The sequence below is a fragment of the Notechis scutatus genome, chromosome Z (genome assembly GCF_049901735.1).
Source record: "Notechis scutatus isolate UNSWTSFEM ecotype Mainland chromosome Z, rNotScu1.2, whole genome shotgun sequence".
Classification (NCBI taxonomy): Eukaryota; Metazoa; Chordata; class Lepidosauria; order Squamata; family Elapidae; genus Notechis; species Notechis scutatus.
Window position 1 is genome coordinate 5,452,021 of NC_142025.1, and position 72,089 is coordinate 5,524,109.

Consider the following 72,089-nt stretch of genomic DNA (forward strand, 5'->3'; position numbering starts at 1 on the left):
AGAAACAGGACAAAAGCCGTGGGACACAAGGGGCGGAATTACCTCATGCCTTATTTTCTTTCCAGGCAGCATTCAACTTACAACCACCTGTTTAGTGACCGTTCAAAGTTACAACAACATTGGAAAAAGTGATTATGAGCATTGAGGCAAACCACGGTCATGAGAATGATATTTAGATGCTTGGCATCTGATTCATATTTATGATAATTGCAGTGTCCCGGGGTCAAGTGATCCGCTTCTGATAAGCAAATCGCAATGAGGGAATCAGATTCACTTAACAACCATATTACTAACTGAACAATTGCAGTGATCCATTTAACAACTGTGGCAAGAAAAGTTGTAAAATGGCACAAAATTCACTTAACAACTATCTTGCTTAACCACAGAAATTCTGGGGTCAATTGTGGTTGTAAGTCAATGACTGAACTGTACCCTTTGCCAGTAATGTGTGTATTTGCAAAGAGGAAATGGTTTTGTATTTTTGAACCAGGTCCAAATTTTTCCATGTTCCAAGCACTTGACAAGAAGTTGCATAAAGATAATCCTCGACATATGACCCCAGTTGTGGTCAGAATTTCCTTTGCTAAACAAGGATATTGTTAAGTGAGTTATGCCCAGTTTTATGACCTTAAACCAATCCTTCCAATTTGTTAAGAGAATCACATAGTAATTAAGCAAATTTGGCTTCTCTCATTGACTTGCCTATTGGAAGCCACAAGTGGTGATCATGTGACTCCAGGACACTGCAATTTTTGTAAACACCTGCCAAGTGCCCAAATTTTGATCATGTGACTTTGGAGATACTTGACTCTCATAAATGTGATGACGGATTGTAACTCATTTTTTTCCACTGCCACTGTAACTTCAAACAGTCACTAAATGAATGACTGTAAGTTGACAATTACTGAACCTGCATAAAATACTTATTTCTTACATCGATATTTTAAATGGAAAAGCAGGTTCTGAGGCCTGCAGGGTGCATAGGGGAGATGGGAAAAATAAAAACACCCAGCCAATACTTTCAGGAGATTTATTTTGATGATTAAGAGGTTGGGGGCATTTTAAAAACTGAAACAGGTATGTAAAAGGTTTCTTATCTCTTGTTTCCCATGCTCTGAAAGATAAAGAGATCTCTCATTGCATAACTGAAATTTTGCCTTTTCCTCTGGGGCAATGTGATAAGGTGGATCTGGCATGCAAATATCCAGATAATTGCTAGATAGCAGTAAGAAATATATATATATTTCTTCTGCCTTCTAAAAGTCATCTGGACTTTTGCACGCCCAGATGTGGTAATCTCACATCTGGGAATTCTTTGGAGGTTCCAAGAAAGAGATGAAAAAATGAAGCTTAGACAGCCCACTTCTGTTCTCAATATTTCCTATATTTCCTATTTTTTCTTTTTCTTTCTGACACTCCTACTGCTGATTGCTCCAGAAACATGTCCAGAAAAATAGCTGGCAATAAGAACTGTTCAATTTCTCTCACACGTGCAGGCTGCAAGCCAAAAGAATGGTGTATCCTGGCATTTAAGAGGATCAAATGAATCAATAGATTCAAAGCTCTTTTCATTTATTTGATCGGGAATCTTCAACAATACTTGTTATGTTATTACTTATTATTATTATTATTATTATTACTCATGTTATCCCTAATCCTTCTTTTCATTAAAGTAGACATACCCAATTCCTACAACTGTTCTTCATATGTTTAACCTCCAGTCCCCTAAATCATCTTCGCTGCACTCTTTCTTGAGTCTCAACATCTTTCTTATAGCGTGGTGACCAGAACTGGATGCAGTTTTCCAAACGTGGTCTTACCAAGGCATTATAAAGTGGTATTAACACTTCATGTGATCTTGATTCTCTCCCTAGGATCGCACTGGCTTTTTTTTTTTAGCTGCAGCCCACACTTCCCATCCCTTTTAATTTATCTCACTTTCCTGCTTTTGATAAGTTTTCAATGCAGGAGCTATTAATATTTAATAAATGTGGCACTGAAGTACTGTTTAACCAATCACGTTAACCATTAACCTAGCCAATGGAACAATAGACCATTCAACAATTAAATGGTTTCTCATTATATGTAATATTTCTTCATCCTTCTATTTTCCCCACAACAATCCTGTGAGGTGGGTTGGGTTGACAGAATGAATGGCCCAAACTCACCCAGCTGGCATGAGGTAAGACTAGAACTCATGATCACCCAGTGATTGGCTCAAAGTAACTCTTGGCTTTCATGTTTAAGGCAGGACTAGAACTCGCCTTCTCTCAATCTCTAGCCTGAGGCCTTAACCATTCTCTCTCTCTCTCTCTCTCTCTCTCCCCTCTCCCTCTCTCTCCCCCCTCCCTCCCTCTCTCTCTCTCATGATTACTACGAAACTGATGATTTATCCAGTAAGACATAATTATTAAATTTTGCCTCTTAAATGAACATAGCCATTCCATTATATCAAAGTTTCAATGTTTTGTTTTCTTTCCCTGATGTTTTTAAAAAGTTGTTGCTTTTAAAAATGTGTGTGTGTGTGTGTGTGTCTAATCTTGCTTTACTGGTGTTGATAATTGGGCCAAATAGATTATAAGGATGAGGATAACGTGGATCAGAAGGGGAAAATCTCAGGGTCCCCCTCTCCATAGAGGGCAATTCTTTTTTGATTTATGAGGATGTTAAACAGGCTACATCTGATGTTTCTCCGTTTCCATGGCATTGTAAAAAAAAAAAAAACGGATGGGAATTGTGTTGACAGGAGTAGTTGTTCAATGCCGAGTGTTGTCATGGAGTGTAGAAATCTCTGGAAGGACACTGGGGCCAGCTGGTGGGGTGGCAGGATTGAGGTGGGGGGGGGGAGAGACCTGATAATGGGAGGATAGACTGATGGAATTCGTTATCCAATACGCTTGCAAATAGAAACACCTTAAGCAAAGGGGCTGAAGAATTCCTCCCTTTTCTTTACAAGGGGGAGATGCGCCACATTTTTTGCAATGCTCAGTCACAGCTTTGCACACTCAGCAAGAGTTGAGGGGAGGAATTTGTGGGAAAGAAGTGTACTGGGGGGAGGAAAAAGGCTGACAGAGATTTCATGAAAGAGGTTGTCCCCCCTCCCCTTATAAAATCTTCCTTCCCAATTTGTATCTGGCGAAAGTAACATTGATTAGTTCTAATTTAATTTAAAGGGAAGCTCTCTATGAGAATGTTATCGGGGTGATCTGGGATAGAAACCAAAGGCCAAGTTGTCAGGTCAAGTTGGATTACATGCCCCATCTTCCCCAGAAGTGCTTCCAGCATCCAAGCATGGACTTTGGGGGACAGCTTGTTTGGCATTAAGGTCACCTGAACGCTGTAATTTAGTTTTGTCACTGGGGGAGAGAGAGAAAATGATTGTATTTGTGGGGGGTGGGGGTGGATTTCTTTATGATGGTTGTTTTTATTCATGTTTTGTTCTGTTGTAAACTGTCTTTAGAAAGAGAATACAACCACAAACTGTCATGAGAATATTAAACTTCAGTTAAACTGTGAGAAGACATGTAGTCTTTGGCATACAACTGTAAAGGAGCCTCCACATTATGGACTGTATGTTGTGACAGTTGAAAGATACACAGTGTTGTACATTTATAGAGCTAAAACTTCTTTTTTTTCCAGGCAGGTCGTACTTTCGAACAGTTGCTAAGTGACCAGTCATAAATTGAGGACTATCTGTAAGGGAAAAGGTTACGCCTTTAAAAGGATAGGTTTTAATGCCATTTAAAAATAAATAAATAAGGAAACTTTTTTGAAGTTCTACCAAGGTTCAACCTCCCTTGGTATGTTGTACATGCAGCCTTGCATTGTGATGCTTTTCATCTCTGTGGAAGCTGCTTTGGAAATGTGTTATGATCACTTGCATTGAATGATGATGCCGTTTGCTTTGGGCAGACAAATTCCCCAGGCAGAGATTCAAGTGCCTGTAATCATTGTCATACAGGATCACATCATCATCCCATATCTTCCTGAGCAAATCCATTCGTGAAAGAACCACCAGAGGCTCAGGGGAAAGAGGCTCTGGAGGAGTTAATTGATGCCACAAGTTGACAAGCTAAGCCTGCTTGGGTTTACACACTCTTTGCCTGTGAAGCTTTGCTCTACCCTGCATAGAAGGAGGAAGAAAATCCATTTCCCTGATTTGATTTAATATCATAGGAGAACTTGCAGAACCCAGATTCCACCTCTCAACAGCGTTTCTACAAGTTATTTTGCTATTTATTTATTTGCATCCTGCCTTTTTTATTTTTACAAATAACTCGAGGCAATAAAAATGTCCCACACACCTTCTTTCTCCTATTCTTCTCACAACAACCCTGTGAAATTGGTTGAGCTGAAAGAGAAATTGGCCTAAAGTCACCCAGACAGCTTTCCTATCTAAGGTGGAAGTAGAACTCACTGTCTTGCTGATGATTGACCTGTTCTGCATATTAATGTTGGATGGCATAAAGCAGACAGATCAACTCCACAAAGACTCCATACAAAGCCTCTTTTATTAGTTCATCAGGCATCCTTATCAACTCACAGTTATGATGAGGTTCTTCTTAATGTCCAATCCTTTGCATATCTGTCTTTATGGGTAAAAAGATGGTTATCTCTTTCATCTCATATCGTAGAGGCAGGGGGTAGAGCTGCTACCACGAGGCTGTGTGTTCAGGCAAGAGTGAGGGAGCCTCCCCCAACCCAACAAGGGTCAATTTAGTGACCAATCGGGATTACAGATGTGACCACATGACATGGACTACATTTCCCAGGATGCCTTGACTTCATTTACCATGATGCATTCCCTTAAGGAGACAGCTCACAAATCCTAACTAACTATCCCATTAACTCTAAACTGTCTGGACAGCACAGACCCAAGACATCCAACCAACCTTCATGCTTAAGGCAGGACTAGAACTCAATCAACCTTTCCTGCTGATTGGATCAAACTCACAGAGGCAGCTTTCATGCCTAAAGTGGGACTAGAATTCATTCTGGTAATTGGCTCAAAATTACCCAGCTGGTTTTTATGACTAAAGTGGGACTAGAACTCACAGTCTCCTTGTTAAGGAAGAGCTGGATTTTAATTGCACCAGTTTCTTTGAAATGGGATTAAAGCAACTTTGTTGCAGTGTAAGATCAAGTTCACCCTTCATCCTAGTAGCCGGCTGGGAGAGTAGACTCAAAATTCATGTGGACAAGCAGCGAAAGTGCTGGACTAAGAGCAGGGAGACTGATACTCCAATTCCTCTACAGTTACAGTAGTTCCCTAAAGGAGCTTTTAGTCTGTTTACTTCCAAATTACCTCACAGGGTTGAAGAGGAAGCAAGATTTTCATATAAGTAGTCTTGCACTCCTGGAAGAAAGTGAATTTAACAAATATATATATATATATATATAGAAGTATATGCAAATATATTTGTGTAAGAATCTTGTAAGAATGTGTAAGAATCTTGTAAGAATGTGTAAGAATCGTGGTAGTGCAGTGGTTAGGATGCAGTATTGCAAGCTGACTCTGCCAACTGCCGGGAGTTCAATTCTAACTGGCTTAAAACTGATTCAGTCTTCCATCCTTCCAAATGAAGACATAATGTACATTGTTAGGGGCAATATGCTGACACCTGTAAACAGTTCAGAGAGGACTGTAAAGTGGCATATAAGTCTAAGTGCTACTGCTATTATAGTTAGAAAAGGGGGCAGGGGTTTCAACCATGCGTTTATAGCTGCCATATTGACTTTTTTGACCTACCCAGCTCTCCTAATACTTCTATAGCAATACGTCACCACTATTATAACTATTTGGGAAGTGCTTGCTTGCTAATCATAGTATGATTTTAACTTGCTCATGGGGGCTTTTAAATGCAGCACACAGGAATGGTAGCAGAGCAGCCTAGAAAAGAGACACACACAGAGAGAGGTATAATCTATGCATAAAATATGTGTGTGTGTGAGAGAGGGGGAGTGAATTTTGCCCCGTTTTATGACCTTTCTTGACACAGTTATTAAGTGAACCACTGTAATAGCACAGTTGTTAAGTGAATCCGGCTTCCCTGTTGACTTTGCTTATCAGAAAGTTGCAAAAGGTGCCTCCCAGACACTGCAACCGTCATAAATATGGGTTAATTGCCAAGCATTGGAATTTTGCTCACGTGACCATAAGGATGCTGTAATGGTCACTTGAGACCTTCAAGAAGAGATTGAACTGCCATCTGTCAGAAATGGTGTAGGGTCTCCCGTTTGGGCAGCGGGTTGGACTAGATGACCTATAAGGTCCCTTCCAACTCTGATTATCTGTTATCTGCTAACAGAGACATAGATAGCCTGAGATTTATCTGTTATCTGCTAACAGAGACAAAGACAGCCTGAGATGGTCATAAGTGTGAAAAACAGTAATAAACCTCTTTTTTCAGTACCATTGTAACTTCAAACAGTCACTAAACAACCTGTTGTCTATCAAGGATTACCAGTATCTTTAGGAAGCTCCTTCGTAACTTTGCACAGTCACTAATCGAGCAGTCATTAAATTAGGACTACCTGTATCTGTATGAGATCATTACACCCATCCCATAATTTATATATTTGTATTCAACAATGAGCCCGCTTTCCTTGTATTCTCCTACTTGAAAGATAGAGATCCAATGGAGGAGTAGCAATCGATAAATATAGCTGGACACTCAAACAATGGAAGACCCAAAATGGGTGTTGCAAATCCAAATTAAAACTGAAAAGTGAAGTTTAAAAAAGCAGATCAACCTGCTGGCCTTTAATCAAGCTTTAGACAGCTTTGGCAAGAAAAAAGAGAACTAAAATAAGAAGGAATTGCAAGAGACGGAGGGAGGGAGGGAGAGAAAGAGAGAGCGAGACAGGGAGAGAGGAAGTGGGGAAACGTCTGGCATTACTTTAGGATATTCTCCTTTGGGTCTCGTTACTGAATTCTAATTCATGGTGATTTCCAGCCTGGCACTCACTCCATCAAAAGATGGCTGATTTCCTGGCTTAAACTTCACACTGGGATACCTTCAAGGGCTAAAATTAGCAGTCAGCTCTTCCAAAATAATCTGGGCCAAGTCAGTGGTGACAAATGTCCATTACGTGCTTTCCATTTCATCTGCAGGCTCACTTCCAGTTGCAAAAATACATCTCCTTTTTTCCTTGGCTTAGTGATGAGAAATTTAAAAAAAAAATACTCCTCCTCTCTTGCAATAAAAAGAAATGTTTGTAAGGCTGAGTTCACCCGAAGTCCTTAAAAAGGTGTTTTGAGACCCCAAAAACCTGTGTGAACACAAGCAATCAGATTATTTCAGAAAACATTTTTAGTCTATTGGGCCAAAAGAGCTTAAATATTAAAGTTCACAGGAAGAACTATGATCCTGTTATTTTGGTATAAAAACGTGCACTTCTTCCCTTCATCCTTTAAGAAGTAAAATTTAGACAGGCAGTTTGTGTTAAAAACAGGTAATCACTTCTACCTGGATGAAAAAGTATCAAAAAACTAAATACAGTTGGTTCTGATTATGTGTGGGGTAGGAGGCCACTAGGAAATTCTAGGATTATAACTCGTCCTAAATAAATAGCTGAAAAATCCATCGTAAAAGTGGATTTGATTATGACGTTGCTATCAGTTCAGTTGAGTCTAACTCTTGGCAATTCAATGGGACTGGTCTCGTCACATCTTCCCATCTTGCAATGCCTCTTTGATTTTTTCTGTGCTCTGGCTGGTGTCAGCTTTGATTTTGTCCAGCTACCATGTTCTTTGATGGCCTGGTTTCCTTTTACCGTTAACTTTTCCCAATATAATTGCTTTCTCCAATGAATTCCCCTGCATGACGTGGCCAAAGCAAGTGAGATGCAGTTTTATAATTTTGCCTTCCAGTGATACATCTGGTGTTATGTGCTCCAGTAGTTGCTTGTTAGTCACCTTGGCTGTCCAAGGGATAAACAGGCATCTTTTCCAGTATTACCGCTCAAATAAGTTGATTTACTTGCTTCTGGCCTTTATAAGGTCCAACTTACACAACCGTAGGTAGCCACAGGTAGCTATGACGAACACAAAAAATGAATAATGACAAGATATTGTTGTCACAAAAACTGCTGGGTGTGTCCATGTAATCAACAGGCTTGGAGCATGGCTCAAAGGAGACCTTTAAAAAAGAAAAAAAAATCAGAGAGGGGACCAGTAAGAAATCACAGATTTCTTGTATATTGAAAAATAGGAAAAACCTGCCCAGAAGAAGACAGTGAGTAAGATGAGCAGTTTCCAAATTTGGCATATAAAACAAATAAATAAAAATCATTTCTATTTTATTGCTCATAAAATTGCCCAATGTGTCCCTTTAATCTCTTTTTAATGAAGCTTTTTAAATCATTTTTTTAAATGAAACTCAAAAGACTTTGGCCACCTAATGAGAAGGAAGGACTCCCTGGAGAAGAGCCAAATGCTGGGAACGATTGAGGGCAATAGAAGTAGAAAGGAACAACAGAGAATGAGGTGGCTGGATGGAGTCACTGAAGGTGTGAGCTTAAGTGGACTCCAGAAGATGGTAGAGGACAGGAAGGCCTGGAAGAACATTGTCCATGGGGTTGCCATGGGTCAGACATGATTTCACAACTAACAACAAAAGCAACCACTTTTTTCCCCCTACACCTACAAGAACTAAACAGGCTATTGAGTGTAAGGAAAATAAACCTTGATGGAAATATGTGAAGAACTGTTCTCTAGGTAAAAGAAATGAAAAAGAAGAAAATCAAATGAAACATTATTTTTTAATTACCAAGCACCAAGATAACATTTAGAAGCGGCTCAGACAGAGGTCTCCTTCATTCACTGAAGTATTAAGAAAGAGGATGAGAAACAGCACAGTCAAATTTCCAAGCTTCTGTTATTAATCTTAATTTAGAAATTAATAATGGTAGTCTTAGGCCTAAGCTATTTACCCATGTAGTAGGGCTGTATCGCTATTATTATTCTCATCTTTTTCACCTTCTCATCTTTCCTACTACCTTCCCCTATTATATCTATGATTTATCACTTGTTGTTGCATCTTATGATTAACAATTGTAACTTGATGTATACGACTTATCACTTTGTTGTTGTGTGTTCACTGAGAGCTTATGCCGTGGAGACACATTCCTTGTGTCTGTCCAATCACGCTTGGTCCACAAATGAATTCTATTCTATTCTATTGAATTCCTGCTCTGGTCTATCTGTGGGGCTAATGTTGGTGGAAAAAACCTTCCATAGAAATATGGGCGGGGGGAAAGGGGGCTCCTTATTTCGGAAACCAAGCTAAGAATGCCCAAACCTGCTCCTTTCCCCACTGCCAGAACTATTGGCTTGAACACCTGGACTCTCCCTGGCCTATTTGCTCAACCCGTCACCTCGAATGGCGTTGTGTTAATCAGTCATAAAGGAAAGGGTAGAAACCAAAGGGAGCCACAGCGTTTGTCTTCAAAAACCGCGTGTGAGGAGAGGGGTTGTCTTGCTTTCCCACAGAGTTATTCAATCCTCAGCACTCGTCCCATTGGCCATATGCAGGGGTGGGATTCTACCGGTTCAAGCCGGTTCTACACACCCCGTTGTTATGATTCTGCACAATTCGGAGAACCGGCAAATCGTACACCTGTGGCTGGCCCCGCCCCTCTCCACCCACCCCTCTCCTCCCCTCCTAGTCAGTCCTTATCCCGCATGCCCAATATCGCTGACTGCTTCTCCCCCGCCCAGCCACTCCTTTTTTTAAAAAACAAAAACTTTACTGAATATACAACTAAAACAACGAACAAACACATACATGACATAGGAATAAAATGGAAAAAACCCACAAAAAATATACAAGTAAAAGCAAGCAATTCCATTATCAACAGTTTGTGGTTCCTTATTTGTTTTCATTATTGGTGTCGTATTTACAAGTAAATCTTAATGCAAGTATGAAATTACTACCTCCTTTACAGTTAAAATTATTTACTAATATATTTCCTATCTTTGTTCTATCCGGTCATACCAACATTCCCAGCTTTTGTAATATTCTGATGATTCTTTATCCTTAAGTGCTAAGGTCAATGGATATCTCTGCACAGGTTGCTATTTTCTGAATAATAATTTCCTCTGTTGGAATATCAGCTTGTTTCCAACACTGTGCAAAGGTTAGTCTAGCTGCAGTAAGTATGTGCAATATTATATATTTGGCTTTTTTAGGGAGTTGTCTATCAAATATCCCTAATAGGAAGAATTCTGGTTTTAATTCAATTTGCTCTGCTGTTATTTCCTCCAACCATTTTTTGATTCTGTGCCAAAATCTTTGGGCTTCGGTGCAGGACCACCACATATGAAAGAATGTTCCATGTTTCTTTTTACATTTCCAGCAATTCGGATTCATGTTAGGAGACATCTTCGCTATTCTCGAAGGAGAAAGATGCCATCTATAAAACATTTTATAGGCATTTTCTTTATATGTTGCTGATTTTGTGATTTTATTATTCCTGATCCAGACCCTTTCCCATTCTAATAATGTAATGCTACGTCCAATCCAGCCACTCCTTAAGGTATTTCTTTTTTCCCCTCTCCCGACGATCAGCTGTTCCGATGATCAGCTGTGCCGGGATTCCCCTTGCTATCTTACTGCTTTGCCCAGGAGGCTTCCCCAAGGCCCAGGAGTCATAAAGGGTTATGGGGGGGGTCCTGCTCCCTGCACTCTGTTTTTTTGCCTTCCTGGGCCCCAGGGAAGCCTTCTGGGAGCAAAAACGCCCCCCAGGAGGCTTGCCAGAGGCCCAGGAGGCCCAAATATGGAGCGTAGGGAAGTGCTGCCAAAAAAAAGCCACGCCCACCCAGACACATGACCGTGCCCACCTAGCCATGCCCACAGAACCGGTTGTTTAAAAATTTGAATCCCACCCCTGGCCATATGAGGTTGTGTCCTGCAGACCAAATTTAGTCTGGCATGTCAAATTTCTGCAGTTTCCCTCCCTGGACCCAATTCTCATCTCTCTTCTTTCTTCCCTTAATTCTTTTTATTTTATTTTTTCCCCAGGTTGGGTTGTGCTTCTCTAATTATTTCTGTCCCCCGCTGCTTCTTCTGAATGACCATCTTTTCTCTACCTTGGCTGCCCTGTAAGCTGATGCTCCCGGCACTAGTTCAACTGGATTTTTCCCCCTTCCCCTTTTAATCCCCCCATCCTACCCCTTTATCATTGGAAGGAGATAATGGTCTCCTGCAGTGGCTTTCACGGAGACCTTTCAGCCAGCAAAGCTGAGTATTAGGTTAGTTCTCCATGAAAATCCCTAACGAATCACTTCTATGGCACAGGTCAAGAATTCCTAGAAGAGGGAAAGAGCTAGCAATTAAGGTTATTCTTCATAATAATTAATAATAATCGTAATATTAATAGCAATATTATTAATAACAATAATTGCTGCAGGCTGTGAAAATGGAGAACATTATAAAAACAACAGAAACAAAGGCAGAATATAAGGAAAAATAGCTGGATGACCGATTAAATGAATGGAAACCCAAAGCTTTGCATAGACAGCACTTGAAAAACATTGAAGGATAATGCGATAACAACTTGACATGGGCATGGCTTAAGATCAAGAAAGAAATGGAAGGTTTAATACCTGCTGCTCAAAAATGCCACGAAAGCAAAGATACAAAAATCCAAACTGCAGACTTTGCAATGACAAAGTTGAAACTGTTTCACATTTAATATGTGTATGCAGCAAAATTGTGCAACCTGATTACAAAGCTAGACATGACCAAGTTGCTAAATTAATCCATTGGTCATAATGTAAAAAATATGACTCACCTGTATCCAAAAAGTCATGGGAACATAAAATAGAAAAAGTTGTCAAAAATGAGAAGGTGAAGATCTTTTGGGACTTTTGAATACAGATTGTCATTTGGAACACAACACGCCAGATATCACAGTTGTTGAAAACCGAAGCGTACAATTTATTGATATTGCTGTACAAGGAGATGCCAGAGTTGAAGAAAAAGAACTGGAAAAAATAATGAAATATTGTGACCTGGCCATCAAAACTACGCGATTATGGATGAAACGTAACAGTGATACCCATTGTCATCTGGGCACTTGGTACCATGTCCAAGAATTTTACAAAATACATCAAGAAATTTCAGCTTCCAGCAATAACACCAGCGGAACTGCAAAAAACTGCTACTCAGAACATCATATATTTTAAGAATATACTTAGTTGATGATACTTAAGATGCTGGCAGCAACCTGTATCAACCGTTAGTACCAGTCACTGGTATTTGTGATACATTTTTAAATGTCCGGTTGACTGAGTTTCATGTTTAATGAATAAAAGAAATAATAATAACCTTAATTAACCTATGTTCCTTATTCACTTAGCCAACAACTTAGACTTAGAAGACTTAGAATAACTTTGTTATTTATGACTGAAAATCTCCATAGAGTAGACCTTCATTTTCATGGAAATCTTTCCTTATGAGCACAGTTAATTACATCTTTGAAAAGAGCCAGTGGTCTTCCTGGTAAATCACAATGATATGGCCAGCAGCGTGACAGTAGATCGATCTAGGTAGACCACTCTTCTTCTATGAAGGCCCAGAGAAAGCCCATGCAGGTCCTTTAAACTTGTTTGAACTAGAGCCGTGGTGGCGCAGTGGTTAAAGTGCACTATTGCAGTCTAATTCTGCCAATTGCCAGCAGTTCGATCCTGACCAGCTCAAGGTTGACTCAGCCTTCCATCCTTCCGAGGTGGGTAAAATGGGACCCAGATTGTTGGGGGCAATAGGCTGGTTCTGTAAACCGCTTAGACAGGGCTGTAAAGCACTATAAAGTGGTATATAAGTCTAAGTACTATTGCAATTGCTTCCAAGGTTTTCCACAACTATCAGATGGGAGGGTGGAGTTACGAGATCCAGCCAGAGTCTGTGTTGGTCAGGTAGATTCCAGAACTGGCCACCAAAGACTGTTTTAACTATGCTCCATTTTTCTCGTTAATTTCCCCACAAAATAAGGCATCAGATAGTGCACTTTTGAAGTAAGTTCTCTTCATCCAAGTGAGGCCCAGACAGCCTTCCTGGTTTGCCCCAAGCAAGAGAATAATTAAGACTGAGTTCACACAGTGTTAATCTCAGAGATAATTGCTGTGTTCACTTAACTTTCTTTCCCCAGACAAAAGGATAAGGAAATTACTGGGTCTTTTGCCCTGATCCACAAAAGATGAACAATCAAGGCTTTTATGCTGCTAGCAGCTTAGTAACATTTCTACAAAATCAAACCTTAATCAGTCCCCAAAAATCTACCCCAAGGTAACCGAACAACAATACAGGGAGTCTTCAACTTCATTTATTTAGGGATCATTTACAATGGCACTGAAAAAAGTGAAATGCCCATTTTTTCCACACTTACAACCTTTCCAACATCCCCATGGTCATAATTCAGATGCTTGGCAACTGGTTCACTTTTTGCAACCTTCTGACAAGCAAAGTCAATGGGGAAGCCAGATTCACTTAACAACTGCAGCAAGGAAGGTCATCAAATGAAGCAAAACTCACTTAACAACTGTCTCACTTAGCAACGAAATGTTGGGCTCAATTGTGGTTGTAAGTGGGGGACTCCCTGTACAACTAATGCTGGAGGATTTTTGGAGGGGTGGGCAGAAGAGTTGCACATGCAACTCTTTTGTGTGCTGGGGAATATCATCCCAAGTCTTTTGCTGAGGCACCAAAGCTTTTGGGAAGGTCCCTTCTACTGGCAGCAAGCAAATCTGTAAATTCAGCAGAACTGAAATCGCTTTTCCTTTCCATGCAATGTTGCTTCAACATCCCCCTGCCATTTGGTCACCCTCCTCCTCCTAAAGCTGCATCTGGTCAGCGCCCTGACCTTGGAGAAGCAGCAAAGGCAGTTGTCTGTGCCAAGTTGTACTGTGTCATCCCTCCTCCTCCACAGCCAGGTGAACACGAGTGAGATTGTCATCTGTTTTACAGCCTCCACCAACGCCTAAACTCCCAGTTCTTATATGAACTCCCACGCTGCAGAGGTTAGTCCTTGACTTGCAGCCGTTTGAAATTACCACAGACCTTCCTGGGTTTCTTAGAATCTGGCTTCAAAGTTGGAGTGGCTCCCCCCTCCCCCATCCTTGTGTCCACAGGGACTCACAATCTGCCCACACGTGTGGACGTTTGCAGCATCCCACAGTCACGTGGTCATGTTTTACATCTAAAAACTGCATTGGCTTTGGCAAAAACCAGCTCGTAACAAACCCTTGGTTCACTTAACAACCATCACAAAAAAGTCACAAAATTGGATCAAATCGACATGGTTGATCTGGTTTACAAACAATCATGACTTATGACCATGATGGTAGACTCCATTATAGTTGTAAGTCAAGGACCAGCAACATCCCATCTTTCTGAAATAAGGGCTCCCACCATTCCTAGTCAGAATAACCCTGGGTTGAGAAAGTGTTGTCTAGCAATCTGAAGCCACTGTCGCAGTCCTGGCTCCCACTGTTTTGATATTAGACTACCAGCTTTCTGAAATCATTCCGTATCAAAGATTCCGATCCTAAGAAGAGCTAGCATGAAAACCGTCTCAAGTTCGCAACAGTCCCATTGATGATTTCCTTCCGACCCAGTCATTCACCCCCCACTGATTTCCTTCAAAGAAGCATTTCATGGATGTTGTGCATATAAAAAAGGGGTGTGTGGCTTGGACAACACCATCTTGATTTTTTTGCAGATTTCCCAGAGCAGTTTGCAGTTTCTAGCTGCAGTTGAGCCACCTTTTAAATCCTGGCACGCCTACTATTTTATAAACTGATGGGGAAAGTAAAGATTTCGTGCACTTTCCTATCTTGTCATATTGGCATCAGACAAAGCCAAGGTTAGTCTCCCTGGTTCTGTCCTGCTGGTGGAAGATTTTTACCTTTCATTTTCCAATTCTGCTGCATTTTCCCCTCTGTTGCTACCTACAAGGTGGAAATCCAAGCAGCCCTTGGGGGCTCAGCCCATTTTTTGATCTTCTGAAACAGCAGCTTTATTTAGAATAAGAGTTGGAAGGGACCTTGGAGGTCTTCTAGTCCAACTCCCTGCTTAGGCAGGAAACCCTACACCACTTCAGACAAATGTTTATCTAATCTCTTCTTCAAAACTTCCAGTGTTGGAGCATTCACAACTTCTGGAGGCACAGAGTCTATATATCTTGTGTTCCTAAGAGGCAGGATGAAATTTATGTGCCCTGTCTGCCTTTCATATTTAAGGAGTATTAATTCATTGTGATAGCCAGCAGCAGCTGTTCTCATTCCACATGGGAATATCTGGATGCTTTGTTTTCCTGTGTCTTTGTGCATGGTTTTACAAGGTAAGGCTGGCAATATTTTTACATTTCAGATAGCAAGGGACTGATATTGGGTTTCCTCCCCCCACTCTTTTCCAGCCCCTACAAGTAATCAGCACCTGGAAGCTAATCAGGTGGTTTGGAAGACAAAAACAATCTCCCTACACATAGAATGCAAGCTCCTTGAAGAAGAAAACACTCCTTGAAAACTATCTTTCCATAGTCAGGGCATTTGTAACAAGAGATGGCATTTAAATATGGGTTCCTTTTAGATCAGGGGTGTCAAACTCAAGGCCAAGGGACTGGATTCAGCCTGCAGGGCTGCCATGGAAACAACAAAGGACTGGCCCGCAATGCCTTTTCCAGTGAAAACCAAGCTCCATTTTCACTGGCAGAGCGTTGTAGGAGGCCATCGCAGCCGAAAACAGAGTTAACGAGGGCCACAAGTGGCACTTCCCAGCTCTGTTTGCACTGGCAGAGGGTTGGAGGAGGCACAGCACAAGGGCCATCACCCCGACACAAGTGATGTCGAGCTGGCCACATCCACCCTGGCCAGCCTCCCCGGCCACCCCAAGGTCAAACACAACCTTGATGCGGCCCTCAATGAAATTGAGTTTGACACCCCTGTGTTAGATGATCTCAAGAACTTTGCATCCCTTGATTTCTCTAGTTCCCAGGGTTGACTTGTCAGCGTATATTCATGAAGTGGAATAGAGCTTAGTAACAAAGTCAGCCAATGAGAGCTGAACTTGTTCTATATTAGCATACTTGAAATACCCTTGTCTGATTGGTCCAGACATACTGCACAGTGATTGGTTCAATAAACATATGTGATTGGCTCACCATGAATCAACTGCGATTGGCCGGGCCGATCGTGGGAGATTCAAAGAGCCGTCATTGGCTGGCGAGCCGCGAGCAATCCCTATATGAAGGGCTGCCGCAGCTCCGAGGTCTTGCACAGATCTATACATTGAATAAAGAGCTGAAAAGTCACACTGGTCTCGAGTCTCTTTTCCCGCAATCTAACACTGGCGATGAGGATGGGATTCTGAGACAAAGAGACCAGTTGAGCACGTGGCAACCAGAGCTGAACAACCGACGAGATGGCCGGCAGCAATTCGCCACCCGCACCATTCGACCAGATGGCAGAGGACTGGGAATCATATATCGATCGGTTCCTCATGTTCCTCGAGAGCAACAACCTGAAAGACGCAAACAACCAAAAGAAGAGAGCCGTGTTCCTGACACACTGCGGGCCCGCAGTGTTCAAGATGGCCAAGGCATTGGCCAAGCCCCAGGACTTGAAAGAGATGGCATGGACAGACCTGGACTGGCTACTACGAAACCATTACGCACCGGCCGTTCCCAACCTCATCCGGAGGCATGAGTTTTACAGAAGGGACCAGAAGGAAGGGGAAAGCATCAGAGACTTCGTGGCGGCTCTGAGGAACATCGGAGGTGTGTGCGGCTTTTTCGACATGGACGAGGCCCTGAGGGACTGAGTGGTTCTCGGATTAAGAGATCCCACACTCCAGAGCCAGCTGATGGCTCGAACAGATATCACGGTCATCGAAGCCATCGCCGAAGCCACTGCAGCCGAGGCCGCGAAAAAGTCAGCAGCCAAAATGCGGCAAATGAACATGATGGACCGGCTAATACCCTCGGAAGCAAACCCACCCCCAGAAAAAAGACCAGAGGGAAGCCAAAAAGCCACAACCACGCACCACGAGGACGTTGATTCCCTGTCCGAGACCGAAGATGAGGAGGAAGAAATTCACAGAATCGGAATGAGACAGACGGGAGCGGAGGAGTCGTAAGTCGGGGTTTCAGTGCGCCAGGTGCGGAGGAGACCACCCCCGTTCAGAGTGCCGGTTCCTAGACGCTATTTGCCAGCACTGTGAAAAACGGGGGCACATCGCCAAGGTCTGCCGGAACAAGAAGATTTACAGCCCGAGGCGACGTGACAGCACATAGTGAGCCAATTCGGAGTCTTCCAGGAATTATCTGGAATTTTTGGACTTGGCTCATTCTACAGTAATCACAATTTCACAGTTGAAACTGTGGTTCAGTCTATCCATAGATTGTGAAATTAAGGAATTTTGGGTGTCATTTCAAAAAGCGATAGGAACCCTGCTGGGCTATCAACACAACACAAAGAGCCATGGTGATCCGGTTGTTGGACTTCTTCTGAGAAAAGTTTGCCAGTGGGTTTCAGGAGTGTCTGTTTGAAGTAGGAATCATGTCAGGCCTCCTTTCCTCAGCAGAGACATCCCAAGGGAAGCCTCTGAAATAATTGCAGAGAAATTCAGTGTATAACCCTTCCCAACATTACTTGGGGAAAGTCATTTTCGTTTTAATTGGCAATCCTTGGAGATGATGTCTTTTGTGTGAGATAGCAAGGTTTAAGTTAGCTTGAAAATAATAAAAACTTAGTGTATTTATTTGCCAGAAGTCAAATACAGTATACAGTATATGCAACATATATGCACAACAGAAGAAAGAAAAGAAAGAGAAAGAAAGAAAGAAAGAAAGAAAGAAAGAAAGAAAGAAAGAAAGAAAGAAAGAAAGAAAGAAAGAAAGAAAGAAAGAAAGAAAGAAAGAAAGAGGGAGGGAGGGAGGAAGGGAGATCTGCAAGATATTTAAAAAAGTGTTTAAATGCTGAAATAACACTAGGTATACGGCATAAAGGACTGAAAGCAATGCTTTAACTTCCTCCAAGCTATTCTGAATCTTTACAAAGTTTAAAAAGAGGCAGTCTATGCATTTTATAAATAAATAAAATTATATCTACATAAATACTCAGTGGAACTTGACATGTCTTTATATTTATTGACAATAATACAGAAATTGATTATCATTGCTTGCTTCCAGAAATAAGCTTTCTTTCTTTCTTTTCTTTCTCTTTCTCCCCCTCCCTCCCCTCGCTCTCTATCTCTTTCTTTTTGTGCATATATGTTGCATATATATATTGCACCTGAATTCTGGCAAATTAATGCACAAGGTTTTTATTTTTCTTTCTCTCTCTCTCTCTTTCCTCTCCCTTCTCCTTCCTTCCTTCCTTCCTTCCTATTTTGTTTATCAGGTCACAAAAGATTATCACATGACCTTGGGACACTGCAATCATCATAAGTTAGTTTCCAAACATCTGAATTTTGATCATGTGACAGCTGCGATGGTTGTAACTGTGAAAAATAGTCATAAATCTGTTTTTTTCAATGCTGTTGTTAACGATGAACAGTCACTAAACAAATGCTCATATGGGTGTTGAAATGGTTGTAAATCAAGGACTACCTGTACTTTGCCATTGTTGAGATACAACTGGTATAAAGTAGACACCCAGCTGATAACCAACTCTAGAGCATGACAAGATTACAAGTGTGATTAAATGCACGGGGAACCCACGTGCTTCATTTGTTTGCACAGCGATTCTTCTTCCAGAAAAAATAAAATAAAATCTAACTTACTTTATTGTAACGTGAAGCAAGGCTCCTTATGGGATTCACATCAAAAGCAGACGCTTTCCCACACATGGCAAGCAGAGTTTCCATATATTTTTCTTGTAAGCTCAACTGATTTTTGTGCCCTCCGAGGGAGAAATATATATCTGCCTGTGGTGTCAATGCATCTGGTGGGAACAAACTTTTTCTGAGGTGTGCTTGTCTCTGGGTGTGAGAAAGAGGGATGAGAAGAAGTAAGAAAACAAACAACTTTCCTCCTCTTTTGACCAGTCCCATAGATGGAGAGAACCGGTGTGAGCACAACTTTTGTTTCTTCCCCAAACCCCCAAAACTTTAACCTGAGACTGTCTACTATTGACCTCACCCCTTTCCTAAGAGGCCTGTAGGGGGCGTGCATAAGCGCACCAATCGAAGCGATTGACAAATCAAATAAATAAATAAATAAAATAAAATAAATAAACTGTGAGCACCCTGCAGCCCTCACCCCTGGTTTTATCTTTCCTCCCAAGCAAAGGATGGTTTCAATTAGAACCTGGCTCATTAAAAGCCAATAAAGACATAATTAAAAGAATGGAGGTGGAGTGGTACGGAATTAGCCCAGCAACCACAGCGAGGATGCTTGTTCTCAAGTAACCCTACCTAGGAAAAGAGGCTGCTCCTCGAATTCACAAGTGGTGTTGGGGAACCCATCAAGAGGTTGGAAGGGAAGGCTGCATGCTGCTATAAATAGCCAGGCCCCTTTAGGCAACTGACGGGCATTTGCATTTTTTTCTGCCTAGTCAAGTTATCATTCAGTGAAAGGAAGCAGTCCAACTGCACAATCTCAGGGCAGCGGGGGAAAATATTGGAATTCAACAGAATATTTTATTTCCTGATGCATTGCAGCTCTCTTGGCTACCCTGATCTGCCCTACAAATCGAGACTCGGTCTGGCTGGAAATCTGTCTGGGAAATTGGATTTTCTTCCCACCTCCCAAAGGTTTGGGATTTGAAAAGCAGGACTATCTTTAATGTGAGCAAATCTGAGTTTCTACTGATTTCTGCCTCCTGGTGCTGGGCGCATGCGTGCTTTAAGTCAACAAATAAAGGCCGGTGGTTGATCAATTCAGAAAAGAAAAGAATCATTTAGTAAAACTCCAAGTCTTCATTACAGCTGCCACTGTAGGGGAGGAGGTGTAACCATGCATTATGGATGCCCTTGGCCATCCATGCATCCACTCTTAAGAATGCTTGATTTTTCTGGCCTCTCTGCTCTGTGTCCTGCCTCATCAGTGGCATCCGTCACCTGTCACTCTCTGTAAACCTCCTTTCAGGGTTCAAGAGAAGTAGCACCAGCTGGGAGGGTGGCAAGGCCAAGCAAACCATAGCAAACAGCACGATGAGATTCACACTTCTTCGTGTTTTCTCCAGTTTCCCAGCTGGCATAACATTCTCAACGGGCACATTTAAAGCTTCTGTCCAACTGTTCTTTTCTCAGCGCAAGCCCAAAAATTGCAAGGCACGAATAAGTGAATGGCTCCAAAGGACAAGATTATTTTTTCCTAAAAAGAAAAAAAAAAAAACCTCTTGATTTCTCACCATGTTAGTACAGGTGGGTCCTTGATCGATGAGCACAATTGAGGCCAAAATTTCTGTAGTTAAGCAAGATAGTTGTTAAGTGAGTTTGCCTCCATTTTATGAACTTTCCTGCCACAGTTGCTAAGTGAATCACTGCAGTTTGTTAAGTGAGCAAACAGTTGTTAAGTGAATCCAGTTTATGTTTTCATTCTCTTTTTTTATACTTTTGGCTTTGCCCTTTTTTATTTCTCCCCGCCCTTCCATCTTTTCTTAATTCTGTATTAGTTTCTGTTATTTTTCTTTCTAAAAAAATAAATAAAAGCACAGGTAGTCCTCAACTTACAACAATTGAACCCCAAATGTATGTTGTTAAGTAATAAATTTGTTAAGTGGATTTTGCCCCGTTTTATGACTTTTCTTGCGACCGTTGTTAAGCAAATCACTGCAGTTCTTCAATTAGCAACCTGGTTTGTTAAATGAATCTGGCTTCCCCCACTGACTTTGTTCATCCGACGGTTCCAAGAAGGGATCACATGACTTTGGGACACTGCAACCGTCGTAAATGTGAGTCAGCTTGCCAAGGACCCGAGTGTAAATCATATGATTATGGGGATCTGCAACGATCATCAATGTGAAAAATGTCACTTTTTTCAGTGCTGTTGTAACTTCAAATGGTTACTAAACAAACTGCTTTCTGTCGAGGACTATCTCTATATGAAAAAAGTTATTGGTGACCTTAAATATAAAGATGGGCAAGTATTTTCACTGCTGTTTTTCTCACCAGCTCCAACATTACAACTGCGGGGCTTGAGGCAGGGAAAACAGTCTTTGCAATACATTTATAATGCATCTTTTTTTTAACCAAATGCAATTCTCTAAATGCTTTTCTTGCCCCCTGCATTAGACATCACATCCAATAATCCCTCGCCAGTTTGCTGGCTCAGGATTATGGCGCTTTAGATTCCTCCAAAAGGCAAGGTTGGGGAATAGCCTGAGAAAAGATTTTTCTCCACATTGTTGCAAATGTGAAAACGTGGTCCTTTTGCTGGCAGGTTTTTAAGGAAATTGGAAAAACTACTGAACATTTTTTTTCTAATTAATCCTCCCATTGACTGATAGGACATTTCCAAGATTTATAAACTGTGGCAGCACGAGGCATAGATTATTTTTCTTTCATTTGTTTTCACTGGTAGATTTACAATTGCAAAATATTGGAAAAGTAATACACATCTTTCTCCCATGAGCTGTTCAGAGCATCCAGAAGTGGGAGGTGCTTCAGTCTCTTCTGGAAAGGCTGGGCTTAAAACTCCGGGACGCTCCTCCTCCTCCACGGGACACCTCCTCAGCGTCCCCCAGTTTTAGCTCAGCCTTCATGGTAAGAGGTTGTGCACTCCCTGACTGGAATGGTTTTCTGATTCAGGTTTGCCCTTGGGTTATTTCGGGTACCTTCCCACTTCGTTCTCCCTGGGTTTAGCTTTCCCTTGTCTAGCTGACGTTGGATAAGCAGGCTAGTCATTAAACAGGAATTTCCTTGCAATTGCCTTTGGATCATTTCTTTGGAGTGAAGCCGCAAGTGCCATTTTAAACAGTGGGATGTTTCGTTTAGACAGGAAAGAATCCACCTCAGATCCTGTATAGATGGTTTTCCTTGTTGGGGACCAGGGATCCAGAAAGTTCTCGCTTGGAGCGCTTGGGGGTTTCCCTTGGGGACCCTTAGATACTGTTTACCATATGCACAGTTTTACATATAGATATAGGCACATGTATATGTATACAGGTGTGTATATATAGATATATATAGACTTACTCTCCTGGAGGAGCGTTCTACTTTCAACCACAGGGGAAGGCATCACCCCAAAGTACAAATACTAATAATAATAATGTAAAAAAATAATTAAAAATTAAATTCAGAGGCAAGAAAATCAGTCATCCACAATGGAAGGTGACAACACTTTCCGCTCCAAGACAAATAAGTCCCGAGATAAGCCAGTAGGCCCCAAAAAGGCCTCTAAGGCGGCGGATAAGGATGCCCATAGACGGCACCTAGCTTTGGAAAGGCAATTGCAGAAACGAGCCAGGGAAGCAGACAAGATGGCTATGACGCAACAATCTGATCAGGACCCAAGTCCACTGTTGGGGCCCTAGGACTTATCCACCCAGCCCAGACAGGCTGTTTCTGGACAACCTCCCATAGGCACATCTCCTCCAATGAGCACTGCCCGACTAATCCCAGAGGCAACCTTCACTCCTACGGTCGCCGGCCTAAGACAGGAGGAGAGATTACCTGAGACTATCCCCGTCGAAATGAGGTAATGGATGGAGATGACAATTCAAAGGGGCATTGCGGCTGGAGTTCAGCAATCCATCAGGACCAGACACTTCTCGGCCGCTTCGGATGCGGGATCCCTGTCCGCTCGATCCTTTGCTCATATGGGACAACATCAAACTCAGGTATTCCCCAATATTCCTAACATACCAGCCCAGGGCCTTCGGGAGGAGATAGAATTTGAGGATCAGGATGTTCCCATGGAGGTGGGGTCGATCCATCAGATGGACTTGGGGTTGTCAGAGGCTGACCCACTAGAAGGGGAATGTCGGATGACAAAGGCCTCATTCCAGACCAACCTACCTTTTGTGGCCTTTTTCGCCTGCACCTCTTTAAATCCTTACTGTTCAAGGCAAAGAACACCGCTAAACTAGGCACATCAAACCCTCATCCATTGTCAACAGGGTCTCAGGACGAATCCGAGGATCTAATATTCTCACAACCGGCTAATGAGGCGGAAACTATTCCTGTATGTTTGCTGAATTAGTACAAAATCAATGGGCATCAGCAGCATCATACCCAGCCCCAACAGGGTACGATAAATGATATTATAATTTGGCACCAGAGTTTTCAAATTTCTCAAAACGCCGGAGGTGGATGAGCCCATTGTGGCACTGGCCTCTTCTCCAACCTTCCCCAATGAGGCCGAGGAAGCCCTGAGACCGGAAGAAAAGAGAGCACAGTTGGCACTCTGTAGGGCGCACGTTTCTGACGCCTGGGCCATTAGGGCAGCTACAGCGGTGTTCTTTTTTACACGGTCCTCCCTACGATGGCTCTTCCACTTGAGGGATATATTGCCGGCGTCAAATTCAGAGCCCACCAGGACATAGCTAAAATTATTGCAGCAGCAGAATTCTCCGCCGACGCCACATTTAATGCAGTCAAATTCTCGTCTAGGGCCATAGCATCTCACGTATCAGCATGGAGACTGCTATGGCTCAGACATTGGCAGGCGGATACCAAGCATAAATGCAAGTTGGCATCAGCCCCAATATTGGGGGATAAATTATTTGGCAGTGTCTTGGAGCCCCTCCTTATAGAGAATAGAAACAAGAAAAAGTGCTTCCCCTCTCTTTCGGAGGTCTGAAAACAGAACGCCCAGTCATTTCGAAGGGGTTCCTTTTGGCCCTACTATCAAGGCCCATACGTTCCCAGATCTCAGAGAACATCAGGCTACAGACCCAGTTTTAGACAGGATAGGTCTGAATCTTCCGATAGAGGTCAGTGGGGAGGCCAAAACAGAAGAAACCCCAGAGGCACCGGAGGCCGATTTTTAAGTCGCCCCCAAGTGAGTCCTTGACAGCAGTTCCCATTGGAGGGTGGCTAAAATTGTTTGCTGATCAATGGGACAGCTCTACCTCTGATGCGTGGGTCAGGGACTCTGTTAGGTTTGGTTTGGCGCTAGAGTTTTAATCCTCCCCCCCCCCGAACTTTTTCATTAGGAGCCCTAGGTCCACGGACCCCATTAAGAGGGCATTGATGCAGGAGTCTATCAATCACCTTCTACATATTCGGACCATTAGAGAGGTCCCATCTGAACAACGGGGTCACGGCTGTTACTCTCTATTGTTTGTGGTCCCAAAGAGTTCGGGGGCTAGAGGGCAATTCTGGACCTCAAACGTCTGAACAGATCATTGGTTTATCGAAAATTCAAGATGACTACTCTCCAGTCCATTCTGCTCAGCATCAGAGAGAACGATGTCCTGACCTCTATAGATCTCACAGAGGCTTATCTACATATACCAATTAGACCTGCTCACTACAAATATCTTAGATTCCGCTATTGTTATCGGCACTACGAATATATCGCCCTACCATTCGGTCTGGCTTCGGCCCCTAGTACTTTTACCAAAGTCCTCGCAGTTTTGGCTGCCTCACTCAGGATCAAATCTATTCGCTTACAATGTTATCTGGATGATATTTTAATTTTGTCATCTTCCAGACATCAAGCAAAATTGGATACCAAGATTACTCTGGAGACCCTTCAGGGTCATGGCTTTTCCATAAATTGGGATAAAAGCCATTTGATCCCCTCAACTAGGTTAGTTCATTTAGGGGCAGTGATAGATACCATGGAGGGCAAGGTCTTTCTCTCTCAGGACAGGTTAAACAGTATCCAGTCTTTGGCCAGAAAGATCAGAGCCTTAAAGAGGGTTTCCCTGGCAGTGCTGTCTCAACTGTTAGGGAAACTGATTTCTTGTATTTCCATTGTGCCTTGGGCTCGATTCCATTCTAGAGAGCTGCAATGGTTCCTGCTACCTTCCCAGTGATCCGGAAGAGCCACTTCCAACGTCCGGATAAAGGTACTGCACAATGTTCTCCGATCGCTCCGCTGGTGGTCAGAAAAAATGATAAACAAGGGGTGTCCTTTCAAGGAACCTTACAGGGCAACAATCACAACCGATGCCAGCCTGGTAGGATGGGGAGCTCACTTCCAATCCCACACTGCACAGGGGACTTGGACTATTTCCGAACAATCACAAAGCATCAACCTGTTGGACCTGCGAGCAGTTCACCTGGCCTTACGCAGCTTCTACCCCTTTTCCAATCACGCCACGTTCTGGTTGTGACAGACAATATCACAACCAAGGCCCACGTAAACAGACAGGGGGGTACCCATTCCAAACTTCTGATGCTGGAGACGGCCAAGTTGTTCAAGTGGGCCGAGGCCAATCTGTTTTCGCTCAAGGCAGAACACATAGCAGGGGCCTTAAACACACAAGCGGACTGGCTCAGCAGGGCTGCGATAGATCAGGCAGAGTGGCGCCTACACCCGTCTGTCTTCCAGGAAGCAGTGCAGAGGTTTGGGCAACCAGTGATCGATCTATTTGCCTCTCCTCTCAACGCCCAATTGCCCCGGTATATTTCAAGGTACCCGACTCAGGGGGTGGAGGCCGTCAATGCCCTGCGTTGTCAGTGGCCTCCCGGACTTCTATATACATTTCCTCCACTCCCGGTAATACCCAGGTTGATCCAGAAGTTATTGGAGGAACGAGCAGAATTGATATTGGTCGCCCCTTATGGGTCCAGGCGAATGTGGTTCGCAGACTTACAGGACCTGTCGAGAGAACAACCTTGGAAAATTCCACCGTCGAAGGTTTTCCTCTCCCAAGGGCTGATACTTCACCCAAACCCACAGTCTTAGGCTCAGTCTAACCGTATGGAGATTGAGCGGAGCCGTTTAAGGGCCCAACAGATTTCAGAGGATCCTATTGCCACCATTCAAGCATCCAGACGGTCCTCAACAAATTGTATATACGAGGCCACGTGGTCCGCCGTCTGTCGCTGGTGCCAGGGGTCTAAGATCAACCCAACTGCCCCATCAATACGACAATTATTGGCTTTTTTACAGGAGGGGTTGACCAAGGGCCTATCTCCAAATACTTTACGCAGACAGGTGGCGGCTTTAGCCTCAGTGATAGCCTGGGGTGACCTCGGTCCATAGCGCACCATCCACATGTCCGCAGCTTTCTTAAGGGTGCTGCAAACTTACGACCTCCTGTAATTCACCGCTATCCCACCTGGGACCTCAACAAGATGTTAACCGCACTTACAACTGGCCCGTTCGAGCCTTTAAGAACCGATAGTCTTAAATTCCTGACATATAAGGTGGCCTTCCTAATTGCAATCACATCAGCAAGGAGGATTTCCGAATTGGCGGCATTATCAATGAGAAAAGACCTGTGCGTGTTTCATGCGGACAGGGTGATTCTCTGATTGGATCCATCGTTCACTCCTAAAGTAAATTCAGCCTTCCACAGAGTGCAGGAGTTGGTGCTTCCAAATTTTTGTCCGAAACCATCTCATAGACTGGAGCATCAATGGCATCGACTTGACGTTCGAAGGGCCTTAAGCATCTATCTAGACCGCACGGCGGCATTTCAAAAATCTGAGGCTCTATTCCTATCCTTCAACCCATCCACTTTAGGGCAAAAGGTGTCGTCGACGACCATCGGTACATGGTTGAAAACCACCATAGGTAAAAGTTACGAATGCCAGTCCATCTCAGTTCCTAAGGGCATTGCAGCCCACTCAACAAGGAGTGCGGCAACATCAGCAGCATGGGCCACATGGGCTTCCATAGATGAAATTTGCAGAGCGGCAACTTGGGCTTCACCATCTCCCTTTGTCAAAAATTATAAAATTGATGTCTATGCCTATCGGTACATGGTTGAATCATTTGGCAGAAGAGTCCTGCAGAGGGTCCACAGAGTTTAGGAGTGGATTTCGATCCAGACGGAGTCCCTCCCTAAGGACAGGCCAAGCTTTGGTATGTCCCACTTCTGGATGCTCTGAACAGCTCATGGGAGAAAGGGCATTGGTACTTACCTGATACGCCCGTTCTCTGTGAGCTGTGAAGAGCATCCAGCCCCACCCATTTCTTTCCATCTGGTGGGGTTCCGTTCCAGTCAGGGATCTAGATTAGGTGATGAGTCCATTTGCGACTTTCCTAGCTGGCTTTCAACAAGCAAAATAGTAGAGGAAGCAAGATTCACTTAACAACCATATGATTCACTTAACAACCGTGGCAAAATAGGTGTTATTTTTGCACTTAAATGCATGGCTTAGCAATGGAAATTTTTAGTCCCAACAGTAGTCATAAGTTGAGGGTTACTGTGTGCTCTGGGTAGAAATACTAATTATGGATCTTAAACATTTTGGTATTTTTCTTAAGATCACCAATACCTGTTCATAAGATACTTATATGTTGCTCTTTCTTCCTAGAGTAAACTGATTTTTTATTTTTGGAATTTCTTTCATGAAAAAATTCAACAACATATTCAATATATTCAACTCTGGGTAAAAAAAATCAAATAATCTAGCCCTGCTTAACCCTGACATCCTAAATTGCACAAGAAGTATCAGATACTCCTTGACTTAAGACCATAATTGAGCCCAAAACTTATGCTGCTAAGTGAGACTTTTGTTAAATGAGTGATGAGAAAAATTGGAAAATAGGGCAAAACATGTCCAATAATTGTCTTGCTTAGTATCTATGGAGATTCTCAGTCATCCAAGTCATGGTTGTCCCAAAGGTGCTTTTTCAAGAGGCAACTGGACTTTCTTTGTTTTTCTTTGAAGAAGTTTCTTGGATGAGAAGTGAAACATCTTCAAAGAAAAACCAGTTACTTCTGAAGTAACTGAACTAGAAAGTCCAGTTACTTCTTATCTTGCTTTGCAATTTTCGGCTCAGTTTTGACCATAAGTTGAGGAATACCTGCATCCTCATATTGAAGCAACATACAGATTTACAAAAAACAAAAACAAAAAAGAAACCCTCCCCCTAAGAAACAATATAATATATATATTCTTTAAATTAACTGAATATATTTCCTTTTCTTTCAGTTTCCCAGGCCCCACCTTCCTCTGGATATCAATTATTTCTCCAGTAGAGACCAGTTCAGCCCCTGATAACAGCTGTGATTAACATGGTGTTTGTCCAGCGATGTGTAGGAGGCCAACAATATAAAATCGGAGGGCCTGTGAGAATCTGAGGCTGAACCTGACATTTGTATGGTGGAGACATAAATCAAAAGAATTTGGGACCAGGAAAAGTTCCCAACTCCCACAGTTCAGAGCCAAAGAGGCTGGCCAGGGTCTCTGTTCCCTCCAGCTTCCTTTTCCTGCCTTGACATTGAATAAAGAATTTCCTTCGCTCTGAAAAAGAACACCCCATCCAAATATTTCACTTGCTTAGGTTTCCCAGTAAGCCACAGATGCTCAAGGTCGCTGGTATATTTGGGGTTTGTTCTAATCATGGGTGGAAAAGGCCCACTTGTGTCACGTGGGCATTGTGCAACCCAAGCCATACGAGCCACAATTGAGCTCAAAACTTCTGTGGCTAAGCAAGACAGTTGTTAAATGAATTTTGCCCCATTTTATGGTCTTTCCTCCCACGGTTCACTTAACTTCTTCCCGCAGTTCAGTTAAGACTGAATCACTGCAATCGTTCAGTTCATAACATGGTTGTTGAATGAATCTGGCTTTCCCATTGACTTCGCTGGTCAGGAGGTCACAAAAGGGGGCCCAGGACACTGCAACTGTCATAAATATGAGTCACTTGCCGAGCTTCTGAATTGTGACCATGGAGATGCCGCAATTGTGTAATAAAGTCTGAAGAGCTGAAGAGGCTTCTTGGATGAGCAGCAAAACATCTTCAAAGGAAAACCAAGAGAGTCCAATTGCCTCTTGGAAAAAAAAAGGACCTTTCGGACAACCAGGACCTGGGTAACTGAGAATCTCCATAGACATCATTTGCCAAGTATTACTTGATGGTGGGTAGGCTGAAAACCTCAGCTTTCCTTTAAAACAGCAAGGAAAGAGAAAGCTCAAAAATAAGAGAAATGAAGCGAAATGAAATGAAAATAAAGACAGGAGTTGTTGGCTGTGAGATAAAGAAAAATCTAAATGCAATCTATAATTGATGGTAGTTCACACACTCAGCAGTTTCGTTCTAATCTCTGGACTCTCCCAATTGGCACTCAGACAAAGTCAGCCAGGGAAGCTGGATTCGCTTAACCACGGTGGCAAAAAGGTTGCAAAATTGGGTGTGACTCATTTAACAACTGCCCTCTTAGCAATAAATATTGGGATCCCCATTGGGGTTTGTAAGTTAAGGACCCTGTGTTCCATCAACCTTACAAATTTGAATAATAAAGAAATTGGTCAGTCTGATCTCAGGGGAAATGTAGGCAGGACTGTCATAAATGTGAGAATTTGTTTTCGGTCACTTCTTTTTGGTGCCGTTATAACTTTGGAGGTTACAACGGCCGAGGACTGCTTGCAAACCTAATTTGAGTCACATGCAGGGACTTTAGAAGAAACAGCGGAGAGATGGCTGCTGTTTAACCCTCCCTGCAGTCATCTTGTGGTCTCCAGAAATTGGCTCACTGCTCAATTTGTTGACAGGTTTTTGTGAAAATAGCACAGGCTGGGTTGATTATTTGCAAGGAATATTTGCAAGGTTGTAGATTTTTCAAAGAATCAATGTTTTTGTAAAAAACTGAAAGTGAGGGACCAGCTTTCTGGTGAATCCAATAAATAATAAAAAGCCAGAAGCAGGGGGGGAAAACACTACTATTTATCAACAAGAGGACTTTTGGTCCTTGCACTTATGACCATTGCTGCATCCTCATGGTCATGTGATCAGAATTCAATGGTTGCAGCATTCTGGTCACAGGATCCACCATTTGCGACCTTCCCGGCTGGTTTCTGATAAGCAAAGTCAATGGGGAAGCCAGATTCACTTAGCAATGATGTTACTAATAGCAATAGCACTTAGACTTATATACCGCTTCCCAGTGCTTTTCCAGCCCTCTCTAAGTGGTTTACAGAGTCAGCCTGTTGCCCCCAACAATCTGGGTCCTCCTTTTACCCACCTCGGAAGGATGGGAGGCTAAGTCAACCTCGAGCCCCGTCAGGATCGAACTGCTGGCAGTGGGCAGAGTTAGCCTGCAATGCTGCATTTCCCACCACTGTGCCATCACACCTCCTACATGTGATTTACTTAACAACCGTGCTTTTATTTGCTTAATGAGCCCAACAAAAAAGGACTGTAAAATTGGCATGACTCATTGAATGACTGCCTTAGTGACTGAAGTTCAGTCCCACTTATGGTTGTAAACTGAGGACTACCTGTAATGCGAACCATTTCATGGAATTCATTTACTGCATGAATCAAGAGCTGTCTGTAGTTACAGCTGCCATCATAACTCCCTCTGCATATCTCTGCAATGGAGCTATCTGCCATGCGCATCTATCACACACACACACACACCCAAATAATATCTGTCCACGACAGAAGTTCTTTACGGGTAGTCCTGAACTCGCGATCATTCATTTAATGTCTGTTTGAAGTTACAATTGCATTAGAAAAACTGATTTAGGACTGTTTTTCACACGATTGTTGCACCATCAATGATCACATGATCAAAATTCAGGCACTTGGCAACTGGCATGTACTTATGATGGTTGCACTGTCCCAAGGTCATGTGATTATCGTTTGTGAGCTTCCCGACCAGTTTCCAACAAGTGAAGTCAATGGGAGAAGCCAGATTCGCATAATGATTGCATGATTCCCTTAGGACCTGCAGTGATTCGCTTAACAAGGGCAGCAGAAAAGGTTGTTAAATGGGGAAAAACTCACTTAACAGCTGCCCTGCTTAGCAGAGGAAATTTTTGGCTCAATTGTGGTCCTAAGTCGAAGACTACTTGCACTCAAGAGCCGTTTCTTGAGAAGGGAGAATGGTGCATAACCCAAGGCCGTCAGAGACACTGCGACAGGAAACAGCTGCAAAAAAAAATGCAAAGAGTTGCATTTTAGTATCTACCCAAAACAAGACAAAAATTATTTCCCTTCCCTCTCTTCAGCCTCTTTGCTGCTAATCCAAGATATGATTGCCCTCCCCCACCCGCCACCCCCCCAAAATAAAATTGCACACTTTTAAACCAAGGCTGTGGAATTCCAGTGTTGGAGCTTGAAGAAGGAAAGGTTGCAAAACGGAGAGGTAGGGAGAAAAATCCTTATCTCTTGATCAGTGGCATCTGCCTCCACTGCCTTTGAAAGCTTAAGCAAACAGTTGCGTTCCCAAGTGACGCAATTGCGAAGTTGACTTTTTTAGTGGCTCTAGTATTTGTACACCTAACAAGCACGCTCGTGCTTTCAAACCAATGGCAATTTCTGTCAACACAGCAATTGCGTAGAGGAAGTTCTATCAAGGATAATATTCGGTGATATGTGTGCACATACATACATACACATTCTGTACATAAACACACACACGCACACACAATTCTTTCCCCTATAAATACAGCTTCTGAGAGATCTAGGTTTAGTACACATAGATCCATGTTCCCAGAATTCCCCAGCTAGCTTGCTGGCTGGGGAATTCTGGGAGTTGAAATCCACGCCTCTTAAAGTTGTTGAGTTTGGGCTCATGGCATTATGCTTTAGTTCTGAATTATATGGATTATTATTCAAAATATATTCAAAATTATTTAATGGTAATATTATGCAAATAGCATTTATTAATATTTGTACTATATGTAAGAACTTTGAATGTTAATATTCCATATTTGGCAAGATGGGTGACATATACATTTAATAATAAAGTAAACGCATATAATGTTGAATATTATGAAATATTCAAAAAATTGTGATTTGAAGGATCAAGGGGTTATTATTGGAAATAGTTACTTCACAATCTAGTTGTATTGTATCTGGGATTTTAAGCCCACCCCCTTGTGTCTTTGTTTATAGTTTTTCCTTGTTGTAATAATTAATTATTAATGATTTTGGCAAAATGATTAAGGATGTGATAAGAACTTAATTATCCCACGGTGTATTTTATTTTTATTCCAAGAAGTTGAAAAGAAAGGACATTCAGTGTAATTCTTGGCCTTAATTGTTCATTACAGAAAAGCAGCTTTATTGAACCTCTGGATAGTCTGTCCTCATTACTAGTCCTTCCTCCCTTTGCGCTGTTCCTAAATATGCTGAATTTTATTCAGTGTCTTTGTAAACTGATTAACAGAAGCCAGTCAGCCTTGAAAGGTTTAGGAGGTTCTCAAAGTTCAAGCCAGTGGTGGGATTCAAATTTTTTTTACTGCAGGTTCTGTGAGCGTGGCTTGGTGGGTGTGGTGTGGCTTGGTGGGTGTGGCTTGGTGGGTGTGGCATGGCTTGGTAGGCATGGCAGGGGAAGGATATACTGCAAAATCCCCCTTCCCTCCCCAACCCACTAACCTGCTTTCCAGCTCCGTTCTCCTGTGCAGGGCAACCAAAGGAGACCCAGCCGATCCGCTGGGACTCGATGGGAGGCAGAGAAGAGATGGGGTTGGCGGGGCCAGTTGGAGGTGGGATTGGCCGGGTTCTCCTAACTACTCAAAATTTCCGCTACCGGGTCTCCAGAACTGGTCGGAACCTGCTGAATACCACCTCTGATACAAGCATTCATTTAGTGACTATTTGAAGTTACAACATCACTGAAAAAGGTAGCTTATAACCAGTCCCCAAACTTATGACTATCACAACATCCCCACAGTCATGTGATCAACATTTGAGTGCTTGGCATATACTTACAACAGTTGCAATGTCCTGCAGTGTCACATGATCGCCATTTACAAACTTTTCTAGCTTGCTTCTGACAAGCAAACTCATTTGGGGGAAGCCAGGTTTGCTTAACAACCGCAGTGATCTGTTTAACAACCGTGGTAAAAAAAGTTGTACAATTGGGCATGATTCACTTAACAACCACCTTGTTTAGCAATGAAAATTCTGGCCCCAATTGTGATCGTAAGTCAAGGAGTACTTGTATAGCAATAGCACTTAGACTTATATACCACTTCATAGTGCTTTCCAGCCCTCTCAAAGCAGTTTACAGAGTCAGCCTCTTGCCCCCAACAATCTGGGTCCTTATTTTACCCACCTCGGAAGGATGGAAGGCCCGAGTCAACTCTGCGCCTGGTGGGATTTAATTGTAGGCAGCTGGCTGCAGCAGAAGTAGCTTGCAGTATTATATGCTGCCTTGATGGATATATATATAATTTTCCCAATCTGTTTGAATTTTAATTTAAAGTTAAATTTAAGGGGAATTTTAATTTAAGGTTTTAGCTTAGGCAGGAAAAATCAAAGGTATAAGTACAGATTAGGTGAAACCTGGCTCAAGAACAGTAACTGTGAGAGGGAGCTTGGATTCCTAGTGGACAATCACTTAAATATGAGCCAACAGGGTACGGTGGCAGCTGAAAAAGCTAATACAATCCTTGGTTGTATAAACAGAGGCAGAGAATCAAGATCACGTGAAGTATTAATACCTCTTCATAAGACCTTAATAAGGCCACACCTGGAATATTGCAACCAGTTTTGGTCACTACACTACAAAAAAGACTGGGAAAAGTGCAAAGAGGAGTGTTAGATCGGGTACGAGAGAGACGCGAGACCAGTGTACTTCAAGCTCTTTATTTTTTGTATAGATCTGTACAAGATCTTGGAGCCGCGGCAGCCCTTCATATAGGGATTGCTCGCGGCTCGCCAGCCAATGACAGGTCTTTGAATCACCCGCGATCGGCTCGGCCAATCGCGGTTGATTCTTAGCGGACCAATCGCGGCCGTTCAGTGGACCAATCACAATGCCGTTTGTGTGGACCAATCAGAAGTCAGCATTTGGAGTATGTTAATACAGAACAAGGAGCAATTAAGACGATTAAAGGCCTGGAGACTAAAATGTATGAAGAACCATTGCAGGAACTGGGTATGGCTCATACCCAGAAAGAAGAAAACTAGGAGGGACGTGATAGCAGTCTTCCAATATTTGAAGGGCTGCCCCAAAGAGGAGGGGATTAATTTATTTTGCAAAATATCAGAAAGCAAGACACAAAGCAACGGATGGAAACGAATCAAGGAGAGAAACAACCTGGAACTAAATTTCCTGACAGTTAAGAACAATTAATTAGAGGACACCTAGCTTGCTGCCTTCAGAAGTAATGGGTGCTCCAAGCAAGAGACTGAATAGCCCCTTGTCTGAAATTGTGTAGGGTCTCTTGCTTGAGCACAGGGTAGGACTATAAGACCTCAAAGGTCCCTTCCAGCTCTATTCTGATTGAATTATTAATTAAGCTTTGGGAGTTGAAGTCCACCTGTCTTAAAAGTGGCCAAGTTTGGGAAACACTGCACTAGCAGGACGGAAGAACAAGAAGGAAAAGAGGAGGCCGAGAGGGCAGAATAGCAAAGGCTAACCACAAATGCTTTCTGGAAATGGTCGGAGATCAAGTTAATTTGCAAGACCTCTCAATTACTCATTTCAGTATCTGGCAGGTGCCAGAGCTAAAAATAAGTAAGTTGACCTTCTACAGGAAGTTATGGCAGAGAAATGCAAAAGAGTGTTCCAGGTTGAAAGGAACTCAGTTTCAGAATTGTGTCTGTCCTACCCGTCTCTCTTTGGATTGTTCTGCGTAGAAACAAGCAGCCTTGAGCTCTGAGGACATATGCAAGGCAAATGAATGAACTTCAACACTCTTGTTGATTCATTCAAAGGAGAAGTTAACTCAACTGGCATGCAAAATCAAGAAATACACTAGGCTGGAGGGTGAGGCCACTTGGGGTCCCAGATACAGCTACAAGGCAGAAGACAGCAGTAGTTGTGGCTTATGGATCCTGAAGACCTGTCCCTTCATTGGTATTGTAGAGGTAGTCCTAGACTTTGATTCATTTAGTGACCATTCAAAGTTACAATGGCACTGAAAAAGTGTCCTATGACCATTTTTCACATGTATGACCATTGCAGCATCCCCATGGTCATGTGATCAAAATTTGGATGTTTGGCAACTGCAACCATCATATTTATGATGGTTGCAGTGCCTCGGGGGTCATGTGATCCCTGTTACTAATTTAACAACTGCAGTAATTCACTTTTGTGACTTTCTGAGGTGCAAAGCCAAGGGGGAAGCCAGATTCATTTAACAACTGTATTACTAACTTAAAAAAACCTGCAGGGATTCACTTAACGACTGTGGCAAGAAAGGTCGTAAAATGGAGCAACATTCACTTAACAGTTCTTGCTTAGCAACGGAAATGTTGGACTCAATTGTGGTCATAGTTCGAGGACTACCTGTATGAGCTTGAAACCTAAAAGAAGAGCCAGAGGTAGGCCTTTGGAAACTGAGTCTTCATAAACACTCAGCTGATCAGTTTTATATCCAACACAGTCCTTCCCTCTAGGCAATCTTCAGCTAAGAGAAACACCCATACTTTGGTCAACTGATTTAGAATAGAATAGAATTCTTTATTGGCCAAGTGTGATTGGACACAAAAGGAATTTGTCTTGGTGCAAATGCTCTCAGTGTACATAAAGAGAAAAGATACATTCATTAAGAGTCAAGAATCACAACACTTAATGATAGTCATAGGGTACAATAAGCAATCAGATCATACTAGGAAACAGTCCATATAAATCATAAGGATACAAGTGACAAAGTTACAGTCATAGAGTCGCAAGTGGGAGGGGATGGGTGATAAGGAGTGATGAGAAGATTAATAGTGATAGTAGTGCAGACTTTGTAAATAGTTGGGACAGTGCTGAGGGAATTAGTTGTTTAGCAGAGTGATGGCATTCGGGAAAAAACTGACCTTGTGTCTAGTTGTTCTGGTATGCAGTGCTCTATAGCGTCGTTTTGCGGGTAGAAGTTGAAACAGTTTATGTCCGGGATGTGAGGGGTCTGTAAATATTTTCACAGTCCTCTTTTTGACTCGTGCAGTATACAGGTCCTCGACTGAAGGCAGTTTGGTAGCCATTGTTTTTTCTGCAGTCCTAATTATCCTCTGAAGTCTGGGTCTGTCCTGTTGGGTTGCAGAGCCAAACCAGACAGTTATAGAGGTGCAGATGACCGACTCAATAATTCCTCAGTAGAACTGTAGAAGGGATGTCTATGAAGATTCTCATTCATCCAGGTTATGGCTGTCCCAAAGGTGCTTTTTTCAAGAGGCAACTGGACTTTTTCATTTTTCTTTGAAGACGTTTTGCTTCTCAAACAAAAACAAGAAGTCCAGTTAGTTGTCTCTTGAAAAAAAAAAAAAAGCAACGTTGTGACAGCCATGACCTGGATGAATGAGAATCTCCACAGACGTTTAGCTATGTACTTTGGGATGAACACTCTTCGAATGGTGTGGGAGAGAGCTGAAGAAGCTTCTTGGTTGAGAAGCAAAACGTCTTCAAAGAAAAACCAGAAAGTCCAGTTGCTTCTTGCTAAAAAGCATCTTTGGGATTTGAAGGGAAGAAAAAAAAAATGATTGTGCTTGACAAGGTTGAGCAAAAGAATACAACGATTCAACTGGATGAACAGGATCAGAGAGATTAAGGAATTGCTTTGAAAGACCCTCAGGTTAAAATGACAAGTATGTATCATTTTCTAGTTAGTTATTTCTAATTAACAGTAATTAATATTTTAATTATAATTATTAATACTAGGCTAACAATCATTGCAGTAAACAATACCCCAATCAAAGAACTATCAACTCTGTCAAAGAAGCTAATAGTAAACTGCAGCCTAATCAAGGAACTGGCAACACTGATAGACTATCAACTTGTATTTCAACAGAGAGCAAATTCCCTTCCCTTTTAGCACAGATGATGTTACCCAGTTGGGTAATTAAATGTCTGCAAGAAGACAACCAAGCTGAGATAATAGCAGGACCCCACAGTTCAACCCTGAGCTATAAATATTCTCTGCTATTATTATCTTCTAGTTCATTCCAGGAAGTCTTCTTACATCTCAAAGGCTTGGAAACATTTGCAAGCAGTCCTCGACTTACGGCCACAATTGAGCACAACATTTCTGTTGCTAAGAAAGTTGATTCGTGAGTTTTGCCAATTTTATGGTCTTTTTTGCCACGGTTGTTAAGTGAATCACTGTAGTTGTTAAGTGGGTAATGTGGCCATTAAGTGAATCTGGCATCCCCATTTTCAGAAAGGCGCAAAAGGGGATCGCATGAACACTGCAACTGTTATAAATACGATTCAGTGGCCAAGCATCTGAATTTTGGTCACCCTGGGAATTCTGCAAAGACCTAAAGTGTTAAAAAAAAGTCATAAGTCACTTTTTATAGTGCCGTTGTAACTTCAAATGGTCACTGAATGAATCTTTGTAAATTGAGAACTCTGTGTAATGTGATTGGCAGAATCCACCATAGCAGCAATGGGTATACCTGAAAGATGGAATTGGGGACAGGTCTTCCTCGAGAAAATACATTTCTCAGGTTTGGAAGCCATATTCCATGCTGCCACATAGCCTGGGAAAGGGGTGATTTTAATTGTGTAGTTCGAAGTAGACAAAATAAAATTCTTTTCTTAGTTCAAGTGTGAACTAAGTGTGGCGCAGCAGAGAAAAAGGATCTTACACTGGGACAGATCATGATTGGTCCATGTGATGTGATGATGGGGGAAAAAGAGGGATGGATTGTAGTTTGGGACGTTGTGGGAAGTCCGGGAAACTTTTAGTTTCGAGATTCCACAGATGTGCCAGGTGCTATTCTAATAAAGGTACTTTTGAGATTATGCTGGTCTCAGAGTTACTGATAGGAATGGAGGTTTGCTGGAATGCTGACAATATCTTTCGGGTTGCAAAGAGTCAACCTGGACTTGATGACACATAATCAATAGAAACCATCAATTGAAAGGCAGAAGTCTTACCCATGAAGAACCTTTTAATCTGATGGACTCTTTATTAGCAGATATTCAGTACTCCTGGCAGCCAATGAGGAGCAGGTAGTCCAAAATGTCTATTCTGGCTCCAAGCTGCTGCAGTTTTGTTCCTGGAAGGTAGAGGCAGTGAGAGAGGGAGGATGGATAGATTCCTGCCAGCAACCTCATTGTCAAAAACCATAAGCAGCTCTGTTAGCAGAAAATATGGCTACAGAAAACCAACTGCATATGGCAGACAGGGATGGGATTCAGCCAGTTCAAACCAGTTTGGGCTGTTTTGGGCTGTCACCGGACCAGTTGTTACACCAGTTGAATCCCACCACTGGTGGCAGATCCTTCAGGACCTCTTAACATGTGTCTCACTTTTGACACATGACAACACGGGGAATAGGCAGCACAGTGGTTCAGTGGTTAAGGTGCTGAGCTGGTTGGCTGGAAAGCTGGCACCCCAGGTTCGAAACCTGAGTGCCATGCGATGGGCTGAGTTTCCGTCCTCACCCTACTGCTTCCAACCTGGTAGTTCGAAAGCATGCGAATGCAAGTAGATAAATAGGTACCACTTTGGTGGGAAGATAATAGTGCTCCAGTGCCTCATGCTGGCCACATGACCATGGAAATGTCTTTGGACCGCACTGGCTCAATGGCTTTGAAATGGAGGTGAGCATCTCTATGGTCAACAATGAATAGCAAAGTAAAATCTGCAGGGACTTTTTTTTAATGTGGGGAATAAACTGTCCTCCACTTAGACAGTGGTCTAAGTACAGGTCGACATTCGAAGTTACAACAACACTTGAAAAAGTTACTTATGACTCACACTTATGACCATTGCAGCACCCCCATGGTTACATGATTTACATCTGGATGCTTGATAGCTGACTCACATTTATGATGGTCACAGTGTCCTGGGGTCATGTGATCCCCTTCTGCAGCCTTCTGACAAGCAAAGTCAATGGGGAAGCCAGATTCACTTAACAACTGGGTTACTAATTTAACAACTACGGTGATTCACTTAACAAATGTGGCAAGAAGGGTCATAAAATGAGGCAAAATTCATTTGACAAATTTCTCACTTAGCTATATAAATCTGGGGCTCCGTTGTGGTCGTAAGTTGAGGACTAGCTGTAGTCTCCACAAGCGTCAGTTCTGATAGGGTTTCTGGCTAAGAAATGCCATTCAGGCTCATAGGAAGTAAGAAGTGCTCAAACAAGTGGACAAAATCTTGGAAGAAAAAAAAAATCCCTCTGGGGTTCAGTTCCAAGTGGGGAAAAAGACACTGGAAGCATGGAGGCTGTTTGGAAAGATGGTTTAATGGTGGACCGGATCCCATGCCTTGGAGTTCCTGAGTCTCTGGGTTTTATGCCCACTGTTGGGATTTGAAATTGAGCTTGTATTCTGATTGGTTGTCAGGCTCCCATGAGGGGAGTCTCTGTAGGCTGTCCTGAGTCCCAGGCTTGGTTGAGCCTTGCTGGAGGATGATGTAATGAAAGGGCTTTGGGCAAGTCCTATTATGGGTCTGCCTGGAGGAGGTAGATCTTTGTTATGTAGAATAGCCCGGCCCAGGCTTTATTGGCCCATTGACAAAGGTGTGTGTGTGAGAGAGAGAGGGGCTGAGTTTCTGCCTCTCTGAATTTCTACTTCGCTTTCAGGGGAAATATTCTGCCCTTTTAATATATCCACTGTATATAGAGGGAGTTCGTGTGGAACAGGTGGTGGAATGTAAGTTTCTCGGGACCATCATTACAAATGACCTGACTTGGAGCGCAAACACCGCTGCTTTAATTAAGAAGGCACAACAATGGTTGTATTTACTAAGGATTCTTAGGAAACAACAACTGGCTGAGAGTCTACTGACTACCTTCTATCGGAGTTCAATTGAGAGTATATTATCCTACTGTCTCTGTGTATGGTTCTCGAGCTGCACAGTGGCAGAGAAAAAGGCAATTCAGAGGGTGATCAAGACGGCCCAAAACATCATTGGCTGCTCACTCCCCTCTTTGGAAGAACTGTATAGGAATAGATGTAAGAGGAAGATACTTAACATATTGAATGACTCCTCTCATCCGGGACATCAGCTCTTTGAACTATTACCATCGAGAAGGAGATTTAGGGTATTAAGAACAAGGACGACCAGATTTAAGAACAGTTTTTATCCAAGTGCAGTTTTGAGTTTGAATGCAGGGTCATAAGATTTTTGTGGAATTTAAATGGCTGAGAGTAATGGGGTATTTACATTTTTAAATTGCATAGAGATTATTGTATGGTTGGTTGTGTTTAGTTCAATTTTTTTTTTCTTTTAGTGGTGTTTGTCCAGTTTTACTTTGTGGAAGAGCACCTCATTTCGTTGCACCCGCTAGCGAGTGTAATGACAAATAAATTCTTATGTCTTATATCTTAAAATATTTCATTTCTCCAGGAGAGGAGTGGGTTATAACTTCCAGCAAAAGACTATCGGGAGAAGAAAAATATCTAAAGCTACCTCAACACAAAATCACCCTTCTCCAATGAGGTGGCCACTAGAATTGTTGCAAGCCCAGTTCCAGGGCTCTCCAAAACTCTTGGCCAAAGGCACCAGATTGCAAAAGACTCTTGTGTGTGCAGGGCTTCTTAGTTGAGTGTTACTTACAGAGGGTTGGACAAAAATGCTTCCAAGTTCCCTGTTATTTTGTGGTGTCTGGATCAACAACAAATGGGTCTGTGGAATTCAAGGCACAAATAATCCTCAATTTACAACCGTTCGTTTAGTCAAAGTTACAATGACACTTTAAAAAGTCATTTTTTACACTTAAGGAGGTTGCAGCATTTCCCATGGTCCCCTAATCGAAATTTGAACGCTTAGCAGCTGACATGGATTTATGACCGTCACTGTGTCCCAGAGTCACGTGATCACTTTTTTTGCAAATTTCTGACAAGCAAAGTCAACAAGGAAGCCAGATTCACTTAACTGTGTTATTGACTTAACTGCAGTCACTTAACAACTGTGGCAACAAAAGGTCATAAAATGGGACAGAGATCATTTAATAACTGCCTTGCTTAGCCATATGTGGGGTCCAGTTGTGGTCATAAGTTGAGGACTACCTCTACAATCCTCTAGGAAACTGTTCACTGCACACACACACTTTATCTTAAACCCCAAATAAGTTACCCTTTTGATGATGCTGCCCTGAATCCCAGAAGCAAAGAAGGATGGTCAGAGAAGATGCTGGAAAAAGACATTCGTCTGAAGTTTGTCCCTGGACAACTAGACTGCATTTAGGGTTATATTTGCAGCATCACCACATTTTATGATAGTTTTTTTAAAAAAGCTTTTATTTCTGGTTTTTGGCAAAGCAAAATCATTGGTTCAGCTAACGACTGCGGCCTTTGCTTATAAGAAATGCCACAAAATGACTTTTTATGATCCTCGGGACTTACGACCATGATGGGCAGGCTCCGCGTTACATATAGTGAGGAATTCCTGAAACTTATAATACTGACCGCTTTGGAGAGTTTTGGTAGAACCCCCAGCAGGTCGGCCTTTGTTCTGTAACCACTCAAGGAATTCACTTATTTCTTTTGCGTCCGAACATTCTTTCTGTTTTGCAAAATAAAAGGGAGAGAAGAGCCTAGAGACGGGTGTTCCCCTACACTTGTGTGCTGTACACCGTGGCAACCTGCCAACGTCCTTGGAGCTTCTAATGTTGGAGAACTGCCAGCTCTGCTTTTCAGCTCCTTTATCTAATCACCCCAGTATGCTTTGCGACGTTCCCAGGCACTGAAGAGGCGAAAGGAGCCAAGAAATGTTTGCAATTTCAGGCAGAGATGAGCCGTTCTGGAGAACCGGTAGGGGAAATTTTGAGTAGTTCGGAGAACCGGCAAGTACCGCCTCTGAATGGCCCTGCCCCCATCTCTTCTCCGCCTCCCATTGAGTCCCAGCCAATCGGCTAGGGCTTCTTCGGTGGCCCTGCACAGGAGAACAGAGCTGGAAAGCAGGTCAGTGGGGAATGGAGATTTTGCAGTATTCTTCCCCTGCCAAGCCCACCAAGCCACACCCACCAAGCCATGCCCCACCTACCAAGCTACACCATGCCCACCAAGCCACGCCCACAGAACTGGTAGTAAAAAGATTTCAATGCCACCACTGAGTCAGGGATACTATGCCATTTTTGCCTGTAACAGCCACCAGTAACTCTCCACCAATGTGCCCCTGACATGGCTGGCAGTTGTAAAACTGAAATCCCAGCTGGGGCATCGATGATCCACATGTCCTTCTCATCTTATATAAAAACTGCTGCTTTGTTTTTATCTGGGAAACTAACAAATATACGTAGTCCTCAACTTACAACAGTTCCTTTAGTGGCCATTCAAAGTTTCAACGGCACCGAACAATGTGACTTAGGGCCTTTTTTTAACACTTACAACCTTTGCAGCATCCCCAAGGTCACATGATCAAAATTAGGATGCTTGGTAATTGGTTCATATTTATGGCGGTTGCTGTATCCTACGGTCATATGATCCCCTTTTACGACCTTCTCAAAGTCAATGGGGAAGCTAGATTCACTTAGCATCTGTGTTACTAACTTAACAACTGCAGTGATCCACTTAACAACAGTGGCAAGAAAAGTCATAAAAATGGACAAATTTCACTTAACAAATTTGTCACTTAAGAACAGAAATTTGGGTCTCAATTGTGGTTGTACGTTGAAGATTACCTGTAGTCCTCAACTTTTGACCACAATAGGGACCAGAAAATCCACATTTATGTGGCCTGGTTGTTAAGTGAGACATAACATGGCTTATCACCTTTTCTGTTGGCTTGCCCACTGATTTTACTTGTTGGAAGCCAACTGAGAAGGTTGAAAATAGTGATTGTGTGACCACAGGACACTGCAATTGTTGTAAATGCACAATAGCTGCCAGGCAGCCAGATCACCATCATGTGACTGTAATGGTTGTGAGGACTGGTCATAAGTCCTTTTTTTTTTTTTGCAATTTCAAAGGGACACTAAATGAATGATCATTAAGCAAGGACCAGTTATAGTCTCTCAGCATATATCAGTGATACATTAACACTTTACAAGACTTGATCGAAATGCAACCTATTTCGAAACCGTCTTTGCTCTTAAAAAACTCCAAAAGGCACTGAGTTATTTCCGTTTTCAAAATAGTCATTTAGAAACCACATAAATTTCATTTTCGGGACCAACCGCTAAACCAGGAATGCATCAAACAGAAACTCAGATCCTGCTGAAATTGCAAGCATGCCCTTAAATGCAACTTCCTCTTCTCATTTCCTACCCCCATCCAAGAAATGCCAAGCCTGGAATTACATTCAGACATTCAATTACATTCAATCAATCAGAACAGAGCTGGAAAGGACCTTGGAGGTCTTCTAGTCCAACCCCCTGCTCAAGTAGGAGACCCTATACAATTTGAGACAACTGGCTGTCTAGTCTCTTCTTTAAAACCTCCATTGATGGAGCACCCACAACTTCTGGTGGCAAGCTGTTCCACTGGTTAATTGATCTCACTGTTGGAAGTTTCTCCTTGATTGCACGTTGCTTCTCTCCTTCATTAGTTTCCATCCATTGTTTCTTGTCTTGCCTGCTGGTGCTTTGGAAAATAGGTTGAAACCCTCTTCTTTGTGGCAGCCCCTCAAATACCGGAATCCTGCTAGCATGTCACCTTCATTTCTCTAGACTGGCCATATCGAGTTCCTGCAACCGTTCCTCATATGTTTTTGTCTCCAGGCCTTTAATCATCCTGTTTACTCTTTTCTGCTCTTTTTCCAAAGTCTCAACATCTTTTTTTGTGATGTGGTAACCAAAACTGGATGCAGTATCTCAGCTGTTGTCTTACTAAGGCTTTATAAAACAGTACTTTATGTGATATTGATTCTCTGCATCTGTTTATACAACCAAGGATTGTATTAGCTTTTTTAGCTGCTGCCACACACTGCTGGCTCATATTTAACTGATCGTCCACTAGGAATCCAATCACAGTTATTGTTCTTGAATCAGGTTTCACTTAATCTCTATTTGTATGTTTGGTTTTTCCTGCCTAGGTGTAAAACGTTGCTTTTCTCCTCATTAAATTTCATGTTGTTGGATAATTGGCCCATTGTTCCAATTCTGTCAAGATCTTTTTGGATCCTGAGCTTGCTTTCTGGGGTGTTGGCTATTCCTGCTAGCTTATTGTCATCTGCAAATTTGATGAGTTCTTCTTCTATTCCCTCATCTAAGTCATTTATGAAAATATTGAGGAGTACTAGACCTAACACAGAACCTTGTGGTACCCTACTGTTTACTTCTCTACATGTAGATGTAGTACCATTAAGGACTATTTGTTGAGTACGGTTTGCCCACCAGTTACAAATCCATCTGGTGGTGATGCTGTTTATCCAACATTTTTCTAGTTTACCAAGAAGTAGGTTGTGTTATACTTTGTTGATGCCTTGCTGATGCCTAAATATACTATATCCACAGTGTTTGGCCTACTAATTTTGTCTCTTTGTCAAAGAATGAAATAAGATTGGTTTGCTCATTAACCCCATTTTCCATTATGGACATCTCTCTCCTCCCCCATATCATTGTGACAGGTAGTCCTTGACTTACAATCATTCATTTAGTGACTGTTTGAAGTTACAACAGCACTGAAAAAAGGGACATTTTTCACACAACTGTTGCAGCATCCCCCATAGTCACGTGATCAAGATTCAGATGCTTGGCAAGTGACTCATATTTATGACTGTTGATGTGTCCCAAGGTCATGGGATCACATTTCACACCTGACAAGCAAAGTCAACAGGGAAGAAAGATTCACTTAACAACCATGTTACTAAGTTAACAATTGCAGTGATTCACTTAATAACTGTGGCAAGGAAGGTTGTAAAATGGGGCGAAACTCACTTAATAACAGAAGCGTAGCAATGTAAATTTTGGGCTCAATTGAATTCAAGGTGGGGACAGAGATCATCCCATTGACTCTGTTGAAGTTGTCCGCTCCTGGAAAACAAGTCAAAAGTCCCAGAAGGCTATATGAGGCCATGATTGTTATTTTTCTCTCTCTCTCAGTAACAGAGGATGTGGTTTGATGTTTATTGATCCAGGGAAGCACTGTCACTCCATAATGATTTAGTATGTAGGTCACTTGGACAACAAGATTTGAAAACTAGGACTTAAGTTCTTTTATCTGAGGAAGATGAGACACTTGCCAATTTCTTTAAAGAAACCACATAGAGTATGTGATTCATTCGCAAAATGGATCTGCTGCTTCTTGGCAAACACAATTCCATTCACACTGAGTTGCAAGGGCTGAACAAAACAGGATAATGCAGTGTTAAAATTGTTTTGTTTTCCAATTTAATCCAGTCTTTTATCCACACTAGGGCCGTGGCTTTGTAGTAGGTCTTAATCTTAACACTCGAGGGCCATGATTTACAAATAGGATGGCACGCATTTTTGTGGAACCCAAATAACAAAAGTCACTCATATTTCTCCAGACGCACTTTATGTAAATCTTTGATTAAAATCTGGACAGATATTAGAAGAAACCATTATACTAAAATCCCGAGGTGGCTTTCAACAATGGAGGCGATGTTCCATCCTAACATGATGGACATTAGCAAAAAGCTCAAATACTAGATAATGAGGGATCGTTTAAATTGATTCAGACGCTAAAAACCCAAGGAATAATTATTGACAATTGGTCCTACTTTCAAATAAAAATGAGACATATTAGGGACGCAAAAGAACACGGATTTGAAACAAAAGATACTCAATTAGATAAAACACTTCTGGGCCCGGAGAAAAATATGATATCCAAATTGTATAATTTCCTATTAGAATATGAACTAGCTGAGGAAATTGTGAAAGGACCAATGTTAGCTTGGGCAAAAAAATTCAGTTATAATATAGATTTGGATGATTGGGGGGAAATTTGTCAAAAAAAATCTTACATTTACAAAATCAATACCATATAAGGAAAACTTATATAAAATGATATATAGATGGCATCTGGCACCCTCTAGATTAGCTAAAATATATCCAACAGCAAATCCAAGCTGTTGGAAATGCAAAGAGAAACTTGGTACCTATTTCCATCTTTGGTGGACATGCCCTGAGATTAAAAAATATTGGACAAGGGTAAGAATATGGATAGAAGAAATTATCGAATGGGGACTGGAGTGGAAACTGGAGCTGTTCCTCCTGGGAATGATTAAAGGGGAATACCCTCCCAAAGTGAGATATCTGATCATCCACTTATTAACAGCGGCGCGAATTTCTTTAGCGCAATATTGGAAAAGGCCCGATACACATTATTATTCAAAAAAGCTATGAATGCGCTGAAATGGAGAGGCTCTCGCTCAAATTAAATGGGAAGGAAGAGTCAGAATATTACTTGGTCTGGGATAAGTGGTACAACTGGGCAGAGCGCAAGAAAAAAGGTATACAGGATAAATGAACCCAGGACACATACTATATATAGTTGTATCTATTGAGTGTATAATAACGGTTTCAAGCTTCTTGTCTATTATATAAATATTATGAAGGCTCCATTCGATTAATCAATACAGTTAAAATCTAACAGTAATAGCAGAATAATATATCATTTATTAATTAATAGGTAATTGATAAGGGATAAGGAATACTTGCCAATGATTACTTATTATTGTTTACTATGAGCTATCAATCTTAATATCAAATGTAATAGAAAGAAATATGTTTATTGTTCTATTTATATTCTTTTTATTTTTACATATTTGCATGTTTGTTTGTGTTTTAATCTTTTGTAAATAAAGTCTATTTTTAAACTTTTTTTAAAAAAAACAACAGGATAATGCAAAGCACCAACCGAGATGAAGTTGAATGCCGCCGGCCTGTAAATCGACTACACTTTGTTGTCTTTTTGGATGGAGATCGTTTTATTTATGAGGTAACAAGGTTATTGTGGCTCTTTAATGACCAGAGCCAACAGCTAATACTTTAAGATAGGCAAGCCAGACTTCAGCTCTCAAAATCAGGAAAACTACTACTGGTAGTTATGAGAATAAAAAGAATAAAGGAATTGGAAGGGCCCTTGGAGGTCTTCTAGTCTTACCTTCTTCTCAGGTAGGAAACCCTACACCGTTTCAGACAAATGGATGTCCAATTTCTTCTTAAAAGCCTCAAATGTTGGAGCATTTACAACTTCTGGAGGGAAGTTGCTCCACTACTTAAATGTTCTCACTAAGGAAATTTCTCATTATTTCTAGGTTGCTTCTCTCCTTGATTAGTTTCCATCCATTGTTTCTTGCCCTGGCTTCTGGTGCTTTGTCCCAGCCCTCAAAGACTGGAACACTGTTCTCATGTCATCCTTCTTTACATTAAAGTAGACATACCCAATTCCTTTTGGCAATGGTTGCTCTCCAAGCTTGTTTCAATTTAGTTTCTGAACATTTAATTACCAGTTTAGGTAACATCATCAGCAGGATTTTCTTGATCTATTCTCCTTAGCTTATACAAATCTTGTGTGCCAGTTTGCCAACATTGCCAATACCCAGTTCCTGCAACCGTTCTTCGTATGCTTTAGCCTCCAGTCTCCTAATCATCTCCAGAGTCTCAACATCTTTTCTACTAGTTAGTAGCAAAGGTATGCAGTTTGCTTCAATTTTTCGCTATCATGGGGTCGGATCTGGTTTTCATTACACATTTAGACAAAAGACAATACTTCCTTGTCAAATGGTCAAAATCGGGAGCGTACTATCAAATCCAGTACCTGTCAATAGTGGTGTTCCCCAAGGCAGTGTTCTAGGACCAACTCTCTTCATACTCTACATAAACGACCTCTGTGATCATATTAAGAGCAATTATGCGTTTCTTCGCTGATGATGTAAAGCTGTTCAATACCACAGACAATACTGCTACCCTACAAAAAGATCTTGACTATGTATCAGAGTGGTCAAACAAATGGCAACTTCAAATCTCAACAAATAAATGCTCTGTCTTACATATTGGCAAAAAAATCAGAAAATAAAATACAAGCTGAATAGTCAAGATCTTGTTGATGACTCAAGCTCTGTAAAGGACCTTGGAATATTCACCTCTAATGATCTAAGTGCTAGAGCCCACTGCAACTACATAGCCAAAAAGGCATTAAGAGTTGTTAACCTAATCTCTACGTAGCTTTTTCTCTGGTAATATCACACTACTAACCAGAGCATACAAAACATTTGCTAGACCAATACTCGAATACAGTTCATCAGTCTGGAACCCACACTACGTATCTGATATTAGCACAATTGAGAAAGTCCAGAAATATTTCACAAGAAGAGTTCTCCACTCCTCTACTCGTTGTAGAATACCTTATGCCACCAGACTTGAAATTCTAGAACTTGAAAACCTTGAATTACGCCTGCCTTCGGTCTGACTTAAGCATGGTATATAAAATCATACATTGCAATGTCCTACCTGTCAATGAATACTTCAGCTTCAACCATAACAACACAAGAGCACACAATAGATACAAACTCAAAGTAAACCGCACCAAACTTGATTGCAGGAAATACGACTTCAGCAATAGAGTGGTCAATGTCTGGAATACTCTACCCGACTCTGTAGTTTCTTCCCCAAACCCCAAAAACTTTAACCTTAGACTGTCTACTATTGACCTCACCCTTTCCTAAGAGGCCTGTAGGGGGCGTGCATAAGCGCATCAACGTGCCTACCGTCCCTGTCCTATTGTTTCTCTTATTCTTTTATTTTTCTTATATGTACCCATTTCATGTATTCACAACTATGTATACATTTATACTTATTATCTTGTAAACAATTGGCAAATCAAATAAATAAATAAATAAATAAATCTAGGCATGCAGCATGCAGGAGGAATGTTCGACTATGCAGAACATCACAAGGAAACTTGGAGCATGCAGCTAGTCGACTGATCGCTTACAAGTTGCCATAGTTGTGACTGACAGTGTGATTGACTGGCACTTGGCAATAAAGCCACATTTATAGCTGTTTGCAGCATCTTGTGATCACAGGACTGCATTTTATGACGATTTTGTTGAAAGTTGGTATTTTATTCCAGACCCCATGTATTTGCTTAATGGTGGCTATATTCGCTTATCAATAGAGCCATTCATTTTACAACCATGTTCACTTAACAACCGCCACAAAAATGGTCTGAAATTGAGTCAGTCATGTGATTGGCCCATTTTACCATTGTTACAACTTTATAGCAAATGACCATAATAGACAGGCCCCATTATGATTGTAACTTGAGAACTACCTGTAATTTGACTCACAAGTGTCTTTCCAAGCTTGGAATTAAACTTTCATTGATTTCTAGTCCTGATGGCTCAGATCATCAAATTAAAAAAAAACCTCAGGCTTTAGTTCAAGTCTGTTTTGAAAACACTTCCAGCCATGTTGCTGGTTTAACAGTAGTAAATGTAAGCAGGAGTCCTACCTAGTGGACAACCATTTAAATATGGGCCAGCCGTGTGCTGCAGCTGCCAAAAAGGCCAACACAGTCCTAGGCTGCATAAACAGAGGGATAGAATCAAGATCACGTGAAGTGTTAATACCACTTTATAAGGCCTTGGTAAGGCCACACTTGGAATCCTGCATTCAGTTTTGGTTGCCACGATGTAAAAAGATGTTGAGACTCTAGAAAGAGTGCAGAGAAGAGCAAGAGAGAATTTAGGAGACTGGAGGCTAAAACACATGAAGAACGGTTGCAGGAACTGGTTATGTCTAATTTAATGCAAAGAAGGACTAGGGGTGACACGATAGCAATCTTCTGATATTTGCCCCAAAGAGAGGGTCCACATCCACCTATTTTCCAAAGCACCTGAAAGTAGGACAAAAAGCAACAGATGGAAACCAATCAAGGAGAGAAGCAACCTAGAACTAAGGAGAAATTTCCCGACACATAGAACAATTAATCAGTGGAACTACTTGCCTCCAGACATTGTGAGTGCTTTAGTGCTCGAGGTTTTCAAGAAGAGATTGTCTGGAAAATGAAATAGGATCTCCTGCTTGAGGCGGGGGGGCAGACTAGAAGACCTCCAAGGTCCCTTCCAGCTCTCTTATTCTGTTAGTCTGGTGTGTGTGTGTGTGTGTGTATCTGTCTGTTTGTCTGTCTGTCACCTTGTGTGCATCTGTGTGTGTGTGTGTGTGTGTGTGTGCATCTGTGTGTGTGTGTTGGAGCCATTTCACATGCATGCACACACTAATCAAACTGAAACTGATCAACAATTATAAACAGATGACCAGATGGGTAATAATTAATAATTGGCGAAGTAGCATTTCTTCATCACCATTAAAATATTTGTTTTAAAAAGTAAAATGAATCCACATGCAGATTCTGAACTATCATGAATTGAATAGGTATATAAAGTGCCCTCTACCTAAATTCCATTATCCCAATTATCTCAGTTTCTTTCATTCAATTTTCCCCTCCTAATTCAGCTGTCACTCTTGTAGCTTTTTCATCTCCTTTCAATTATTAGGTATTTATTTGCTTACAAACCCAGGAGCAATCAAGGACAAGTGTTTCTTTTTCCTATAATGAAAAAAAAAATCAATAATCTGTTAATTAAAACAAAGGTGTAGCCCGAAGTCAAAGTTGGAGTGTATGGTGGCATCACACTAGGGCCACTTTAAAGCAAGCAGCATTTTTTGCACTCAGTGCTTTGATCCCTGGTTTATGGAGATGAGTTTATGGTTTATATACTGGTAGTTGGACCAAACAGTTGTCCAACTCTTCTAAGTTGGCTTCTTCCAGCTATTCTGAGACTCTAACTCCCATAATTCCTCACCCCAGGTATCATTTGGGGTGACAGATAACAGCAGCCTTTGCCTCGGTCTCTTCAACTCCCAGAATTCTCTTCAACTCCCAGAATTCTCTTCAACTCCCAGAATTCTCTTCAACTCCCAGAATTCTCAGCAGCAGCCAGGCTGACTAGGAGATTCCTGGGAAAGTTGGAGGAAAGAATATACCTATGAACTTTTAGAAGAAAGTTCCTGACAATATGACTAAGGGGGTGATGGTATTAAGTCCCCAAAAGAGGGTTGAGCAGAAAGCAACCACCTTATATTTTTATCTTTTATTCATTAAACATGAAACTCAGCCATCTGAACGTTTAAAAATGTATCACAAATATCATTGACTGGCGCTGATGGTTGATACGGGTTGCTGCCAGCATCCTAAGTATCAACCAAGTATCTTCTTAAGATGTACAATGTTCCGAATAGTGCAGATTTTGCTGTTCCGGTGGCACTACAGCAGGAAGCTGCAACTTCTTGATGTATTTTATAAAATTCTCGGACATGGTCCGAGTGCCCCAATGACAATGTGTATCACTGTTACATGTTTCATCCATAACTGCGTAGTTTTGATGGCCAGGTCGCAATATTTTGTGATTTTTTTCCCCAGTTCTTTTTCTTTGACTCTGGCATCTTCTGGTACAGCGATATCAATAAATTGTACACTTTGGTTTCCAACAACTGTGATATCTGGCGTGTTGTGTTCCAAATGATGATCCATCTGTATTCGGAAGTCCCAAAAGATCTTCACCTTCTCATTTTTTTCTATTTTATGTTCCCATGACTTTTTGGATACAGGTAAGTCATAATTTTTACATTATGACCAATGGATTAATTTAGCAACTTGGTTGTGTCTAGCTTTGTAATCAGGTTGCAGGTGGTTGGGGACCCCTGTCTTAGGGCACACAGGTAGGAACGGAGAAGGAAGCAACGTGGCTTACGGGAGAGAAAAAGGCCCTGATCCCTTTCATTAGTTGCAGCTGGGAGAACAGGATATAAGAAGGGCGTTTGCACACAGCACCTTGCTAGAAGCAAAGCGTGCATTATCTTTGTCGGAGGCTTATCTGGGTTTTGGCATCCTCCTAACTGTGTGTGCTTCCTTATCTTTTGGAAGTCTGCAATTTATTATCCTGGCCTGTTGTGTTAATTACTTCAGCGTGGTTTGTGTTGGTTTTTTTATTTCTAATTTATCTGTACTTTGGGTTCGGACTGCATTTCTTCCCTTTGTAGACTGTTTTTGGAAGAGTTTGATCTCCAGCCAAGGATAACTGGACATTGGGGGCCAAGTTGGAGATATTAAAGGGAATTTAGCTACTTTTGTGCCTTTGTTATTTTTGTGCCACACCCCGGGTCATCACACCTGGTGTGTTACTACGAGTTATGACAATGGGACCCAAAATTTATGTTGTTAAATGAGATATTTGTCAAATGAGATTTGCTCTATTTTGTGATCTTTCTTGCCACATATGTTAAGTGAATCACTGCAGTTGTTAAGTTAGTCACATAAAATGTATAACTTCTTCACCACCTATTTCTTTTATAGAGGGACTCTGGGCAGTGTACACTTTAATCATAATCATAGTCATAATCATAATAATCTCACATTTGCAACATCATGATCAAGTTGCAAAAATCATGCATTCGAAGTTTTGCCAGAACTTTGGGTTCAAATGCAGCAAAAATTACTGGGAACGGCAAATTGACAAAGTTCTTGAAATTGAACAGATCAAGATCTTGTGGGACTTTCAGATCCAAACAGACAGACATCTGTCCCACAACATGCCTGACAACTGTGGAAAAGAAAAAAGTCTGGTTCATTGATATTGCAATATCAGGTGATGCACGAATTGAAGCAAAATAGCTGGAAAAAGTAACAAAATATTGTGATTTGCAAATCGAAGTTGAGTTATTGTGGAGGAAGAAACCAATTGGTTGTATCAGTAGTAATAGGATCCCTTGGTGCAATACACAAAGGGCTGCCTAAATGCATGGAAATCCTGAATTTATTATATTTAAATATTCTGACTTTGCAAAAAACAAAAAACAACAACAAAGGGGTTGGGGATTGTGTACTGCTAGTTCTCATCTTGAAAACATGGAGTGGGGATTGTCACTACAGGTGTTAAAACCAGAAAAGATTGTCCACAATTCACATTCTCATTTTCTGGTAATGAGTCAACTCCACCAACTTCTTCTGAGCCTTCACACAGCCTGTCATTAAATCCATGACAAGCTGGAAAAAAATGCAAATTTTGGGGTTCCAGTGGGAAATGAGTGAGCTGTAGGAATCCTGCTGGACTGGTTTTGGGGAGCCAAACGATCCAAGGTTGTTGTCTTTGTACAAGATCAGTAGCATTCCAGAAATAAGCTTTGATCCTGCCTGCAACGAGAATTGTACAAGTCTAGTACATTGACTACCGTGCTGACTGTATCAAAAGTAAGTCACACAACCCGCAACTCAGCTTTAACCTTCAACCACAACCCTATTTCAACCAATCCACCATCACCCAAGACTAGGCACGCACGCCCCTAACTACCTCAATTCCAACTACTGCTGGCCTTAAATGCAAGCTACTCAATGCAAGAAGCCTTGTGAATAAAATACCTGAATTTCTCCTCTTACTAAATATGGCTAAATTTGACATCATATTTGTCTGTGAAACATGGCTCAACACCTCTCTCCACAGTAAGAGACTATCATGTTTACCGATCAGATCGTATAATTCGTAGAGGAGGTGGTGTTGCTATCTTCTATAAAAAGTCCTTACATCTAAAAAACATCCAAGTTACCCAGGAGCTTGCTCTTCCTGAGACCATCGTCTGTCTATACCACATTTCGATTCTTACTATGTTACAGAGCACCTGATTATGACATCGAACATGTAAACAAGCTAAATTTACTACTAACATGGGCAACATCCTGCCCACACGCTTTTATCTTTCTTGGTGATGTCAATCTACCTGATATTAACTGGACCCTAAACGAATGTACAACTGAACCCATACACGCAACTTTCTACAATGCTGTTACAAATCTGGGACTGGAACAACTAGTAACCAACAACACTAGATTTAACAATTGCCTCAATCTCATCTTTTGCAATAGTTTGAATTTAATTTACGGAATACAAACTAAAGAACCCTTTTCCAACAGTGACCACAATATGATTGACTTTTGTCTCAACATACACCCACACAAAAATCATCACAATGATGTAATCCCCAATTACAACTTCAAAAAAGGCAATATGATCTTATAGACAATGCTCTCTCATCTCTTGATTGGCAATCTCTATTCACTGGATGCAATACCGTTGAAGACCATTACAACATATTTTTACTTGAAGTCAAAAGAGTCATCAAACTATATGTACCAACAACAACTCCCAAAACAAACAAACAAACAAAAAACAGATTATCCATAACAATAAGGAAACTTCAATCCAAAAAGAGATCACTCTGGTGGAAAAACAAATCTGGTCACGTTGCCAATTTCAAAAGCCGATACAAAAATTTATGCCACCAGATAAAGACTGAACGCACCAACTATCACATTAAACAAGAGGAAAACCTTCTATGCACCAATTCCACCCGCACTTTTTACAATTTAGTAAACAACAAACTAAAAGACTCAGGGTCCATCCCACCCCTGATAGGACCTAATGGTAAAGACTGCAACGACAACACCATTAAAGCCAACCTCTTTAACACATTCTTTGGCTCAGTATTTGTAAACAGCAATGGATCATGCCCAGTATTTCCTAACCGAACCACAGAAAACTACAATGATCTAATACATATCGATTTTACAGAAGACAATGTTGAAAAAGCACTACACAATCTAAAACCACCTCTGTCTATTGGACTGGACGGAATATGTGCCTACTTCTTAAAAAAGCTATCCACTGCCATAGCAGAACCTCTAAGCATAATCTTTGAAATCTTTCAGGACCAGCTCCTTGCCTAACCTATGGTCACAAGCCACGGTCATCCCCATCTTCAAAAAGGGAGACCCCAGCCTAGTTGAAAATTACAGACCAATCTCCTTATGCTGCATCACCTGTAAAGTCATGGAATCAATTATTAACCAATCGATTATCCTCCACAAACAACCTACTCTCCAATAAACAATTTGGTTTCAGAAAAAAACTATCCTGTAATCTGCAACTCTTACACTGCAAAACCATATGGACCACAGAACTTGATCAGGGCAAAACAATAGATGCAATCTACAAAGACTTCTGTAAAGCCTTTGATTCAGTGATACACGACAAACTACTCCTAAAACTAAAAACTTATGGTATCTCTGGACAACTGCATAACTGGATAGAAGCATTCCTGTCAAACAGACAACAAATGGTCAAAATTAGGAGTGTCCTATCTGTACCTGTCAATAGTGGTATCCCCCAAGGCAGTGTTTTAGGATCAACTCTCTTCATACTCTACATAAATGACCTCTGTGATCATATTAAGAGCAACTGCATCCTCTTCACTGATGATATAAAGCTGTTCAATACCACAGACAATACTGCTACCCTTCAAAAAGATCTTGACTATGTATCAGAATGGTCAAACAAATGGCAACTTCAAATCTCAACAAATAAATGCTCTGTCTTACATATTGGCAAAAAAAATCAGAAAATAAAATACAAGCTGAATAGTCAAGACCTTGTTGATGATCCAAGCTCTGTAAAGGACCTTGGAATACTCATCTCTAATGATCTAAGTGCTAGAGGCCACTGTAACTACATAGCCAAAAAGGCATTAAGAGTTGTTAACCTAATCCTACGTAGCTTTTTCTCTGGTAATATCACACTACTAACTAGAGCATACAAAACATTTGCTAGACCAATACTTGAATACAGCTCATCAGTCTGGAAACCACATTACGTATCTGATATTAATACAGTTGAGAAAGTCCAGAAATATTTCACAAGAAGAGTTCTCCACTCCTCTACTCGTTGTAGAATACCTTATGCCACCAGACTTGAAATTCTAGACCTAGAAAACCTCGAATTATGCCGTCTTGGGTCCAATCTAAGTATGGTATATAAATTGCATACATTGCAATGACTTACCTGTCAATGAATACTTCAGCTTCAACCATAACAACACAAGAGCACACAATAGATACAAACTCAAGGTTAACCGCACCAAACTTGATTGTAGGAAATACGACTTCAGCAACAGAGTGGTCAATGTCTGGAATAGTCTACCTGACTCTGTGGTTTCTTCCCCAAACCCCCAAAACTTTAACCTTAAACTGTCTACTATTGACCTCACCCCTTTCCTAAGAGGTTTGTAGGGGGTGTACATAAGCACACTGAAGTGCCTATCGTCCCTGTCCTATTGTTTCTTTTATTTTTCTTATATGTACCCATTTCATGTATTCATAACTATGTATATACTTATACCTATTATCTTGCAAGCGATTGACAAATCAAATCAATAAATAAAGAAACAAACAAACAAACAAATAAATAAATAAATAAATATGAGCAGTTGTGCTGCAGCTGCCAAAAAAGCCAACACAGTCCTAGCTGCATGAATAGAGGGATAGAATCAAGATCACGTGAAGTGTTGATACCGCTTTATAATGACTTGGTAAGGCCACACTTGGTATACTGCATCCAGTTTTGGTCGTGATGATGTAAAAAAGATTTTATTTATTTACCATGTTTCTCCAACAATAGGGCCTCCCCCAATAGGAAGTCCCAGCATGTTTTATAGGCATAAAATCAAATTAAGCCCCTCCCCCCAAATTAAGGCCTCTATTAAACATGCAAAATGGGGGGGGGAATGGCAGGAGATGGGCTTGCCATTAGGAAGTACTTTTGTTGCATACCCAGATATGGTGCTGCCTGTGTTGAATTTGGCGTTGGTGGGGCACTTTGTATCGGGAGACCTTCTGCCACTGTTGCTTTCCCTTCTCCCTGTGCTGCCGCGGCATTTAGAGCAACACTGCGGCATTTGGCACAGCCACGCACGGCCAGCCAGGGCTCCTCCCTGCAACCGGAGCCCAGCGGAGACACTCAGCTTCAGGCGCTCCTGTCACCACCTTCCCTTCGCCTTCGAAGGCAAAGCCAATTCTTTTAAAAATGATGCCCTACTACCAGTACGACAAAGCCTCCTCTGCCCAAAAGGGCAGCCCAGCCCCACGTGGGGAGGCGAATCTCCCAGGGCTGCAGCGCAGGATCGGCCCACCCCGGGAAAAGTGCCCAGCCGCCATCCCTGCCTGGCGCTGGGCAGAGCGCAAAGAGCTTCACCTGGGGTGCCCAGCGCAGCTGACAGGCCGGCCCTCCTGCCTGGCGGTGGAGCTCTCACCAAGGCAGTAAGCACCTCCCCACCGGGCCCTCTGCTCATCCCGCCAGGGCCGCGCCAGAGCCATGCAGGCTGGGCAGAGCTGGGAAAGCGAGCCGTGGGTGCATGCCCGCCTGCCAAGCAAATGAGCCGGGCCAACCCGAACTTGGCTTCCTTCCCAAGTCCCTCCAGCCCGAACCCGAAGGGGCCACCGAGAGAGGCTGCCCGAGGCAGTGATAGTGCCCACCTGTCCGCGGATAGGTAGGCGAGGCGACGGCAGCACTGCTTCCCTGGCCAGCAGGTCCGGTGGAGAGAGCCCGAAGCTGCCCGTCCTTTCCACCCCTCGCCCAACCCATCCATCCCTCACCCAATCTCCAAATGTGCTGGCAGCTCCAAACGCTGCATTGGCACGAGCATCAGGCAGAGGCGCTCACTCGGCAGGGCTCAGCTCAGAGGAGGACGTGGTGCAGGCCGTTGCCTTGCCTCCCTGTCCATGGATGGGTGGGCGCTATCACTGCCTCGGGCGGCCTCTCCTGGTGGCCCCTTCGGGTTCGGGCTGGAGGGACTTGGGAAGGAAGCCAAGCTCGGGTAGAACCGGCTCTTTTGCTTGCCAGGCGGGTACGCACCCACGGCTCGCTTTCCTGGCTCTGCCCAGCCTGCATGGCTCTGGCGCGGCCCTGGCGGGATGAGCGGAGGGCCCAGGGAGGTTTTGGGATCTGAAGTCCCAAGAAATCTGGAGAGACCAGGCTATGAGGCTATGACCAGGCTCTCCATTCACAAATCCGAGGCACTGGGCCGGAAGAGATTCCCAGGCCCCTATTCGATTCTTTCTCCATGCCCACAAACTCTTACCATTGAGCAAGTGACTCATTTCAAATTCCAAGGTGGATAAAAACCAGGGTTCTTATCTATCCATGTACAGATAGCCCTCGGCTTACAACCGTTTGTTTAGTGACCATTCAAAATTACAACGGCACCAAAAGAAGTGACTTATGACCTATTTTCACACTTACAACCGCTTCAGCATCATGATCACGTAATCAAAATTTGAGTGGCAGCTGGCAGGAGAGTTGCACTGGCAAGTACTCAAATTTCGATCGTGTGACTGTTGGGATGCTGAAAAGGTTGTAAGTGTGAAAATAGGTCATAAGTTGCAGCATCCCGTGGTCTTGTGATTACCATTTGTAACTTTCCCAGTTAGCAAAGTTAATGGGAGAAGACAAATTCGCTTAACAACTGCCTGATTCACTTAACAAATGCAGTGATTCCCTTAACAAATGCAGTGATTCACTTAACAAATGCAGTGATTCACTTAACAACTGTGGCAAAAAAAAGTCATAAAATGAGGTGTGACTCACTTAACAATTGTCCTGCTCAGCAACATAAACTCAAAATGGTTGTAAGCTGAGGACTATCTGTATATTTTTCCTTCTCTGTATATCAGCTATTACTTTTTTCCCCTTTAGCATGGGAGATAATTTTGGGAAAGGCATAATTCCCACGCCTAAAGTTACCAAGCCACAGCAAGCTTAGTTGTTCTCAGAAGCTAAACAAAGTGAACCTTAGTTAGTTTTTGAATGGGGGTTTTCTCGGAACTGCAGGTTTATTGGCTAGGCTCGGAAGTTGGAAAAAAACATCCTGTGGCAAGCTACTTCTGCAACCCTGCCAAGAAAACTGCCTGCATTTACTTCCCAGAACTGAGCTTGATCGCAGTACATCCTCATTTTTTGTTCCAATGATCAGCTTCTTGATCGTGGAGAAGAAGAAAAGGAGCATCATGAAAGTCTGTGGAGATTGCCAATCATCCAGGTCATGGTTGTTCCAAAGATGGTTTTCGAAAAGGCAACTGGGGTTGTCCTTGGTTTCTTTTTTTCTTCTTTGCTTGAAAACCTTTTGCTTTCCATTCAAGAAGCTTCTTCGAGCTAGTGAGCGAGGAAGCCAGAGAGCAACAGCTGCTATGCCGTTGGCCAAGGCGGGCAAGGCAAGATAAGGAGTGATTGGGAAGGGAGGGGCAGCCAGCCAGTGGTGTGATCAGCCGGTTCTCCAAACTGCGCAAAAAAATTAACAACCGATGTTACGAACTAAGCTAACGCGTTCATTAACAACCCTAATAGCTTTACTTCAATAGCAGGCTCGTAATCCTGCACTTCTGATTGGCCCGCGAATAGCGAGTCGTGATTGGTCGTTTCTGGCTGATCTGATTGGCTGACAGCGGGTCGACTCTGATTGGACGTTTCTTAGAGCGGTAAACTCAAATCATTGGTTGTTTTGACAGCAGCCAGCTCTATAAAAGAGCTGCTGCTGCCCAAGTATTTTGCTCTGTTCTGAAGTCACTAATAAAGAGTTGAAGTCACAGTTCAATGCCTCGTCTCCGTTCCTTGCACCCATGCTCAGGACTTAACAACCGGTTTACCAGAACCAGTCTGAACCAGCTGAATCCCACCTCTGATCAGGATGAGATTCACAAATCCATGTCCCTCCGAAAAACAAAGGTCATTCTTCTGAAAACAGTAAAATCCACATTCTGGACAGAGACTACCAGTGGTTTGAAAGAGGGTTGAAGCGGCCAACTATGTTAAAATTGAACAGCCCTCCCTCAACTGAAGGGGAGGGTTACAACACCACCTATCTTCTGTTCACAACACAGTCCTTTCGGTAGCCCCAAGAAGGTTCCACGTCCATTTGCACTTCGGGTGACCCTGAAGGCACTGAGAAACCCCCAAGTGCCCTCAACGACTCTCAAAGAGCTAACTACTGACCGACTGACTGACGTTCAGAATGTTAATGAACAGATGACTGCAAACAATATAAACCTTCCCCTTTCCCATCATTTAGTCAGAAATGAAGAAGCTTCTTGGATGACAAGCAAAATGTTTTCAAGAAATAAACCCAAGGAAGTCTCGTTGCCTTTTGGAAAAGCACCTTTGGGACAAGGGAAAGAAGGAATTGATGCGCAAACCAAATGCAGCTCCAGACAGCAAGGCAACACTTGAAGGTATTTAACCATCTTGTGTTCGGATGGCTGTTTCTTCGATTGCTTTGATTTACCAAGCAACAGAGTAAGAGACGCAGGGAGTAGTAGCTATGGCTGCATGATCAAAGCCCCATTCATTTTTTTTAACAGCTTGAAAAGGGTGCGTTTTTTATTTGGTTTCAAACCTTATCTTCATCTTTGGAGCCTTCCTTCTCCCCAGTTCAGCATCTTCGCCACAAAGAAATTAAGAAATTAAAATTAAGGAGAAACTTTCTAACAGGGAGACAATTAGCAAGCGGAACAGTCTGCCTCCAGAAGTGCTTCATCACTGGAGAGTTTTAACAAGAGATTGGACAACTATTTGTCTGAAACGTTAGGGTTTCCTAGGGGTCAGACTAGAACCGTGATGGTAAACCTTTATGGCACCAAGTGCCAAAAGCGCGTGCGTGCATACCCAAAATTCAACATGCATGCCCCGCGCATGTGCACGCAGCCCCGCATATATGTCCCGCCCCTGCCCCGCTCCCCTGTGCATGCACCCCGCCTCCACACTCCTCCCCAATGCACCCCTCCCGCGTATGCACCCCACCCCCGTGCATGCACAGCAGTGGCCCAAAGACTAGCTGGCCAGTGGGAGTCATGTGCACGCATGCGCAGTGGAATTGAGCTGGGGGGACAGCATGCATGCCCAGAGAGGGCTCTTTGTGCCACCTGTATGTGTGCCATAGGTTCACCACCACGGGACTAGAAGATCTCCAAGATCCCCCTATTCTGATTGATTGGCTCCTGATTCCACATTATACATCCGAATTAATATTTAGCTTTATTGTTATAATATCTACAAGGAGTCACCTGCTTCTAGCCTCGTGGATTCACCATGCTGGTAGTCCTTGAATTACAATCATTACTTAGTGACCGAAGTTACAACAGCATTGGAAAAAAGGTATCTTAGAACCAGCTCTCACATTTGCAACTGTTTCAAGCATCCCTATAATCACATGATCCAAATTCGGCAACTGGCGTGTTTTTACAATGGTTGCAGCATCCCAAGGTCATGTGATCCTATAAGCTGGCTTCTGACAAGCCACGTCAATGGGGAAAGCCAGTTTCTCTTAATGACCGCCCGATTCACTTAACAACTGCAACAAATTTTGCTTAACCACAATGGCAAAAAAGATTGTAAAATCGTGTTTGACTCACTTAACAACCGCCTTGCTTAGCAATGGAAATTCTGGTCCCAGTTGTGGGACTACCCCACAATAGACTACCCCTATTACTACTGAATCCAAAGCAGAGGCAGTTTTGCATATTGAACAGGCCACGTTTTAATTATTCTAAATAAATGCACTATCACTAAAGAATGGGTGGAATGGTTCCAGGTTTTTATTATTATTATTTTTTAAAAAATTAAAGGAGTCATATTTTTAAGTTAAATAACTCATTCTTGACTTAGGGTCTTCATCTTCCTATGTACCCCTAAGATATTTTTCAGCCTTAAATCAAATATTCACTTCCTCATAGCTGGGTTTTATATGCCTGCAAACTATCAGCTTCTGTGTGCAGCTCCCTATAAATAGGTAATACATTGTGATAATAATTAATAAAACATGCCACAGGGTGGAAATGTGTAGAGAAGAGCAAGGTGGTGTGAGATTTATCTTGTTATTGACAGGATGTTGTATATTACTGGACAAATACTTCAAGCTCTCGGGTCTGGAGTTTTGTGCTTTTCAGAAAACATTATTTCAAACAGAATTGTTGGGCTTTGCTAACATGGATAACCCACAGCAAAACTCAGGAATCAGCTATTCATTCCACAGAAACGCCTTCAAGAGACACCTTCAATGTATGCTATTTCAAAAAAAATGGAAGGGCAGGGCAGGGCAGGAGACAGGAAGGGGCAGGGGAAGGGAAATGGGAGGGTGGGAGGAAGAAGTTCATGGTTTGGTGTATTCTTTCAAAGGAGACAAAGCTAAGGAAATAGAAACCTTCCAAAAGAAATCCAAGATAAGAACAGACTTTGATTGATTCTTTAACTGGCCCATTTAGTTTTCAGCTGACCAGCACACGTGGCTGTTTTTATTGTTTCCATTGCTTTTTAAGGATACAATAGCCAGAAGACAACTCTTTGTCCCCTTAAAATTAGTAATAATAATCATGTTTCAAAGCATGAACAAGCCATTGCAGTAGCCTTCACCAATTAATTCACATTCGGTGGTTTGAAAAACTACATTTCCCATCATGCCAACCCATTTGGGAATGATGGGAATGTTGTCCCACAGGGAGGCGAAATCAGTGCAGTATGGCCAGGGAAGGGAAGAGGTGAGCTGCAGGATCAGCCTTTCCAAAGCCCAGGTAGATATTTGCTTGGGCTAAGCGAAGGACACCAAGACTCTCTTTGAAGATGGGAAATGAGAGAGCTGAATGCCACAAAGACAAACCACATCCCATAATTATCAGGTCTGCGTCAAGCCTGGCCCAGGATGCAGCCTGGTTCTGTATGGGAATCCTGTCGTCTCTGGTTTGGTCAAAAAATCTCTTCAACTGAAGGCCTAAAACCTGGATGGTCCTTCAGCCGTCCTCAGGGGTGCTAAAAGAGAGGGAAAGTAGCATTTGGCTCATGCCAGAAACATTCTTCTGTCCGAAAAAATAATATATTGAGTATGCCTGGTCTAATGAAAAGAAGAACATGGACTGACATGATAGCAGATTTCCAATATTTGAGGGGAAAGAAGAAAACCTCAAATTATGCCATCTTCGGTCCGATCTAAGTATGGTATATAAAATCATACATTGCAATGACTTACCTGTCAATGAATACTTCAGCTTCAGCCATAACAATACAAGAGCACACAATAGACACAAACTCAAGCTTCACCGCACCAAACTTGATTGCAGGAAATACGACTTCAGCAACAGAATGGTCAATGTCTGGAATACTCTACCTGACTCTGGTTTCTTCCCCAAACCCCCAAAACTTTAACCTTAGACTGTCTACTATTGACCTCACCCCTTTCCTAAGAGGTCTGTAGGGGGTGTGCATAAGCGCTCCAGCATGCCTACCATCCCTACCGTATTCATAACTATGTTTATGCTTATACCTATTACTTTGTAAGCGACTGACAAATCAACTAAATAAATAAATAAACTCGAGAACAAGCTTCCATGCTTGGAATGGGAATCAGATGAAGACATGGAATTGACTATCAGAATAACCTTGAGGAACAGGAGGAAGAGACACAACTAAGCCCATGGTCACATAAGAGAAATCTGAGCCCGAAGTAGAAATGTAATTTAAGAAAGAGACACAGGCTTGTTCTTATGAAGAAAAAGAGGAGGGAAGAGGCATATTCAGAGTCGCAAGATTCTGTTAGAGTAAGATATAATTAAAGTAGTTTTAGAATTCAGGATTTTTATGTTCAAGTCTGGTTTATCTTAAAGGGCTGACAAGCCAACCACATGGTGGCATGGAAAATAGAATATCTGTGGCTCAGGACTGAACTGTGGGGTCTTGGTGCTCTCTGAGTTTCATCATCACCTTGGGGACATTTCCTTACCCAACTAGGTAACAGCACCAGTGCTAGATCTAGGTCTAGCCCTCATGATGTTACCTAGTTTGGTAATGAAACATCTGTCAGAAAGCAACAAAGCTCAGAGAGTACTAAGGACCCCTCATTTCAGTGCTATAAATATTCTCCTTTATCAAAATAAACTTTCTTTTTCATAGGAACTGTAAGCTTCTTTTTTTGTTACAGGCTAAAACAATCACATGTAGATGAAATTTAATGTATATTTTCAGTAAAAACGGGCGGGGGAAAGACAGTAAACAACGGCATAATTCAAGAACTACCAAGAAGAAAGCCATTCTCACAGCAACTCCCTTCTAGCAGTAGTGATGTCTCCTATGCAAGGGTCTGACATGGAAATTGTCATAATATGCGTGCAACACGGTCAGATGCAAATGAGGCTCCAGTCTTTGTATTTTGGGGTATTTACATCCCTCCATCACTGCATTTGAGCTTGATACGCATGGACCACACTGGGTTTCCATAATGTAAGTCATTTTTCATTCCATGTTATGACATCTCACCTACCTCGTAGCCCACATTATTTGTGTTAGTTCTGGCCACAGTGAAAAGATCATAAATCATTGATCCCAAGCTTTCCTGCCTCTTCCTGTCACCTGAAAACATAAAATCTACATTACAGGTAGCCCTCAACTTATGGCCACAATTGAGCCCAATATTTCTGTTGCTAAGTGAGACATTTGTTAAGCGAGCTTTGCCCCATTTTATGACCTTTTTCCCACAGTGGTGAAGTGAATCGCTGCAGCTATTCACTTAGTAACCCAGTTGTTAAGTGAACCTGGCTCCTCCATTCACTCTGCTTGTCAGATGGTCGCAAAAGAGGATCCCATGACCCTGGGACACTGCAACCGTCATAAATATGAGTCAGTTGCCATCTGAACTTTGATCATGTGACCATGGGGATGCCGCATGAAAAATGATCACGATTCACTTTCTTCCATGCCATTGTGATTTTGAATGATCCCTAAATGAACAGTTGTAAACCGAGAATTATCTATACTTAACCAATTTGTATAAAAGTATGTTTACCAGCCTTAGTTGAACGTGTTGGTTCCTTGTGTCCATCTTTCCGATATTGCAAGATATAATATGGCAATCAGGTTGTTTTTCCCGCAAGTGTGAAAACAAGATATTTCACACGTTTATTCCTTTTCTCTGCATTTCTTTTTTTTTTTTTTCCCTCCCTTTTGAGGGAGTTTGAAGCCTTTATATCAACCGCTCGAAATGTTTGAATGGATCCAACCACAGAGAAATAATAATAGCGACAATAGAATAGAGCGGGAGGGATAAGTCAACACACCTATCTCCTGTCTACAATGCAACCCTTTCACCACCACCACCACATCATTTGCACTCTGATTCACGTGACTTTGAAGGCACAGATAACCCCCACCCCAAGTGGCCTCAAGAGCTCTCGGGGAGAATATTAATGACCAGTTGACTACAAAGAAATATATTTTCAACAACAACGACAACACACACCCAGTTAGAACTAATCCTTCTGTCGCCTCCACCATCCTGCCAGAACTGATGAAGCCTCCTGAATGAGAAGCAAAACGTCTTTTTCTTCTTCCTCAAGGAGAAAATAGTCCAGTTGACTTTTGAAAAAAGTACCTTTGAGACAACTCTGGCCTGAATGACTGAGAATTTCCAAAGACAACAGTGAAAAATACCTTTGCCCTTTTCTATACCCGAAAAGTTGCCAAGATTGAGAAGCCCTGATCTAAATGAAGCCCTGAATTAAATTAGTGTTGGATTTAATAGTTTCTGAAGTAGGACAGTTCTGTTATGTCTAATTGCTTGTTATCCTCACCTTTCACGCTAAGCAATCCTTTGCATATATCATAACTACGCTGCATTCTCTTCCTCCTCAAATACATATACACATAAATACATATAGGTCTTTATTTTGTTTTTAATTAAAAAGCAGCTTTGCTTTTTAATTAAAAAGGAAGCATTTCTTTAAGATCCCTGCTTAGTTCCAAAGAATGCATAGGCCAAGATTTCCCCCTTGAAAAGTTTGAGGTTCTTTTGCTCAAGTTAATCATGGATTTACTGTGTGTGACTGGCAAAGAGGCACGGTGGCCTAATGGTTAGGACACTGGGCTTGTCGACTGGAAAGTTAGCAGTTTAAGACTCAGGTTGACATTTAACAGATAATCAGAGTTGGAAGGGACCTTGCAGGGTCATCTAGCCCCACCCAAGCGGGAGACCCTATAACATTTCTGACAAATGGCAGTCCAATTTCTTCTTGAAAGTCTCAAGTGAAGATGCTCCCACAATTTTCGACGGTAGCGTATGATGGAGTGAGCTCCCTTGCTTCAGCTCCTGTTCACCTAGCAGTTTGGAAGCATGTAAATGCAAGTAGAGAAATAGGTACCACTTTGGTGGGGAAGTAACAATATTCTGTGTACCTCGGTATATAGACACGTTGGTCATATGACTATGGAAATTGTCTTCAGCCAACCCCGGCTCCCTCAGCCAAGAAACAGAGCTGAACACCTTCCCCTAGAACGGGACGTGACTGGACAAGGAAAACCTTCATCTTTTTACTACAACTGTCAGTGAAATGCTAATTGTGGCATAACCGGAGTGACCCTGTAATTAAAGGAAAGGTCATCCCAGGTTCAAAGAAAGGAGACAATACCGCTTGCAAAGGCTGGTGCTCCTATTTGTACGCTTCCAAGCATATTAAGAGATCACAACAAGGTGCTAGAACACAATGATAGAATAAACCCTTCCACAAATACCAAGGCAATTGAGAGACATTATCTCCAAGACAGGAAACACAGTATTGACCCCTTGAGAATGGCCACTTACATCAACCTTAATTGTGTTGGCTGATGACTGATGGACTTGATGCCAGCAGTGGACGAAGAGACTCATCCATTATTGAAGAGTGTAATCGTATGTGAGCCAAAGAAATGCTCCTTAGAGAATGGTCAGATTAGAGACCACACCATTGTATAATGGGCAGAGAACGAGACTAAGGAGGAACCCTCCCTAACTTCTCGGAGAAGGAGAGAGCAGGAGATTTGTACATTCAGACTTGCAAGATGCTGTTAATATGTTGTTCAGTTGCTAAATCTTTTCCGAGTCTTCGTGACTCCATGAATCCATAGCATGCCAGGCCCCCCATTGTCTCCCAAAGTTTGCCCAAATTCATGCTCATTATGTTGACGACATTATCTAACCATCCATTCATCCTTCTTCCGTCTCCTTCTCCTTTCTTTCCCAACCTCCGGGCCTTCTTCAAGGAGTCCTCTCTTCTCATTGGGTGGCCAAGGTATTTGGGGAACAGCTTCAGGATCTGCCCTTCGAAAGAACAATCAGGGTTGATTTCCCTTAGCGTTAACTGACTGGATCTCCTTGCAATCCAAGGGACTCCCAAGAGTCTTCTCCAAGCTGTAAATACAGGTAGTCCTCGATTTACAACCACACTTGAGCCCCCAATTTTTGTCGTTAAATGACACATTTGTTAAATCAGTTCTGCCCCCATTTTATGATATTTCTTGCCACAGTTGTTAAGTTAATCCCTGGAGTTGTTAAGTGAGTAATCCAGTTAAGTGAATCTGGTTTCCCCGCTGACTTTGCTTGTCAAGGAGGGGAGAGGAAGGAAAAGAAGGGGAGGAGAGAGCGGAGGTGGAGAAAGGAAGAGAGGAGGGGAAGAGAAGAGAAGGCTGGATTTCTCTCTTCAAACCTTTCTTCGACATTTTTCAGAGAAGCTTCCCTCCCTCCAACTACATCAAAGAACACTCAGAGATGATTAGCTTCTGATTTTCTTCAAGTCCATTAAATTCTGAGAAACTTCATTACTCCAATGCTGCGTATGTGAACATAAAGTAGTCTCATTGTGCAGCAGTTAGGAAATGCCTGCAGAACAGGCAGGTGCTCCCTATCCAATTTCTCTGTCCATAAATTTGGGGGCCCTGATGTTCATCTCTCTTATTTGCTATCAATGAAGATTTAATTTGATGACCATTGCATGCAATTTTAAGAGTTTGTTTGAGTGAGGAACACCTCAGCATTAGAACATAATTTCCAATTCCCCGTAGCCGGCAATCCAAAGCATTACACGATAGCCTGAAAAAGATTAACCACCAACTGTGTAACTGCAAGACTCGCTTTTTTTGGTCTTTTTGATCTTGCTTTTGGTCACCACATTACAAAAAAGACGTTGAGATTTTGGGAAAAAGTGCAAAGAAGAGTAAATAAAACGATTAGGAGCCTGGAGGAGACTAAGACATATGAAGAACAGTTGCAGGAATTGGGTGTGGCTAGTCTACAGAAAAGAAGGACTAGGGGTATTTGAGGGGCTGGCACAAGGAAAAGAGGGAGTCAAGCTATTCTCCAAAGCAGCAGAGGGCAGGACAAGAAGCAGCGGATGGAAACTAATCAAGGAGAGAAGCAACTTAGAACTAAGGAGAAATTTCCTGACAGTGACAACAATGAACCAGTGGAACGGATTGCCTTCAGAAGTTGTGGATTTTCCAACACTGGAGGTTTTAAGAAGAGATTGAACAGCCACTTGTTGAAATTGTATGCTTGAGCAGGGGATTGGACTAGAAGACCAGACTAGAAGACCTCCAAGGTCCCTTCCAATGCTATTATGATTGATTAATTGATCTTGGCCAAATAACGTTAAGGACAGTCTGTCCCTCCTCTAATTACCAGACTCCACTCTACTTCCGGAAGGTATATCAAAACCATCTAGGGACCATCGGTAGTCTAAGTTAAGAGACACTTAACCTTTTGATTGATGGTGTTTTTGCTTTGATCCAAACGACGGAGGAGGGCAAGGAGAATTAAAGGCCTTTGAGGTTAAGTGGATCTGGTTTCAAAGCTAAAGAAGTTTCAAACTTCAGCAAACTTAGAGATAGCACGCTGCTATAGGCTTACAAACACTTTAGCATTTCTGTAATTGCCTAAAACAAGATGGATAGAATCTGAAAGGAAGCATTAAGTGGATTGAGAGGAAATTGAAAAACTGAGTGAGAGATCCTTTGCACACACACACACACACACACACACACACACACACAAAAGCAAAACAAAGGAAGAAAGGGAAAAAAAGAAGTGAAAGTGGTAGGGAAAGGGGAAGAAGGAAAGAGAAGCCTGGACCTCTTTACTGTACTAATTCTTCAGATCCAATTTCTCCAATGAAACATTTTGTTGAACAATCTTCATTATATGATTGGCAAGAAGAAAGCGACTTATGAAACTGCTGGATGCCAGTCCTTTTTAAAGGCAGGAGAATACCAGAGACTTTTATAAATCATGTGTTTTGAGGATTCCGATGGATTCTCTAAGGGGAAAATTCATTACTCACACGCGGGAACCAAAATGCAAGTCTGGGCAAGAAATTATTTTGAGATTCTGTTCAAAGGCAGTTTGATAAACTCCTTGAATCAAATCAACTGTCACAAACCAAGCAGGAAAATCAAAACAAATGGTTAAATCAAAGCTGATGTTTCTCAAGGATTCTGGGCCATTCAAATGCTACATGCATAGACAAAGTCTTCTATGCTTTTTTCCTGAATGGATTTGGAAAATCTGAACTGAATCACTTCAACATGACAATATGATCCAAACATCTAAAGCAGATCCATTTCCAAATCATCGTATCACATCCAATTAATTTTTCAGATCAAATTTGCTATTTCATTTGGATTCTGTTCTGTACAGTCATTAACATACTTGTAAACCCCGCACGCCGATTGGTCAAGACGCACGGCAAGCCGATTGGTCGAAGCGAGCCAAGACTGATTGGCCCGCAGAGAATCCCCCGCGATTGGTGGAAACTAATCGCGGGAGATTCAAAGCGGTGCCATTGGTTGCGGCCGCCGCGGCCAAGGGAATAAAAGCCGCGGCTTGGATTGCAAGAGCTGAGCCGATCTAGGGACCAATAAAAGAGCTGAACTGAGTCACTGGCTAGGTCTCTTCCTTTGCGCCGGACATAACAGATTCCATTGATTCATAGAGGTTGATCAAAATATTTCTGTTCCAATTACTTTATTTGAGATACATATTGAAAAAAAAGAGGTGGCATTTAAATTGTGCTCTTATGTCCACCATCTTGATTTTTTTGCATCATAGCTTATAGATAGCTCTACAGGTATCCTTTAGTTACAACTGTAATGGAACCTTTACCATCATAAATCATGATGATTGCAAAAGGTTACAACCTTTTTTACAGCAGTCGTTAAGTGCATTACATTAAGTAAACACTGAGTTCTTAAGCCAATCAATGGTGTGCTAGGTCAGTTTTCCAAAAAATCAGATATCATATAACCAATATAAATTGCAGTCACAGGAAATATGGCCATATTGCTAATCACCTGAAGTTCAATTATATACTCTTTGGAACTCCAAATCTGGGTTTTCAGTTGCCCTAAAGTAGGTCCATTGTAAATCACTAAGTGACTGGTTGTAAGTTGAAGGCTACCTATACTTCAGTCCCAGCTTCCACATAGCTTCAGTCTCACCTCCTCTATATAGGTAGTCCTTGACTTATTGCAATTCATTTAGTGACTGTTCAAAGTTACAGCAGCACTGAAAAAGGTGATTTATGATCGTTTTTCAAATTTATGACCACTGAAATTTCTCCACGGCCACATGAGGAAAATTCATATGCTTAACAGCAGACTCATATTTATGACAGTTGCAGTGTCCCGGGGTCATCTGATCCCCTTTTGCAAACTTCTAATAATAGAGAAGCCAGATTCACTTAACAACAGTTACTAACTCAACAACTGTAATGATTCACTTAGCAATTAAAGCAAGAACAGTCGTAAAATGAGGCAAAGTTCACATAAATGCCTCGCTTAGCAACAGAAATGTTGGGCTCAATTGTGGTCATAAATTGAGGACTACCTATATTCATTTTTTAAAAAAATCATGTATTCCTATCCTGCTTCTAAGGTTTACCATATAGGTAGTCCTCAACTTATAATAGATCATTTAGTGACCATTCAAAATTACAAAGGCACTGAAAATAGTGACATGACCATTTTTCAGTTATAACATTTGCAGCATCCCCAATGATCATGTGATCAAAATTCAGATGCTGGCTCATACTTATGACTATTGCTGTGTACCAAGGTCATGCAATCGCTTTCTGCGACCTTCTGACAAGCAAAGTCAATTATTCACTTAACAACCAAGTAACTAACTTATTAAATGCAGTGATTCACTTAACAAATGTGGCAAGAACGATCGTAAAATGGGGCAAAACTCACTTAACAAATGTCTCACTTAACAACAGAAATTTTGCGCCCAGAAATGAATACAGGTAGTCCTCAAATCAAGCACTACCTGTATTCATTTTTTTTTTTAAAAAAATCAATATATACGGTCGCCCACCTCACTATGGCTACCCACCCACTCTGGATAGCTAACAGCAGTTGGAGACAAAAAAAAAATCAACCACAAAAATAAACTAGAAACCAAAGAAATGGTTGAACCCAAATTTAACACATTTATGTCATAAGTCTCTGAGCACCAAACTCAGAAACATAACCACATTTTCAGGACCTTCTGATAGGCTAAGAGGGTCGGGGTCAATAGGACTTTCCTTAATTGGTCAGATCTGTCACCTTTTTCTGCTGGATCTGAAAATGATTGGATGGGTAGAATCGGGGACAGGCTGTTCCATAAATAGCCGCGCCATAAAGGGCTTTATCAGTGGTTACTAGGACCTGAAATATTATCTCAACCACAAGAAACCAACCTTCTTTACTCTGTGAAATACTTTTTTTTAATGATAAGATTACCTTCTTGTTTTGAGAATAGTATCTTCTTGTGTCTCTGTAGAAATCTTCATGTTCAAATGTTCCAACATGCTGCAGGTGTTTTTGGCCTCAGGAAGGCAATTTTTTTCTCAGTATCCAGTCAGAATATCATGCAGGTGCACAAAATAGATAGCACTTGGAATATAGAATACAGAATAACATCAAGGTTGCCGTGGTATGGTATAAAAAAGATGTTTGAAACTCTAGAAAGAATGCAGAGAAGAGTAACAGAGATTATTAGGGGACTGGAGGCTAAAACATATGATAAACGGTTCCAGGAATTGGGTATGTTTAGTCTAGTCTGATAAAGAGAAGGACCAGCTGCCTGAATTTTTATTATGTGACTGTATGGAGGCTGTAACAGTCATAAATGCAAGGAGCAACTATAAGTCAGTACTTATATACATTACATATAGGGAGCTCTCAACTTATAACCACTAGTTTAATGATTATAAGTTGAGGACTACCTGTATGTAGAAGTGCATATACATTCAGTATGAGGAAGGAGGGAGTGAGGAAGAAAGGAAGGAGGGAGGGAGGGAGAATAGAAAGAAAGAGAGAGGGAGGGAGGGAAGGAAGGAAGGAAGGAAGGAAGGAAGGAAGGAAGGAAGGAAGGAAGGAAGGAAGGAAGGAAGGAAGGAAGGAAGGATGGATTACTGCAGAACTTTTTCAGACTACTCTCTTTTTAGAAAATTTGATAACTCTTTGGTTTCTTGTTTTGTAGCCTGTTTCCAAGGTATAGGAGTCCCTTATGTCTACTTATTCCAATTATCAGGTACTGGATAGAAATTACAGGTG